Source organism: Peromyscus eremicus, chromosome 8b (genome assembly GCF_949786415.1).
Source record: "Peromyscus eremicus chromosome 8b, PerEre_H2_v1, whole genome shotgun sequence".
Classification (NCBI taxonomy): Eukaryota; Metazoa; Chordata; class Mammalia; order Rodentia; family Cricetidae; genus Peromyscus; species Peromyscus eremicus.
The window spans coordinates 31,510,994-31,571,941 of record NC_081424.1 but is presented as its reverse complement, the minus strand read 5'-3'; the positions used below and the strand labels follow the sequence as shown (position 1 = coordinate 31,571,941).

General features: G+C 41.6%; 1 protein-coding gene and 1 pseudogene across 1 annotated transcript; both read right to left on the bottom strand.

Moving 5' to 3' along the window:
- Positions 1-956: 956 nt before the first annotated feature.
- Positions 957-13,377, bottom strand: Arg1 (arginase 1). The gene is made up of 8 exons (XM_059272639.1): positions 13,247-13,377; positions 8,056-8,128; positions 5,944-6,118; positions 4,164-4,323; positions 2,669-2,763; positions 2,242-2,346; positions 1,923-2,059; positions 957-1,511 (listed from the first exon to the last, which is right to left on the bottom strand). Exons 1-8 carry the CDS (start codon positions 13,301-13,303, stop codon positions 1,342-1,344), a joined length of 972 nt encoding a protein of 323 aa, XP_059128622.1. The 5' UTR covers positions 13,304-13,377; the 3' UTR covers positions 957-1,341.
- Positions 13,378-57,944: 44,567 nt separating this feature from the next.
- On the bottom strand, positions 57,945-58,357 carry LOC131918811 (small ribosomal subunit protein eS19-like; annotated as a pseudogene).
- Between the last annotated feature and the right edge of the window lie 2,591 nt (positions 58,358-60,948).

Sequence of the window (60,948 nt, the reverse complement as noted above, 5' to 3'; positions counted from 1 at the left end):
ACTGTGACTCTGCCCAGCATGACCGCAGTGATAAAAACACTGCCTCTGCTGTGTGCTTCAGTAGTTTATAGCTGCGTGTGGCTAGCAAGCATTCAACACCGGGAGCCGAATTGTGCATTTTTCTTCAGCTTTAACGTAAGTGGCTACATGTGGTTACTCTATCGTACACAGTACTTTAAAGGTACATCATAATTATTTAAAATTAATTCAATAAAATTTACTTCAGAGGCTAGAGAGGCAGTAATTAGGCTTAAACTCTAGGAGTCCATATGAAAAATGAGATGGTCAAGCCTTACTTACGTGCAGCTGCTAAAACAATAAAATCCCCTTGTGGAGCCAACTTCGTCACAGCCTTCCCTGCGCTTGCCACGTAAGTTTAGGTGAGGGCACGTGCACACGGCAGCACTTGTTCTGACAGTTACACTCTATTTTCATTCGTCTTTCCTCTTCCCTCAGCTTATTTCAGCGCCGAGGTGAGTTTTTAGAATGCTTAAGAGTTTTAGCTAATCAACTTGCTGCCGCGGCAGTGATGGGAGGCTGGGCTTCCCAAAGCCTAGGGGACGTTAGGTGGACTCCTAAGATGTATTAGTATGCAGGAACCACTGGTTTCTCTGGTTCCTGCGTAGATGTTTGTGAATCCCTTCTTTATGGATACCTGCACAACAGTCATGCTTAAAATATCAATGTTATGTTTGCTTAGAAAAAGAAATGGTCATCTACTATCAGTGAACTTAGAGATTGTCTAAGCCTGTGATTATCCATTTTACAGGTAAGACGAACCAACTTTTAATGGCTTCAAAATTTTTACATTGTTTTAGGGATGATTGTTTCTATGCCTTGTAGGAATCTTTACAGTGATTCTAAGAAGGGTGTGTGTCTGTGTGTTAAGTACATATGTGGTATGGTACACACATGATAAGTATATGGTGCACGTATATGAAAAGATGCAGACAACAGAATTTTATAATGAGTTTATTACAAAAAAAAATCACATCTTTTGAACAATGTGGACACAGCTCCCTCCCTTTGGACACCTTTGTCTCTATCATACTAGTGAGTTGGCACTTACAGGGATGTGCATTTTAAATGATGGAGCATTTTTAATTGGAAATCAATTTATACTGCTTTTTAAAGATAACTTATGCTAAAATTAGGAATACATATGTCCTAATTTCATTGTTGTTCGAATTTCCACATCCTGAGTTTCATACCATAAAGGAAGTGGTGGAATACTCACTGGGAGAAAAAGTCCCGAAAGAATGAACTCTTAGGAGAACTGTTGCTTAGGTTTATTCTATTTGCTATCCTGGATCAGCTGATTTTCATGTGATGTGCCCACATTTACTTAGGTGGGTTAAGGTAGTCAATCCCTGGTTTATGATTACCCTCCCGAGCAGTCCCAAAGCAAGACAAGGTCAATGCTACTGCCGTGTTCACTGTACGAGTCACGTCTTCTGGTGACTTCCCCAGAGTTGGGTTGACTTCCATGATATCTAGTCCTGAGAGGAGTCCTACACCAAAAAAAAAAATGGTATGGATATCGTTGATAAAAGTAACCGACATTTTAAAGTCTGTGACAACTGATTCCAAAATTTATCTAGTGGAGCAGAGGTGATAACCAACAGAAAACATTGTGTATTACATCTCATGATGGGTGCTCTGGGAAAACCAACAGGCTTGCTTTTAAATTAGAGAGGGCTGGGTAGCGGTGGCACACGCCTTTAATCCCAGCACTCGGGAGGCAGCCAGGCGGATCTCTGAGTTCAGGGCCAGCCTGGTCTACAGTGCGAGATCTAGGACAGGCACCAAAACTACACAGAGAAACCTTGTCTCAAAGAACAAAAAAGAAAAAACAAATCAGAGAGGCCCACTTACACACTAGCCAAGTGTAGAGCTGTTTCTTTATTGCCTTTTTTACCTACCTGTCTTGTAAATTTCTTCTGTGATGTAGATACCTTCTCTATAGGATAGGCCTCCCACGACAGGTGTGCCAGTAGACGGTGTGAACGCCGGGTCCAGTCCATCAACATCAAAACTCAGGTGAATGGGCCTTTTCTTTCTTTTAAGAGATAAGAAAGGCCTTCCATTAAAGTGGTGGTTTAGCAAGCAGTAATCAAATATAGGGCTTATCCTTCTTTATAAAAATAACCTATGGAAATCCCATGGTTTTACCTAAACAACCTTTGTTAAGAATGTCGGTAGGAAACCTTGGTTACACACATGCACACAAAAGCATCATACCTTCCCAGAAGATAGCTGAATGTCTCTTCCATCACCTTGCCAATTCCCAGTTTATCCACTTCAGTCATTGAGAAATACTTAATTCCCAGAGTTTTTATAATATAGCTATAAAAGAACAGATTTAAGTTAATTTACAGTTAATAAGGCTGATTTTTCTTATGTTGCCTTTGGTGGAAAGATTACTATAATAAGTTACATAAAATAAGCCCTGTGAACGGTGTTAGAAATGCACATAGTTGTGTTTTAAGAGTAAATCATTATAAATTGCCTGAATAAAACCTATGTGTATAAGAGAATATGAATGCATGTTCTTATATAGTTGTGTATACACATACATGTATACATAGTGACAATTTAAAATAACCTTCTCTTACAGATTGACCAGTAAAGCACACCTAACATATAAAAGAACATGGAATAAACTTACTGTTCCCCGGGGTCTACATCTCGCAAGCCGATGTACACGATATCCTTGGCAGATATACAGGGAGTCACCCATGAGAATCCTGGTACGTCAGGGAACTAAAAACAACAGTGTTTCCATTTAGAACTGATCTGCATTTAATGTTGAGCACACTTGATTATGTAGATCTAACAGTATAAATTTAGGAGTGATTTTTAAAACAGTGTGAGATTAGGAAGGATATCTGCCTTGTATACTCTTGATGGCTTTGACCTCAACAGCTTTGCCCTGTAGCCTAACCCTATCCTGGGCTCTTGTTGGTAGTTTCATGCCCTGTGCCCCATTACTGCAATGATCAGATTCTTCCCCAGAACTCTTAATACTGAGAAATGTGTGCCTCCATGACTTCAGTGGCTTCCCTCTTTACTTCCCTTTCTCAAAAGGACTTAATCCAGAATTTTAAAGAAGTTTCTCAGGAATGGGAGGGATTCTTCCTCTTGTTCGGATAAGTGCTTCTCAAGATCTGAAGCCATTGGAAGCTATGGTGGCACACTCCTGTCTTAGCACTCAGAAGGCAGGCAGAAAGTTCCAGGCCAGCCTTAACCACCTAGCAAGACTCTATTGAAAAAAAAAATTATTGTAATCTGCATGGCAACGGTGCTCTTTTGTCTAGGCTCTGATATGGAGGGGTTACTTGGTAAAAGGAAGAACCTGTGACGTAGTTAGAAGAGGTAGGAGCCAGGAGACCTGCTTTTCCTTACCTCACAATAACTTGGCATGACTCTGGGCAAGTTGTTTACCCTCTGAATCTCTACAGACCTGTTTAGAAAGTTTTGGTCTACTCAAAAGGGTAATTTAAGAATCCAAAGGGGCCAAGTGTGGTGGCACACACCTTTAATCCCAGCACTGGGGAGGCAGAGGCAGGTCGATCTCTGAGATCAAGGCCAGCCTGGTCTACAAGCAAGTTCTGGGACAGCCAAGATTGTTACACAGAGAAACTCGGCCTCACCCATCCCCCCAAAGAAAAGAAAGAATCCAAAGAGAAAGCAGTCAACCCTCTCCACCATGTTTCCACCAGCCACGGATTGAAGATATAGTTAAGCCTCTACTGGTTTGAACATATACGAGCTTTCCCCCTAGACAGTACAATTGGAACTCTTTTCATAACATTTATATTGTGTTTGGCATTATAAGTGATCTGGAGCTGATCTAAAGTGTGTGGGAGGACACACATAGGTTGTATGTTTAAATACTGTGTCGTATTGTTTGTGAGATTTGATCACCCATAGTTTCATTATCTTATGAGGTCATGGGGCCAATCCCTCATGGATACCGAGGGCAGCTCCAGATGGAATCAGTCTGCAAAGTGTCCAGTAAGGGACTTACTACCTTTATCAACTCACCTTTTGCTTATTTACTACAGAGAAGACCAAGAATAAAAGGCAGGAGGACTCTCCTGTTTGCTTCTGCCTCCCCAACTACTACAGAGTTCTTTCATATCAGCTCAGGAGCCTCTTACCTTTCCCTTTAGTTCCTTCAGGAGGAAGGACACAGGTTGTCCATGCAAATTCCCAGAGCTGGTTGTCAGCGGAGTGTTGATATCGGTGTGAGCATCCACCCAAATGACACATAGGTCAGGGTGGACCCTGGCATGGCCAGAGATGCTTCCAACTGCCATACTTGGGGGAGGGGGAAAGTTTGTGTGAACATCAAGTTTACAATGTCATCACATACATCATATTGTTAGCTCTTATACTGTGCCTATTGGAATATTCTTTAAGTCTATTTAGCTTCTGCATAGACCATAAGGGTGCTGGTTAAACCACTGTAACAGAGGAGGGGTAGCTGTCACCGGCTAGTTACCTTGGTAACATCACTAAGAAAGATATGGACACTCTTTAGTTCTCAGGATTGAACTGGCTCCTTTTCTGGACTCTCTTGTTAAGTACTTGATTCTCTGTGTCCAGTTATAGCAATCTTTCAATTTTTTTCTCAAAAGTCAGCACTTTCATAATAAGGCAGAATCACTAGAGAGTTCCTCCGTCCCCTACAGCCAGTGTCTGTCTGTCCAGCCAGTCCTCAGCTCCTTTACTTTAGCTGACTACTCTCTCCATACAAGGCCCCATTCTCATCAGGTCCCGAGACATAAAAGCCCATCCCAGAATCCTCCTGGCTCCACATGAGGCTGGAATGGGAGAGCTAAGTGATACCTTGCGCAGAGGTATTAACACTAGGGCAGACATAGGATGCCTGTGTCATCACACCTGTAAACATGTAAATACCACTCAGACTCATGAACATCCATAGTCTCAAAGTGGAAAATTTCATGCCTTCATGTCCAGGGATTGCTTATTTCATGCCTTCAAGTCCATTTGGCTTGATGCCTCCTGTTACTTTTAAGTCTCATGCCTTTGGGCCATCTGCACCCTTAACATTTCCACTTCCAATGTTCCCACTTAGAAAAGAAAGAGAAGCAAGCCCCGTCTAAAGTGCAGCTTTGCCGTAGGAGCCCTGCTCGCAGGGGCCAGCGAGGAACTAGGGGCACCAAAGGAGCAGCTCTTGCTTCAAGAGCAGCGGGAATGTTCTCACTCTTCAACGCATCAGGCCTCCCCAGGACGTGATCCCTGAGTGAAAACGGCAAACTGGCTCTAGGCACAAAACTGATCTTTGTTTTAGTGAAAATGTAAAACTACGTATCTGACTATATGGTATATGTGTGTGTGTGTGTGTGTGTGTGTGTGTGTGTGTGTGTGTGTACACTCACAGTCAGAGTGGTGTCATTCCAAGATGAAAAATTACTCAGGAAGCAAAAACCATACTTTTGTGCATACTTAGTAGAAACATCAGGAAATTTAGACTGTTGATTTAGAACAGAACATGAGAAGTGACACAAAAATAATTGTTAAACTGATCATGAATTCATATGTGTCCTTTCAAAACTTTTATAGTACTTTTATAATGGAAAGCATGTATGTCTCCATTGTCCACCTAAATGAATTGTGCATGTCATCAATAATCAAGTCGAATAAACCATGACTTTCCTCAGTGGCCAATCACTATAAACTTTAAGGCTGTGCTGAAATCCACAGTTGACGTATTTCCTGTTGTAACGGATAAAGCGATTTTAAGACTTCAAATAGAGCCTGGTCTATTTCCGTAATAAAAGAACCTATACAATGTCCCTAAAGGCAAAAAATATGAACTCTCCTCCAGTGCTTTCTTGTCTGTATTTTCCCTTGTCTTGGGTCCCCTTATGAGACCTGTGCCCAACCCCCAGGAATAAAGCCAGTTCACAAGACCTGTGGTCTCCACCCAACACCACACTGACTCTTCCATTCTTCTGGGCCTCTGCCACCACACCAGCCAGCTGCTCGTTGGCTTTTCCCACAGATCTTGGGTTCTTCACAATTTGAAAGGGGCTGTCGTTAGGGACATCACCAAAGGCCAGGTCCCCATAGTCTTTGACATCATACTCTGCAATTAAAAGTCTGATGTTACTGAATAGAAACAGATGACAAGCCAGCCCTCCAGCCACCGTCTCACTGCGATGGCTGTCATGTACCAGGGCCTCCCTGTTCCCTGAATCAATCCATGGGGACCGGATGCTGGGAAAACGACAATGATCCCTTTGTGGTCTTGATCCAGCAGGGAACATCATCTTGTTCTGTGCTCCAGCCCCCACCCCCTACTCCCCACATGCATGTGTGTGTATACATGTGTGTTAAATGATGTTTAGCTTTCTGTGCTAAACACGTTTAGCTTTTAAACATGTCCCAGATAAAATATGTCAGAAGTAGTTAACATATAGTAGTGATATACAGTAGCATTTTCTAAGTTTCTGACCCTGCTTCAAGGATCCTGGTGTCCTACCCACGCTGTCACCCACTGAAACCCCCCAGCCAGCTTCTTCCCTTACCTCACCTGCCTTGTGTGCTGAAAATGTAAATGTTGTGTGTGTTTAGCACCAAACGTCCCAGATCAGAGGGTTCAGGAAGTGCAGACTTTGTTGTTGTACTTTTTCACATTAAAAAAAAAAGAAAAATGAAAAAAAAAAAAAAAAAAAAAAAGGCAGGGAATCCAACGTTCCTAAGGACCTGGCTGTGCTTTCAGTCATAAAAGCCCTGACGTGAGTTTCTAAGCCGGAGAGCATCCTGTGCACTGTGGTGTGGAGTCTGGTCAGTGTTCTGAACTAGCCATTGCTGAAGTATTATTACATCTCTGTATATATCTAAATCTAAAATTTAGCAACAGATTCGAGGAATTTCACCTGATATAATATGTGGTCAGTTTATTCTAGTTAACTAAGGACAAGGCAACCTATTTGGGCTTTCTGTTCTCCGATGAGTGACCTCTCTCCCTCCCTCCCTCTCTCCCTCCCTCCCTCCCTCCCTCTATACTCCCTCATGCCCTATCTCCATTCACATCCTCACGGTCCTTTCCAGCTTTATGAAATGATGCCTATCCACTACAACTCAATCATTCTAAGTGTATAGGCCATCAAGCATGGGATATACCTACAATCCTGTAACCACCATCATGCTAACACTTCCGTTCCTCTGCAGGCTGTGCCTGCCCCAACTCCCAACGGTCACTGATTACCTTCTTTTTCTTTCTGTCTTCCTAGAGCCTTACCCCAACGGGGTCATGTGGTCACTTGTGTCCAGCCTCTCTCAGGTAACATGCTATTGCTGGGACCCATCCATGGCCTTGTCTGTGTAGCGGTCTGAGCCTTTCTTTAGCCAAATACCGTCTCATTCCCTGGGTATACCACTTTATTTTACCCATTACCCAGTTGCAGTACTTTATTGTTTCATTTTTTTAATATTACCCTGCTGTTACTCATTCAAGCTCCGGTCTTGTATGTTGACAAAACCGTCAAACTGCTTCCTAGATGGCTTGTACCGTTTTCTTTTTTTCACTGGAAATACATACAGGTTCCAGTCGCTGCCGCTCACCAGCACTTTGCCACATGTATGCCCACACACACGCACGCTAGGCGCTGTTATTGCTTCTGTTATTATTACTCTTTTGTTTTGCTCTCACAAGGTAGGGATCCTCTTACAATAGTAAGGGGTATTTCTTGCAGCTTTTAGTTTTTCATTTTCAGTTTCCCCCCAGTCCCCTATCATCCACCCAAACGATCTTTCTTGTATCATACATTCTTTTGTACAATAGTTTGGCCAGAAAGATCAAACCAAGTAAGGAAATGAGAATATTCCACCAGCAATGTCTACTAGGCATCCTTCCCAGGCCCTGCTTCTTTCGTAGGACATGGTTCTAATGATTTAAAAAAAAATACCTCGATTCAGTAATATAAGTACCACTGCGGATACACCCTGCCTTCTTAGAAGCCTGTCCATCCTTCAGGGTGATGCGGACATTACCTGATCATCTTTCAACTTTAAAATTACCTGTCTCTTTAAGCTTCTCCACCAGACCAGCGTTCCTCAATGCCGCAGGGCCTTTTTCGACCCCTCCTCGAGGCTGAACAATGCAAAAAGTACAGTGCCTTCGTCAAGACTGAGACTCTCCAGTGCCCACAAGAAAAACTTCCCCCTTATTTCGTCAATTGAATCATTAACCAGCAGGTTTTGAGCTCCTGTGGATCTTATATTTTCTCATCTAATCTTCACAATAACGTGGGGTGAATTGCACCTACACCAAAAAGAAGAGACTAGAACCACAGAGTCGTTGTCACCCTGGCAAATAGCAGACAGATGAGTGGCAGAACTAGCTTCGTAAGCTGGTCCTGGGATTCCAAAGCATGCTTTCCTCTTGCCAGCACGTAAAACCACTAAGTCTGGACATTCAGACGCAGCTTTAGCACACGGGTGGTTCTTTCAGTACTGATACAAAAACAGGATGCTTCTAATTGAGTCTGGATCAGGGTGTGCCGTGAGTGCTGGCTACAACAGGTGATCTTTGGGCTCAGTCTTGCAACACTGGTAGATGGTCAGGAAAGGTAACAGGGTGATGGAGAAACTTTGCTACCTGGGGAAAAATCTAGGGCAAAGGCATCAGCAGGGGAAGAGTAGGGCCCCAAAAGACCTACATGCAAGTCAATATACAAGACCTGTATCTGCATGAATAACAGCAGTACTTATAATAACAATAATAAAAAACAATAAAGTACCCCAACTGATAAGTAGAGGTTAATTTAGGACTCTTGGGGCAGAAACCAGGCCAAAAATTGTCACCCAAGACCTGAAACCACAAAGGCCAGCATAGGAATTTCAAATTCTGACCTGTTTAAACCTGACATGAGAAATCCTACTTTGCTGAGTTAACATCCAGAGAGCTAACCATCTTTCTCTTTGGAAGAATTTCTCCCCAGCGTCATGGCTGATAAAAGTCTAAAGAAATATATCCTTTCTGTATCTTTCTGGTCTTTGTTTCAAATGCTTTAAGATACTTTTTTTTTTTTTAATTTAAAGACACACAAAAAGTGATCTTGGCCCGGAGATGGGTGTCAAAAGTCACATGTGTTTATCCTAAGGATTGAAAGTGTAACCCTAAACTAAGCAAATACTTCCTCTCTGGTCAAATGACAGATGATCTTCCCCAGGTGCTAGGCAAATCCTGGTGTCAAATTTCTACGGCTGGCCACCAGGGACCCTGAGTACTCTTCCTAACATGGCTCTGCTCCTTTATATCTCATTCCTTAACTGAGTTATACTATGTGTATATATTTGTAAGGTTTAACATGAGGTCTGTATCCATGTAGACACTGGTAATATCAACTCAGGTTAACATATCCAGCACCTTAAACATTTATCATTTCTCTGTAATAAAAGTATTTAAAATCTTCTCCGTTTGGGGGTTGCATAGTGCAGTATTCTTTATGTGTACATGTGCGTGCATGTGTGTGTATATGCACACATGAATGCACACATGCACCATGCATGTTTCTGTGTGTGCAGACTGGAAGACAAACTCAAGATGCCATTCCACCAGGTATAAATGGTGCATGTCTTTAATCTCACAACTTGGGAGAATGAGACAGGTGTGATCTAGGCCACCCTGTTTTAGCTCCATAGTTTTATGTGTGTGTGTGTGTGTGTGTGTGTGTGTGTGTGTGTGTGTGTGTGTGTATTTATATGCATACATGTGTGTGTATGCATGTGTACATACAGAAAGAGAGAGTTAGCTCCATGTGCTAGCTAATGCTACATAGTGAAACCCCATCTCAGAAAAAAAAATTTCCATTGGGCAGACTCTGTCCAGCTTTGTAATAAATGCCCTTGTGTGTGTGTGTGTGTGTGTGTGTGTGTGTGTGTGTGTGTGTGTGTGTGTGTAGGGGGGTTGTTGTCTCTCACTAGCCTAGAACACATGAGTAGGCTGGACTGGCTAGCTAGTGAGCGGAAGTTCCAACTCTCTCTACCTCTCCAGCCCTGGGATTATAGATATATACCATCATTTCCAGGTGTTTTGTTGTTTTGTTTTGTTTTGTTTTGAAGACAAACTCAAGTTCTCCTGCTGATACAACAAGGTTGGCTATCTTCCCAGCCCTGGCAGATTATTCCTGACTATACTCATCTTGGGTTCTATTGTCTTATAGTTTCATGTCCTTTGCTCTTCTTGTCAGATTTCAACCTAGATGTTTTTATCTGGGGGGTTCTGTGTGTTGCAGTGGAGATCTGACATATAGGTGGTACCCAAACTACAACTTAATACGACTCCCCGTCTTTCCCCTTCTCCTTTTCAGGCATCAGAGCAAACCCTGTAGAGACCTCTCAGTGGACACTGCACTTGCTATGATTGTCAGTGGGTCTGTCTGTAGGAATGGTAGGAATCAGTAGGAATGACTAGGGTTTGTTTTGTCTTGTTAATACTTGTTCTCGTGTAGCCCAAGCTAGCCTCAAACTCACTACATAGTTAAGGATAATCTTGAACTTCAGATCCTCATGCCTCTACTTCCTGGGTTTGGGGATTACAAGGGTGTATCACTATACTCAGTTTATGTGGCGTTGGGGGTCTAACCCAGGGCTTTGGTCTTGTGAGCTTGCATACCCTCTGCCAACCACATCCCTAGCCTCTCAACGACATTTCCTGGCATTCCATTTTATTTATTTGATTAAAACGACTTGTCATGATTACTGTATGCTCATTGCTTGGCTTCTTTGCCCACTTTGAAAATTGCTTAGTCAGCAACCCTGACTGTCTAAAGTGTCTCACCCAGCCCCTAACTGGCCACAAGGCAAAGATTTGCTATAGAGCTGAGCCTTTGAAATCAGCATCAGTGTAGACCGGGACACACGCTTTGGAAGCAAAGAATCCTGTCTGGAAGCACACACTGAAGGTTCCATGACTACGAGTAAACTAGCAGATCGCTCTAAGCCAGCAGTTGTCAACCGGTGGACCTCTTTGGGGTCGCATTTCAGATATTTACATTACAACTCATGACACTGGCAAAACTAAAATTACGAAGTAGCAATGAAATAATTTTGTGGTTGGGAGTCACCATAACATGAGGAGCTGCATTAAAAGGTCACATCATTAGGAAGGTTGAGAACCACTGCAAACCTTAATTAACTCAGTCATCCGATGAGAACAGTACCTACCTACCTCATTCTTTATTCACTGTCTTGGAATGAGGTGAGGCACATAATGAGGCTCTTTCTCAGGCTCAAACTTCTAACCATCTTCCTTCTAACCTCCTTTTTGCCAGTGTGTCAAACTTCTGCCGCATCTAGGCAGGCCAGCTGCACATATGTGCTGGCAGCTTCGCCCGCTGATACATGGCTTACTACAGGAAAATCTGTCTCTGTCCTTACAATCTCGAGACAATGAGCTGCAGACTCACACTCCTGATGAAGGAGAATCTCTGACAGAGGAGAGTTACTGAGGATGGGACTGTGCAGCAGATGGTGTTTTAACATGTTGTCTCCTAGAAGGGCCTTGACTGTGATGGGCAACTCTCTGCCTAAGCCCAGAGGCCAAGGTGTGTTTTCCTTCCTTCCTTCCTTCCTTCTTCCCTCCCTCCCTTCCTTCCTTCTTCCCTCCCTCCCTCCCTTCCTTCCTTTCTTCCTCCCTTCCTTCTTTCTTCTTCTGTTTGTCCACCTCCTTCCCTTTTATTTCTTTGTCATTTTCAAGTCTATTTTATAAACCATTCGAAAAGGAGATGTGGGACTGGAGAGATGACCAGTGATTAAGAATGCATGCTGCTCTTACAGAGATGAACTAAAACATGCACAATTAAAAAGAAAAGTAAAATCCTTAAGAACAAAAGAACACATGAGCATACTATGGAGCTTTTAAAGGGTTTCTTCATTATTTGTGTATGGGTGTGGGGGGTGGGGTGGGAGAGGGGAAGCAGTAGTTCTCACAGAGGCCAGAAGAGGGTATTGATAGGATACCCTGGAGCCTGAGTTACAGGCAACCGTGAGCTGCCTGATATGGTGCTGGGAACTGAACTCTGGTCTTCCCGAAGAGTAGCAAGTACTCTTAACCCCTGAGCCATTTTCCCGGATCCATGTTGTGCCCTTTAAAGGGAACATGTGTCAACAAATACTCCCATGTTCTGGTGTTCTGGGAGAGCTCTTCGGCGGGGTTTCCAGGGACAGTGAAGTGCTGTTTACTGACATCAAATACAATCTGGGCCTCCAACCTCTGGCCTCTCACAATTTGTATTGGTTAAAAAAAAAAAAAAGAAAGAAAGAAAGAAAAGAAAAGAAAAGAAAGGCCAGCGTGTACCTTGAAGCTTTACAATTTAAAAGGCTACAGGCTGTCTACATTCTAAAAGCCAAGAGGACCCCATTTAAAAACAAAGGAGTTAAAATCTACTGACTCTCTTGTTGGACATGGACCTTTTCTCCCCTCATTTTTAAACACAGACCATGTTGGAGTCTAAGGCATTCTGTTATCTCATTACAATTAGCAGAATGAGTGTATCCAAGTAGGGAGGGGAGGGGGTGTGGGGGACAGGGGAGCAATGCTCATTTAGGCATTGCTGACATGTGTGGTTCACACTTAGGTGGTCTAAGCAACTGGAGACTTACGGAGCCATTCGTCCTGATGGGGGTGGCGACTTGAAGTATTTTGTACTTGTTCTCTCCTCAAAGAGAGATGTAAAGGGTTGCCCTAGCCTATGAACTAGTAGCCATAAGATCATTCAAGCTCAAAATAACATGAATTCTTCACCAACTTGCAAGAGCTCTGCTATTTAAGTTATCCAAATTAAAACAAGTCTGAAGGCTGCCACCAACCCATTACATTTTTCTAGGCATGAACGACACAGCCAGACCACTGTGTTCTCTTACAATCTCTCACTCCATATTCAGAAAACATCAAGAGCCACAGCAATCGTGAAGGAAGCTCCAGGGCAGGTTCAGGTGGTCTCCACCCAGATGAATTTGCTCAAAACATTGGCATGACTCAGATTTAAATGAAGTAGACTTCGGCAGGGGCCAAAAGAGGAAGTGGGTTTAAGTCCCCAGGTACGCCATGCCACACAGTGATGAGAAGACAAGTAGAAGACAAGTGCACACACCAGGAGGCCAGATGGTGCTGGGAAACTGACAGCCAGATGTCAGTGCCTGGCCAGTGTTAAAATAAAACATTTCCCGACAAGTTCCAGTCACTCAAAGCCAGACTCACACTCACCTGCCCCTTGGAGAAAGGTGCTCCGATAATTTCTATGGGCCTCGGCTTGGAGCTCATGCTCTCCCAGGATTCCTTCTGCTGCACCGGTGCTGTCCAGCTGCTTGCCACCAGCTGTAACTCTAAAAGACAGAGGGCACATCTTTCTTTCCCCCTTATAATTGGCTGGGTCTGTTTATCCAGCAACTGCTCCGCCCCCTGAGTGGAAGAATGACAGAGTCAACAGAAACTGCCCATCGGTAGAATCACCCCGTTCCCTGCGAGCCTCTCAGGTCTCTAGTTAAGTGAGCATTATTCATCCTTCCAGTTCACACCCTTTTGAAAAAGCCAGCTGGATGACATTAATCTTTCCTTAGACAATTGACAATTATGTGTGGTTTCATAACTGCATATGAAGTACTAGGTTCCTAGCCTGTGTGTGCAACCTGAGGGCAGGGCACTCACCTTTTCCAGAATTTAAGGCCACTGAGGAATGGCAAGGTGAGCCTAGAACAGTAATGGGGTCTCTTATCACCCTTCCATTGAGCATCCTGAGTCAAGGCTTCAAGTGCTGGGGAAAACAGCTAGTCTGTGAGACACATTTCACGTGCACCAGGTTACACTGTCTGGGAAAGCATGTGGCTTTCTTTCTTTGGGGCTGTTTACAGGAAGACACTCGTTGTTTCACTGATGACCCAAAGCAGTTCCAGTTTTGAAATACAGTGTTGAGGGAAAAATCTCATTTTTGCAATCATGATACAACCAAGCTAGAGGAAGCAAAGCGGCGAACTTGAGTTTTTGCCATCGGCCAAGTGCTGTTCTAGATAATGGTATTTCAATTAATCTTTAAACCAACTTGAGGCTGAATATCATTCTTATTGCTGCTTTACTGAGGAAGAAACTGCACTGTGGGAGGTTGCCGTTCTCATGAGGTTGCAGAAGACTAGAAATCCAACGTTGGGCATTCTGGATCCACCGAGGTGCTGGGCTTCTAACGTAAGCACCAGCAGCGTCAGTGGGTCCCCCTGAGACGTTGTTTGTCAATGCGTAAAAATACGGATCTAGGTCAGATGAGACAGCCAGCTGGTGACCCGAGTTTGACCCTCAGCTCCCATATGGTGGAAGGAGAGAATCACCTCCTGCCATCTGACCTCTGACCTCCACATCAGTGATGTAGTACATGCATAACCCACCCCCAATGCTAAATAAATATTTTAAAACGTATGAATCCAGAAGAAATACAACCAGCTATAAAATTACATGATTATGATTTTAAAAAGAAAACCCACATAGCAGAAGTATTTTTTATCTTTATGAAGACAAAAACACCCAAGAGAATTTTAATACCTCAAGGCAGAGATTCTTCACCTTTTACCTTCAATACTTAGAATAGTCCAGTATGAGATAAATACTGACTTTATTGATTGAATAAATGTATTATACTTACTGAATGAATAAATCAAGATGTCAAAGTCTCTCAGAGCCATTTTGACGCCTCCTTCCCAAATATATTTTCTGTGTTTACTATGTTTTGCTACTATAATCTAAATATATACTTACAGATTTTTAAAATCGATTTGTTTGAGACAGAATCTCTGTGTATACTCCAAGCTTACCTTGAACTCTTGGTTCTTCTGCCTCAGACTCTTGAGTCCTGGTGTTAGCACCACACCCAGATGTGGTGTTCTTTATATAGCCGATAATGATGCTGACATTGCAAATCACTTTTTTTTTTTTTTTTTTTGTCAAGACAAGGTTTCTCTGTGTGACAGCTCTGCCTGTCCTGGAACTCACAGGACTCACTCACTCCTCCAGGGTGCTGAGATTAAAGGCCACTTTTCTTAATCTGTCAAGAATCAGGATAGCTCTGTGTACGCTGTCATTCAAATAATTTACAAATAGGCAGCTGGATCGTTTTACCCAATAAGCTTTGGGAGTTCAAGTTTGACCTGCTCTCTGGATCACATGTGTCTACCTCTATATTTCCTTCTATTTTATTTAAATTTTATCTTTCTTTAGGCCTCTTGCTTTCACGCTTTGTCAAATATAATCTATAGTATGTCCCAGGCAATTGTGTTCCAATAAGTCTGTCCTGAGAATGTTCTGGGAAAGGGCTGCTCTGTTAATACTTAGTATTATGTGCTTACTGATGTTTATTTACATAAACCTGTGATCTCAGCTATTTGGGAGGATGAAGCAGGGGGATCACAGGTTCAGAGCCTGCCTGGACTATAGAGCTAGATTAAAGCCAGCATGGCCAATTTAGAACCCTCCCCAAAGTTAAAAGAAAAGGAGAAAAAAAACTGTTCAGGGATGGATTGTGTGCCTATCAGAAAGACGTGAAGTTTGACCCTCAGTGTTCGCATTGACTTCCTTTTTTATCCACCTCCATATTTGTTTAGATTGTTTAAATCTTCCAACTACATTTCCCTTACCAGTTTTCTCAACAGCATCCAGTAGACAGCTTCCCCATGTTACCACTGAACTATGTCCATCATATGTCAAGTTCCCCGTCATAAATGATGTGCTGCTCTGTCAGAACACGGTTAAAAGAACTGATTTATGGTACACGAGGCCTTGGGGAACTGGGAGAAAGGCTCTGGGAAAAAAGGCAGAGGTCCTTTACCTCACATGCATTTTGTTCCCTGGATTGTTGTTGGACATGATTTGTTGCCTCCTGCGTTAAACATTTACTTGCCGTTTATAAGACATGTTTATTCTTGTTGAGTGTCAGAATATAGCTATAGAAACCAATCTGGTCAGTGTGCCCTGAGTCTGGATGTGGCCTCCTTCCTTGCTTTCACGCTTTGTCAAATATAATCTATAGTATGTCCCAGGCAATTGTGTTCCAATAAGTCTGTCCTGAGAATGTTCTGGGAAAGGGCTGCTCTGTTAATACTTAGTATTATGTGCTTACTGATGTTTATTTACATATTTTTCTAAACTCAAACAGCCTTCCTTAGATCATTGCTTTCTTTGATTCATTTGTATGTAAAAGGACATTGAAATTGAAGTAAGGTTGTCTACAGCATTAGACTGTAGTCCACCCCATTCTTTTAGGTCCTCAGATCCCAGGTCCAGCAGACAAGATCTGTACAGGTTGGCGGAAAAGTCGACACTGTTCCATCCAGTTTCCTCTGTACCTCTGGGTTGCTCATCCGTGACTACACCAATCCATAACGCCTTGTCAGTATGGTTTCATGGTGGATATTATAGTTGGACAAAAGGAATACATGCTCTTCCTTTTCAGAATTGGTTGATCTTATGATTATTCATATCTGGTTTTTATAGAAGGAGTTGGTGAGTATGTTTTTGCAAACTTTATACATTAATTCATGGAGATTTGCTGTCAGACCTCCTCACCAGGGCTTTTCTTGAAAGTCTTGACAGATTGAGAGGTTGAGGGTACCTTTTGAATCACCTGATCCATTATCAACACTAACTCCCTGATAAAGTAAAACTCATGATTTCTTGGCTATCCTGTTTTTCCTGGGTCTTTATCACTTAGGGTATCTCCCTAAACATCACCAGTTTCACGAATTACACCCTTTATCATCATGATCACTCCTTTTCAAACATCCCCTGGCCTCCCTGTGTTCTCCTTAAGTAGACCATTCAGAACTCAGTGCACAGGTCCAGTTGTAGATGGAGTCATGCAGCCCATCAAACATAAATTTGGCATTGCTTGCCTTTTCTAGGTTATTAAGGATTCAACGGGCTAGGAAGTAATCACTTAAATAAGAGCTGCGTCACTCCACAGGAAACCTCAATGCCAAGTGGTACAGCTCCTGAATCAGTCATGCCTCTCTAGACGAGCTTGTTGACTAATACAGAGTGTCCACACAGCAGCATACGAAAGTCTGGAAATGACTCGTTTCCTAACCATATCGTCTTGCTGTGCTTTGTCAGCTTCCCTTCCCAAGAGGAGATGACCCTGACAGGTCTTGCTCTTGGTGACCCCATGCGGACATGCAATGGCTTTCTTCCTGTCATAAACACAAACTGGATTTTTTTTTTGTTTAACTTTAAACTTTTTTATATTCATTTACTGTGTGTGTGTGTGTGTGTGTGTGTGTGTGTGTGTGTGTGTGTGTGTGTGTTGGTAAACACACACCAGGTACCCCTGTGGAGGTTCTGTCCCACCATATGGGACAGAATGGGATGCCAAGCGGTACAGCTCCTGAATCAGTCATGCCTCTCTAGACGAGCTTGTTGACTAATACAGAGTGTCCACACCTTTACTTAAGATCCTCTAGCCTCCACAACGGACTATCTTTTCAATCCCCAAAGCTGTGTTCTCAGAACATCTCAAGCGGTGGTTCTCAACATGTGGGTCACAACCCCTTTGGAGTAGAATGACCCTTTCACAGGGGTCACTGAAGACCATTGGAAAACACGAGTACTTACATTACGATTCATAGCAGTAGAAAAATCACAGTTGTGAAGTAACAACAAAAATAATTTCATGGTTGGGGGTCACCACATCACGAGGAACCGAATTAAAGGGTGGCAGCATCAGGAAGGTGGAGAACCACTGTAAAAAAGAAGACAGGGTCATCTGCCTATGTCCCCGTCAGAGCCCTCTTTCCCCAGACCAAGTCTTTTGTTAGTGTAGAGAATGTACACTGGGCTTTAAAAGCTCGCTTCCTACGAACACAGACCTCGTGTCCACCCCCCTGCTTTGTACCACAAATGGGTATTCAAAAATTGTTGATATTTGAAGGCAGAGGCATGCTTCCTGTCCACTAGTAGGGGTCTCTTGCCTATCCCCAGTGTCTGGTGTGTGTGTGTGTGTGTGTGTGTGTGTTTTTTCCTGGCAATCTTTAGTGCTTTTTGACTTATAGGTACACAGTTCTAGCCCTCTACCTTCCCCGGCACTCCCTCTGCCCGTTTCTGTCTACACCTTATCATCTCATAAGGACCTCAGTCAGAATGCATCTTCAAATAATAAAGAAAACAGCTCTGGGAGTTTTGTGATTAGAGTGACTCAAAAGGGACCATTCCTTACAGTCTGCATGCTTCTCTTTGATGCTCCACACTGTGGCCCGTGACTTCATTGTGGCTTTTATCAACCAGCTGACAGATGAGACCTTTTAAACATAAAGCCCCGTGAGCTGGAAAAAAAAAATACACCAATGGGTTGATTTCAGGGAAGTGTTCTACTTGGTGTGTGGACCCCTGAAACTCAAAAGAGCAAGGATAGGTGGCCCCTGAGACAGTGAGGTTGTGAGAATGTTCAAATCTCGTCGTGTCTCTGGTAGGAACTCTCCTAATGCTCTGAGGCCCAGCAGCAGCCAGAGCAGAGTGAGTGGCTTGAGAAGGCTCACTCTGGACATCTGACTCATGGTGGTTTCATAACTACGTGATGGCAGACTCCTCTTCCCCTTCTTTCCGGACTCACCCAGATGTGGAGTAAAGTTCACAGCAGGGTGGAGGCTGCAAGAAACAGGACATGGAAGATCAACTCCCCAGGTATCTCTGTGAGCCAAGCTATCCCAGGGAGAGCTGCTTGGGACCAGGTGACAGAGATCTGCAAACATGCTAGGTCCGGCCCAGGAGGACCCTGAAACCCAAGCTTGGTGTTAGGATGCAATACTTTCCTCACGTGGGAGGTTTCAGCTGCACATCCTCAGTAGAAATCTGCAACAGGATGATGAAGAAAGGCGACCAAAAGCACTAGACTATGAGTGTACATGAAGTTGCCTCATGGTGTTCTCAGAAATGACAGGCGTACTCGGTGCCTTGCACGTTTGAGTAGGGGCTGGAGGGACAGGGTCTCTCACTGCACCAGGTGTTCTATGTCCCAGGTAGGCTAGATGGCAGGTGAGCTCTGGGAATCCACCTTTCTCTACACCCTCACCCCCAAAACACACACACGATGCTGGTGTTACAGACACTCATGGCCATGCTCAGCATTTATGTGGGTGCCAATGATTTGAACCCAGTCCCTCTTGCTTCCACAGCAAGCATCCTACCCATTGAAGCCATTCTCCTAGGCTTCTTTTATTTCTTTAAACGTAACAGCATGTAAAACAGCACTATGCCGTAAACTGTATACTTAGGGCTTGCCTCTATGACCTTTGACATGTCTTCAACGTCCTTAACTTACTTTGTCCCAAACTGTCATATTTCTTTAGTCCCTTTTCATCCGGCCCCAGTTTGCTCATACTATTTTTTTGGCTTTGCCTTGTTTGGTGTTTTCTGTCTTATACGTATTTCAGACTTTTGAAGAATCTCCCAACAAAGGTGCCCCTGATGTTTCCTTTGATTAAATGTCACTTTTACCATGTTTTAAAGGACACGGGGAAAGCAACATGGCGACCTCATTATAGCGCCTTGAGTGCGAGGTGTTGATTAGGCCAGCTGCTGCCGACTTCAGCCTCGATCGCTTGGTTAAAGTAGGACGTGACAAGTTTCTCTGCTTCGCATTTCCTCTATTTATCTTGGTGATTAATACATGTCAGACCGATGATTTAATGTGTGTGATTATCCGGGTTCTCATCCCTCTTTGACCTCCCGGGCTCAGCATCTGTTGACAATTCTCAACTCTAATGATTATTACTGCGTTTGCCAAATGCTGGTTGTCTGCTTCGATCGTGTTTTCACATAGATTGCTTGGAATTCTCCGCTGAGAAGAGCTCTAGTTTTCCTTCCATTTGTTTACCTCTTCAATGATTGATCTCACAATGGGCTTGTGCATGCTTGCTTTAGCGCATGAGTAATAATCACTCCCATCTCTTTGGGTTTTCCTATTGTCCCAGATTTTATCAATTTTTAAAGCGTTCGTGATTTTTTAATTGTGTGTGTATGTTCGGTGTGTTGGGAGAGGGGGAAGTGCATGTGAATACAATTGCCCTCAAAGGCCGGAGATGTCACTTCCCCACTGAAGCTGGAGTTACCGGGGTGGTATTCATTGTGAGGTGGGTGCTGGGAACTGAACCTGGGTCGCAAGAGCAGTGTTGGCTCTTAATGGCTCAACAATCTCCCCAGGCCCCTCGCCAATATTTTAAGCTGACTCCCTTTTTACATGATTTGCGTATATTTGGTAATTCCTTGCTTTCCGGTACTATGAGGTAGTCCAGATTTATCTACTGTGTCCCTCCTCCAGATGTTTGCCCAAGCATCCATTTGTCCAAGGAAGACTGACTCCTCTCTTTCATTTGAAAAGGATGTGCAGAAGCCAAATCTGTGTGCCAGAATATCCAGGAAATCACTATTTCTGGTCTCTTTCAGCAGACAAGGCTAAGAAATATATACATGTACACTCCCATGCATACACACACACACACACACGCATACACACACACACACACACACACACACACACACACACACACACACACACACACACCCTGTTCCTATTTCTGTATCTGTTCATCTGCAAATATATTAAATCTGTAAATTCACACTGATCTTACAGCCAACATCAGAGAATTTTGCTTCTCCTTCCTTTAACCCCTTTCCTGGTCATCAGAAGTCTGACTTTTATTATTAATAATTTATTTGACATGTTCACTCCTTTTTCAAAATTTTTATCTAGCATTTTGTTCCCCTTTTGTTTCCCTGCATTTTTAATTAACTATTTAAAAGCTCCTTGAGGGGCTCAATGGGTAAAGCATTTGTGATGCCGCCATGGTGTTTACATTCCTAGAACTCATATGAAAGCCAAAGGCAGTACTGCACATGTCTGTGATCTCAGAGTACCCCTCCCTCTAGGAAATGGTAAACCGAGACAAAAGAACTTTCAGACCTTTTGAGCCAGCTAGTCTGGCTTATCAAGCATTGACCAAAAGAAGCACTGTCTTAAATAAGGTGGAAAGTGAGGATTGCTACCCAAGGATGTCTTTTGACTTTCTAACTCATGAAGTGGTATGTGCCCACTTTTTCACACATATGGGCACACACCTACACATAGGAAAATAATAATAATAACCACTCTTTCACACATATGAACACATACATACACATAGGAAAATAATAGTAATAATTAAATAAAACCTCCTTTCACATTAAAGCTATACACACTTTGTTGCTTGAATATGTTGCAAATATTTTTTCCTTTGTTTTTGTGTTTGCTTGACAGCAGTTAAAAATATTCTTCTCTCTGTAAGAGTGATAGATATGTTTACTACCTTTATAAACTTGCGTATGCATGGTGCTGGGGATCCAGCCCAGGTTCCTGTGCATGCTAAGCAGGTGCTCTACCACTGAGCTATATCTCGAACCTTCTTTACTCTCCTGATTGTGGTGACGACACAGATCCAAGCATACACTCAAACTCATCTAAATGTATATGTTAAATATGTGCATTGTATGTATAATACCATGTTGACAAACTTCCATTTTTTCTTAATTTTGCCTATAAAATTGAACTCACCAAAGTTTTCACCTTATTTCATTCCTTAAAATATGGTATAAACCATGGAAAGAGGTGTCTGTGCACCCTGACAAATTGCACCTGTGTCTCAATCAGAGGTAGTCGTTGACTTCAACTGCATTCCCCTGCTCCTGTGAGCCCAGTGTCTCTCTTCAATTAGGAGGAAGGGCCCTCTCATAACTGGAGAAAGTTTACTAAGAGAAAGGTCACTAATTGACACCAACTTAGAGGAAGGATTGTCTGAATGAGATATCTGAACCATGAACTCATTCAAGAAAATGCTGCTTTATGTTCTTCAAATAAAGTGGCAGCTGATGGGCACAGACTTAGAAAACAGTAGACTCCATCATACCAAATATAAGCAAAACAATGCTGCAGTAGTATACATCTTGCATCACCTTAACTGGCCTAAATAATCTTCATAAGCATCATGCTATCTAGATGTCTGCGGTGTAAATGTGGATTCTTGGGGAGACATAAAAAAAAAATATCTTCTAAGTGGGAGGGTGCCAGCAGCTCCCAGAAGGACCCCATCAGATTCAGGCTGCCCAGAGTGAGTTTTAAGTGGGTTTCTTACAGAGCAGTGTGACATCAGGACACCACCCCACCAAAGACCCACCATCCCTTGATTGTTTCTGTGTGTTTGTTTGCTACGCAGCAGTAGACAGCAGGGAGAGGTGGTTTCTAATCTCCTCCAGAATCACTCGTTTCTGGCCACGCCCCTTTAGGAGGAAGAGATGTTAGTAAGCTCTGTATCCAGAGCTTATCACTTACACATGTACAGTTTGGTTTATGTTCTGGCCTTGCCTATGGGCCACAGTCCCTTGTTGGTTATGATGATGGCTTTGGCATCCAAACAGTGACAGACGTGTCAAGCCCAAAAGGCCAGTTTCCTCCACGCCACCCTGTCACAGAGCTCTTATCATTGGAGTTTGCATGTGCAGATTTTTTTTTTTTGCCTTCTAAGAGGTATTATATGAGGACTTTATAGGGTCTCATATGAAGAATTTACAGCTATTTTTGTGTGTTGAGAGTCAAGCATGAGCTGCTGTGTCACAACAGTCTAGACTGCAGCAACAAACACTTATTTCTAAAGTGGCCCAAATGTTAGACTTGAAAAGTTTGGCACTGGTTGTGGGGTAGTGACTCGTGTTGGTGGACCACATACATCTAAATGGTTTAGCATTCATTGTGTTTGTCTTGTTGGCTATAGAAGCACAGTAAGCAACACTGAGTGTTAAATATCCACAGGCATAGTGTGGGCAGATCTAGAGCCATTTGATCTTATAGCACTACCTTTAAAAAACCCCTGTATGGTCTTTTGGCTTAATAGAAATATACTTGTATGTGTCTGGCTTAGAGAGTTGTCAATAAAACTGACCAGGGCTTCTATTTGCGTTAGGCTGTCTAGAGTTCTCACTTGGGAACAGAATAAAATAAATGTGCATTCCTCCCAGGATGGGCTCCTTGGAAATGGTTCTTAGATGATGAGAGATAACGGGGATTTGGCTGGTAGTGTGGAAAAATTCAGCTGGCTGGCAAGGCAGCCAAGTGTGCATCTTCTAGTACAGCCATATAGAAGGCATGGGCACAATGAGTTCCCTATGATCAATCTGCCATGTGGGGAGATAGAAAACCGAGTATGAAAAATAAATATTCTGTTTGCCTATGCATTACCCCGTACCTGTAACACTCCATTGTAGGTTTTGGGGCTAGCCACCACATATACCTGTATAAAGTGATGCTTGCTTCATTCTGCCTGTGTAGGCACAGTGGGGCACAATCATATAAATGTCTAAGCTTAACCATCTAAGTTAATCTATTCCAAACAGTGGTATACATGGGCTACATGTTTGTCTATAGGTACGGCTTCTGACCTAGGGTGCTCCAAGTATGTCCTGAGATGTTGAGGTTGGGGTGGTTCAGGTGTGGCCTCTGACCTGGGAGAGCAAGTAGGCAATGCACATGGGTCCTAAGATCAAGTCCCTGTTCAGGTGTCAATTATTTCAGAAGTGTGATTTTCCCAGAGAGATGTCAAAGAAGGCCCTTCTTGTAGATGAGCATGGCCCAGCAGCCCAGAGAATGACTCCATCAACTCCAGCTTGCTCCAATGGGTGGGTTTTATTCAGGGTTTATAGAAGAGTGGTGGGTGACACTAGACAGATGTTCTGCCTGAGTCTTGTCATTTCTTGCTTGTATATTTTTTTCTACCTACTAGAAGCAGGTAAGAAAGGGGCATAGAGCAAACCAAACTAACTAAAGACTAACATCTCTCCAGGAAGGTCCTTGTGTATAGTGAGCATGCCCCTGTTCCCAGAGGAAGTATTAAGTCTCAGTGTCTATTATCCGTCAGTTTGATGTACAACTTTATTCACATTCCCGTCTTGGCTATGGGCCAGGATGGCTTGTTGGTCATCCTGACAGCTTCTAACCCAAAAGGATGATAGGTTATGCCCAATGTAAATCACTTTTCCCACAACTTCTAAATTTCTAATAGCAACATTTTTTTCACTACCAATTGTTCAGTTGTTAATAAACACAGAAAAAAATGTGCTAAATGAGAAGAAATATATTTAATAAGTATTTGTTGATTATATTACTTATTGATGATCAGTGTATTTAGTCCTGCTTAGAATTTTTAAAGTAGCTTACTGACCATCAGTTTTATTTTAGTTACTCATATCTTATCATAAGTGTGCTTTTTTATATAAAAACTTACTATAATTATCAACTAGTCTTTGTTAGTTAAGAGTTTTAGTCTCTCAGTTCAGGAAAAGCTTGTTGGAAAATAGGAGTGTAAAAACATTGCCTTCAGTCAGACTCTGATATAATTCTAACATCTCAAGTGATGCTCATGATTTAATGGCTGATTGTGATACACATAAATCAACATTAAGCAACTCACACTTAATCAGCATTAAGTCATTTTACAATTAGTATCATAAACTACTGGTTCAAGCAGCCCTGTGCATTAGCAGGATGACAGATATCAATGTTCTGCTGTGGAGAATGGGAAAGACCAAGGGATTCTTAAAATAACCTATGCTGTGCAGCATCATTTTAGCAAACATCTGAAAAGATCACCCTGGAACAGCGTGGAGCATCTGGACTCAGGTTCACCATTTTCAACTTTTTTGATAGAACAAAGAGATTGATAGAACAAACCAGAAAGTCTCTGAAAAATTAAGCACAGGTGAGGGAAAGCCACCTTTTGAGGTACTGTATTTTTCTCTTTTTATTTCCTCACACAGTGAGAATCAGAGGGATGTAGCTGCTCAGAGAACTGGACATGTTTTAAAACCTTTCTGGTGTTCATTTCTTAAAACCCTGGAGGGAAGCATAGGTTTAGGGAGTTTGTAGCTGAAATAAGGATTTGAGTCAAAGACAAAGAGTTTGGGCCCAGAAATGGAAAATGAAAATAATTTTTTTCAAGAAAATGACAACAAAAAACTAGAAACTCCTCTGGGACATGAAGACCAGGAGAATAGGGCTCTGCAATGTGGGATGGAGGTGGGGATGTCGTGTTTCTTGGACAACCAGTTCTTTTCTCTTCCTGGCTTCTCCTGGAAAAATCCCAGAGATGAGGTGGGGACAGGTGTTTTGGCACAGATGACGGCAGAAACATTTCTTCCCAGCACAGGTTGGCAACAGATGGAAACTTCTGAGCCCGCAGTGATTCTAACATTGATTCAGACAGCTCGGTGATTACCATTGTGGACCAACAGCCAGATAGGTGACTACTCTCAATGACAACTGGCCTGGAGCAAGCTTTGGGTAGGGAATGGGCTGCCAACAAAAACTGTAAATGGTTCAGAATCTTTCTTGGTAAACCATTGTGACATAGAATTGTAGCGGGTTTTAATAAAATAAGTCCTATTTTTTATAAACTTGATAGAGATGGACTGTAATACTGATGATGGCATTTATTTGTGTTTTAAAAAATAAAACCACTTACTTAAATGCTTTGATTTTTACAAAAATGCAATCAGAGCTATCAAAGAATACAGTCACCATTACTATTCTTGGAAATTCCACTAAGTTTTGAAGATTCACCCGGCAACTACTGAAGCTCTTAGATGTTGTGTCTCTCAAAAATCACAGCCATGATTAAGGGACATAATTGGGGGACAGGGAAATGCTATCTGCAGGGACCACAAGGAGATACGACGGAGAATGTGCTGTTGTGGGAGGGGTTACACATGTGGGTGAAGATGTATGTGTATGGTGCATGTGGAGATCAGAAAATTACCTCTGGTATTGCTCATCAGGAGCCTTCCATCTTCTGAGGCAGAGTCTCTCCCTGGCCTGGAACTCTGCCACATCAGTCAGGCTAGTTAGTCCAGGAGCTTCCCGTGAACTGCCTGTCTTCACCTTCTCTCTCACCTCCCAGTTTTGCCATCCCTGGGGACACAAGCGCACACCACCACACCCAGCTTTGTGCATGTTTCCCGGGAATCAGAACTCAGGAATTTCTGCTTGTGAGGCAAGCCCCATTACTGACTGAACCGTCCTCCCAGACAGGAGTAAACTTTACAAACAAAAGTATGTAAATGTCTCCTAGGAGGAGCTTCTAAGACTTTTTTTGGTGGGCCTGTGGAGATAGCTCAGTGGGTAACAGCTGTTGCTAGGTAAACTTGAGGATCTGAATTCAAAACCCACCTCAAAGCTAGACAATGACCACAAGTGCCTGGTATCCCTGCTCCCGGGAACCTGCTGGCCAGCCAGCCTAACCAAAAGGGAGTTCAGGGAGAGGTCCTGTCTCAAGGGCATATGGGGGAAAGTAATAGGGACCCCAAGCATTCTCCTCTAGACTCTTGCACATGTACACACACACACACACACACACACACACACACACACACACACACACATATACATATACATATACATATATACATATACATACATACATATATATATGTATATGTATTTTATATGTATATATATATAAAGAGTCTCTGTTAGGCCTAGGGCATAGACTTAGGTTTTACTGAAGATTCTGTCTTTCCTCTTATAAATTATCTTTTGGAATTGAGAAGCAATATCTTGAATTATATTTGAATCTAAGCAAAATTAAAGGACTCTCTCAAGGGAGCTGAAGAGATGGTTCAGCAGTTAGGAACACTGGCTACTCTTCCAGAGGACTCTGATTCCATCCCCAGCACCCACATGCTTGTTCACAACCATCCATAACTCTAGTTCCAGGGAATCCAGCTGCCTTTTCTGGCCTCTGTGGACTCCAGGCACACATGTGGTGCACAAACATGCATGCAGGCCAAATACCCATACACATAAAGTAAGATAAATAAATCTTAAAAAAAACCCTTCTAATAATGACTATTATTTTGAAGTCAATAGATAGTATTTTCTGATTGAATTTTAAAATTTACTCAAGCAACTATGTTTATTTTTTGTTTTAGTATCTCTGCTTTCTTTTGGCATTTCTTACATCATATAATATTCTATATAAATATAGGAATTTGCTGGGCAGTGGTGGCACATGCCTTTAATGCTAGCACTAGGGAAATAGAGGCAGTCAGATCTCTGTGAGTTTGAGGCTAGTGAGAGCTAGTTCCAGGACAGCCACAGCTACACAAATAAACCCTCTCTTGAAAAACCAAATAAAGAAATAAGTAAATAAATGAATAATTTAGCATTGATAACATTTGTTATCTATCCTGATTTCTGTGGCAAACTCTCTAAACCACTGGTTCTCAACTTTCCTAAATGCTGCAGCCCTTTAATACAGTTCCTCATGTTGTGGTGACCCCCAACCATAAAATTATTTTCATTGCTGCTTCATAACTGGGATTTTGCTGTTGTAATGAATCTTAATGTAAATATCTGTGTTTTCTGATCATTTTAAGCAGCCCCTGTGAAAGGGTAATTAGATGCCCCCAAAGGGGTCGTGACCCACAGATTGAGAAGCACTCTTCTAGAGGTTGCATCCTACCTATTCTGTATCAAAGAATCAATTTTCCCTTTCTTTTGGCTTATTGAAAGTATTTGGTAGTTTACCCAATGATATCAAAATGACTGTGTGTGTTACTCAGAATTTTCTAGTAAAACCAGACCAATAGTGTGTGTGTGTGTCTGTGTCTTTGTCTATGAATGTGTACTCATACTCACATATATATGGAAAAATATTTATTACAAAGATTGGATCATGAGATTCGATACTGAGGAGATCAGTGCTTCTCCACCTGTAAGCTAAGAAAATCAGCCTAGTTCTCAGCCAAACTCAAAATCTGAGGATGAAGGAAGTGATAGTTTAAGACCCAGTCCAAGCCTGAAGGCCTGAGACTCAGAAACACAAAGTCCAAGGGCAGAGAAGATGGACTTGGGAAGAAACTTGACCTCTCCATCTTTTCAGCTCTGCTCTTGCCCACAAGGGACCGAATGATGGCCACCCACATTGGCGAGGTCTTCCTTCACCCACTCCAAGGCCCATCTCTTCCTTAGCACGCCACTGGCTGTGTCAGTCAAGCTGACACACGAATCACCCATCACTATAGGTAGACGAAGTTCTATGATCATCTTGAAAAACATTAACAAACGTGATCACGATCTCTGGTGCTTGCTTAGTGTTTTGTGGTATTAAAATGCCCTTCAAGTTATGGGTGTCATTTGATATCCAATCACATATCATTTTTCTAAGCTCAATGACACTGGTTAACTCTCCCACACCTGATTTTAATCAATAAAGTGCAGTTTGAATACAGTTATTTTTAGTTCAAGCGTTATTCTACTGGATATTTTCAAAACATCTTGTCCCATTCAATTGTAGGTAACCTCGTATAACCATGAAAGGGACATATTGACCCTTAGAGAAATTCACCAAAACCAAGTCAGTCAACTGTAGTTCCACACTTTCCTTGAGCAAAACTTAGTATTATGTTTAAGATTGGCTAAGTTAAAAAATGTCAAACCCACTGCTTGACTGATTTTATGGTATATTCATCTGGAATCTCCTTTCATAAAAAAAAAACATTTCATTTCTGCACCTATTGTTAGATGGATAACCAACAATGAAACATTCTATCTTTCTATTGTTTAATGCAGTCATGGTTTGTAGCAAAATCTAAAAACTTACACCCCTGGATTCTTGGTTCAATGGAGACTGATATCCCTGGATTACTTTTCAATATCATGAAATTGACTTGTTTGGAAGGATTCAAGAAGCAGCTGTGTGCGAACTATATTTCCATCCTCTGAGACTATCACTGAGGTCATACATACCCGTCATCTCTGCTCTCGGCTGGAGTCCACTGAGTGATGTCAATCAGGAGTGCAGGTTTTGGAGACTCTTTACATTTTCTTTTTTGAACAGTGAATGCTATGGAATCAATTGTTCTTTTGGCCATATTTTTCAGGAAACTCAAAGTTTGTGTTAATTTTCACCTGCAGCCAATTAGACAATAGACAACACTGTTTGTATACTTGTTGGATTGCCGTGTGTGTGTGTGTGTGTGTGTGTGTGTGTGTGTGTGTGTATGTGTGTGTGTGTGTGTAGGTGTTTGTGCGTGTAAAGGGTGTTATATGCATATATTTATATGTATGCACATGTGTGTGCATTTTACTTTGAGTTTTCAACTGGGTCTGGTTTTATTTATTATATTTACATTTGCCCAAAATTAGCCTCAAATTCTTCTTAGCCTAAAAGCATTCAAAAAATAAATCATAAGTTTTGGGTGTTTAAAGGACACTTTTTATCTTGAGATACCATAAACTAATCACCTTGCATCTGCTGTAAAGGACGAATTTTTCAGGGGAGAAAGAGATTTGGGGAGAGGCGCTAACACCATATGAGCCAAACGGATAAAGCTGTAACTACTGTGAAAGACAGAGAGATGGTTGTCCAAGTGGGTGGCTCAGTCACCTTTCTTTTCCTGGATTTAAGAGGATCCATTGCTTAACATTTCCCTGAGATCTAGCCTCGGAGCATGGAACCTCAAGCGCTTCAAACATTTTGCCAAGAAGGTAGTTGGAGGCAAAATTCTGAGTATTGTTTATTATGTAACGCCCATGAATTTGGCTGGCAAACTATGACAAATAATTAGTAGGGAAGGCTTGTGTTTGGAGAAGAGATTCTGTTTTTTATGTTTTCAAACAATTGTGTGCAAACTCAAGATGTAATAATTTCTATTGACTAGAGAAAAGTAAGTCAACACCATCATTAATTTGTAATAATAGTGGATTCATCTTGTGGTCTTAAGCTTATGGGGCTGTCTTCTGAGAGAACGCTTAGAGAAAAAGATGGCTAAATATTTGCAATTTCTTTTTTTTCTCCTTTTTTATTATTAAGAAATTTTCTATTCATTTTTACATACCAACCACGGATCCCTCTCCTCCCTCTTCCCTCCCAAATATTTGCAATTTCAATCAAAAAATGTTTAGTAGTTTATGCAATACTGAATGGATTAAAGTTCTGATTTTCTGAAAAGACACTTTGAGGTAAGAAGTAGATATTCATTTGTGGATGAAAAGCAACACTCCTAACAATGATAACATCACCCCTTTCCAAGCATTTGGCATTTCCCAGCCAGGTTTGAGGTGTAAGTTAAAAAGATCACAGGCAGATGTGGTGGTGCACACATTTCATCTCAGCACTTGGGAGGCAGAGGCAGGAGGCTCTCTCTGAGTTTGAGGCCAGCCTGATCTATATAGCGAGTTTTAGGCCAGCCAGGGCCCTGCAGTAAGACCTTGTTTCAAGAGAGCAGGAAAGGGAGAAGGGAGAGAGAGGGGAGGAGGAAGGGGAAGAAAGAAGGAAGTTCCTGAATCAAAATTACATTATCATTTTTGCTTGATAATTTTTCTTATCCCAGAAATTGGTCACTTAATTACATTCTATATTTTTCCTGTCTAATTAAACACTATAAAGTTGAAAGTTTACAAATTACCATTCATGAGATAATTTTCCAATTCCTAAATCATTAGGAAGTTAAACTGCCTCGTAGCTATACTGTGAAGACATATCACATTCATCAGACCATAACGAGTAGTTTCTTTATAAGTCTGATTAACGATTAACTTTTCTTCAACTTGCCAAGCGAAGCATAGAACCCTTAAGCCAGCATTATGTCACTTGAATCCAGTAATATATCATACATGCATGCATCAATCCACTCTACAGCTGGTGTTCCATGAGAGTACACTGCCAGCTTAAAAGAGACGTGGCCCTCACAGGAGCCAGAGAAAGAGAGAAAGGAAGATTTTGCTCACTTGCAAGAGTACCAAGTTCTGCCACATGACTTCACCCATAGCAATCCGCAGGAGTGGAATAGTAATCTCAGGACTCTGAGGACCGTCATAGGGTGGAGGACTTTATAATGTAGGGAAAGGTCATAATTTGAATGTGAGATATGCAACTTGCGACGGTTACCTATAAAATGAGGGGAATAACAATAACTTGATTCACGTGAAGGATATACTGGTTATTATGTATCATCCAGTTACCCATCTATGATGAATGCTCAATAAAATGATGACTGTTATCTTGAAGCATGTGTGTGTGTGTGTGTGTGTGTGTGTGTGTGTGTGTTTATACAACAAGGCAAGACAGGGTCGGGCTTAGAGGCCCCATGCAGGTAGATATTCCAGAAGGCAGTGACTTGCAAAAACTGCTTCTCCTGTGAATTCAAAGCCCAGAGACCCCTCAGAGCAAAGATTTCTCTGCTAGTTGTGAAATAAATGTGTCTCAAAGAAATTGTTAGCAGAGTGGCTGATTAGTAACAAAAATTGATCTATCTCCACTCAGGGCAGCAATTGGAAGTTAGAAGACGCCACCCCAAAAATGGATTTTCTATCCTCTGGTTTCATAAGAAGCATTCAGAGATCATGTTTTAATGTTTTCCACTAAAAATCCCACAATTAGAAAGGAGAAATTAACAACAATAACAAAACAAATTTGAAAGTCCTTCTATTATTCAGTAAATTAATTGGAGGAAATGGCCTGGAACCTATTTCCAAAGTACCCTAGTGACTGAGGTAAACTTGACATCTGTAGAGCACACACTTAAAGCCACTATTCTAGGGCATCATGCATGTTGGGAGCTGTAGACGTGTAAGTGCGAATAAAAGAATTTCCCTTTTGTAAGACTGGAAATGTTTATCCAAAATCATACACCATACACCATATACCTCCTGTCTTCAAACCACAGGATCCCTACTCTGCCTACCTATAAGAACTTCCAAGAAAAGTTTGCGGTGCAACTCATCTTTGAACTTCCAAATCTGATGAAATAAATTAGAACTGCTGGGGACAGAGGCTGAGTGTGGCACATTTTTTTTTTTTTTTTAAATTTAAGCCAGTGTGTTGTTCAACCCCTGCATGCATCAGAATTGCCCGGAGGGTTGACTGAAACACGCAAGTGTGTTCTAACACAGAGCTTTTGGGCAGGGTAGGTGCTCTAAAAATATTTGTTGAGTAAATATTGCCACATCTGCATTTGACAAGAACAAACTTCTAGAACAAGGTTAATTTTCTGATGGCCACTGATGCAGTTGGTGGGCCAGGAGCTCCTGAAACCTCCAGTTCACTGGCAGGTGCCCCCAAAGGACTCTCCTTACCTTCGTCAGCTTCCTAAGCAGAACCTATGACTAAGAAAGGTCATCTATGTGGGATTAGATTGCCATTTTCCTCCGGGTTTCATCTACACTAAATAAATGAAGTGGAGAGAGCACTTTTTCGCTGTCAATCCCCTCTCAAAAAAATTCAGTAATGGCCAGGCGGTGGTGGCGCACGCCTTTAATCCCAGCACTCGGGAGGCAGAGCCAGGTGGATCTCTGTGAGTTCGAGGCCAGCCTGGGCTACCAAGTGAGTTCTAGGAGAGGCGCAAAGCTACACAGAGAAACCCTGTCTCGAAAAAAACAAAACAAAACAAAACAAAACAAAAATTCAGTAATGACAATCACTCACAGAGAACATTTCATTTTGTGTTTTGGTTTGGTTTTCTGAGATAGGATCTCCTGTAGCCTAGGCTGGCCTCAAACTCACCACGTGGTTGAGGCTAGCTTTGGCTTTGAACTCCTGATTCTTCTGCATCTACTTCCAAAGTGCTGAATTGACAGGCATATATCAGCACTCCAAGACTTCCTTTTTGCCAAAAATAATAAACGGTTCAAGGGTAGTGAGTGGTACACACCTCTGACTCAAGGTCATTCTCAGCTACACAGTGAGTTTGAGACCAGCCTGGGATACATGAGACCCTGTCCCCAAAACAGATGATGATGATGATGATGATGATGGTGGTGGTGATGATGATGATGATATTGATGATGAATGAGCCTCAACAGACACCAGCCTTGTCATCTCAGAGCCTCTTTTCAAATGAAGTCCCACAGTTTGAGGAGGGCTTCTAGGCTTGTTTTAGTTTGAACAGAACTGATAGCCGTTTGAAAAGGAGAGGATAAGTCTGTCCCCTGGCTGGAGATCTCACTTTCTTATCCTTGTACCTCTGTGGCTTACCCAGGACAGGTACACAATGCTTGGTTGAAAGTTGAAAGTTACCTAATTTTGACAAATCATACAGTAAATATTAATAAGATGCAACATCATGGTGCATGGTAGTGATCAGCCTTTAATCCCAGCACTCGGGAGGCAGAGCCAGGCGGATCTCTGTGAGTTAGAGGCCGGCCTGGGCTACCAAGTGAGTTCCAAGAAAGGCGCAAAGCTACACAGAGAAACCCTGTCTCGAAAAAAAAAAAAAAAAAAGAAAAGAAAAGAAAAAAAAAGAAATGTTTTCTGGATTGTTCCCCAAGGAAACACATCTTTCCTTCTACTCTGAATCCTGTTTCAAGATTCAAAGATTCAACTTCTAGGAGACAAAAATCTTTTCTCTAAATGTATCATACCTCAAGAATGTAGAACAATTATCATTTTAAATTATACTTTATTTTTATAACATGAAACTATATATAATATAAAACTCATGTTTTTATTATATTTTACGTTTATATTATATGAAACTCATAAACTAATACCTTCACTATACTACTGTTAGATATATACATGAAATGGGATATAAGCAGTACAATTATAGGTAAGACAGAATTGGGATGTTCACAAACATTGAGAGATTTTCTTTCCTTTTCTATATCAGTTATGTCTGTAATTCATATACAGTTTGGTTTAGAGACATCATCTTCTAGATTTTATGTTCTATTTAGGATCCAGTGAAGGTTCTACTGAAGGATCTTAGTTTAAAAGTACTTATTCACAACAGTACCAAAGAAAACAGCAAAAAGCAGTAACCTCCATTGTCTCCTTCCATCCTGCTTTTGTTTTTTTCTCTCCTCCCCCTCTCTGTATCTCATTCTAGTCTTTCTTTTTTTCCTCTCTTGGTGCCAATAAAACAAAACAAAACAAAAAAACACAGTGACCTTTCAGAATTTCCAACTGCATGACAGGCACTTTGTTTCTTCTTTAATCAGGACCCTGATTAATATAATAATATTATCAGGATGAATATATACCGTGTCCCCAGTTTTTCTGCATGATAAAGACAGCAATTAATGTCCCACAGGACAACTTTAGGCCCCTGTCTCTCAGGGCATTTGTGTACTTACTATTATAGGTGCCCTCCTTTTAGCAAGAGCTTTCAAAATTCTTGTGTACCATTCATATTTTTCATCTAGCAGACATAGGGGAAGTTAAGTGCTCTCTCTGTCTCTGTCTCTGTCTCTCTTTCTGCCTCTCTTTACATGAAATGGAATGTCCGTCACCCCCTTGCCACTCTCACACAGTTGCTACAGAGAGACAACACAAGTGAAGGGGCTTTGAAAACTCCCCAGTGCTGAACAAATGCAAGACGGGATTACTGTTAGTGTTTGTATTCGGGTCTACTGCCCTGCTTATACTGCTGGTTGCTCGTGGTGTCATTTTCTCTTGGGCACTCAGTGATGCTCACTGAATGGAACACTGTGACTGTAGCCCACCAGTGTATCTCACAATCGGGCTTGTGGACTACCCATCACAAATTGCCTGATGTGCTGGTTTAAAAGGCAGATTCCTAGGACCTTCATCTCCCCGACCCAATGAATCTTCTTTACCCAAAAAGACTTGATTATGTGATGTCCAAAACTTCCCGGTGGTTTTGGCACAGATGGAAATTGAGAATCACTGGATTGGGCCAGCACTGTCATGGCCCATCCTCATTCAAAGCTCCTTTGTGCGAAAAGGTACCATTTCCAACTTGACTAAAGGATAAGCAAATGTAAGACAAGGAAGTGTGCCCTGCACATTTTCCTGATTTGAATCGCATCACAGGCTCCTTAGAGAGTGCTCTCTGGATGTCAGGCTTCCCAAACAGATGGTTCATTTCTGACGAATCAGTTCCCAAGAGCCTTCTACTTTCTCACTAAATTACGGTTGTGTGGGTTTGGCTGAAAAATACTACCTGCCAAAGCTGCTAACAGTCAAACAGAACACGAGCTGTGCAGACTGTCCCTGTGGAAGAGAGAAACTAGGCCAGCTCTTCCTGGGTGATGGAGGCTGTGAATAATGCATAGAGAGTTCACCTTCTTCTCATGCGGGTCTTATTGCATTTGTATTTCCAATTGTGTTAGAATGTAAGTACTGCAGGGAAAACAGAAGGGAACCTATCAAAAATCCTAGTCATGGCATGTTCAACAATTTCTGTTTTCTCCAATAGAGCAGGATAGGATTACGTCAAGGAACAATTAATAGAATGCCCTCTCCTAAGATCAGACCATAAGACACTTTCACACAGAGTTCCTGCCTGGCATCAAATGCATGTTATTTTATATGAACGTTGTGTAACGCCTTATCACTTCAACAATCAATGCAAAGTCTGTCGTGAAATGAAGTGTGGGAGAAAGACGAGAGGACGTGAACAGGCATTCTCGAATCTTTGACCTCATAGATGAAGTCAGAGACCCTGGTTTGTCCTAACGGTTATTAACTTCAGCTCTAGAATGTCCCTTGCCAGAAAACATTGTTGGACCGGCTTATGATTTGCTGAACCAACCAGTGAAACGGCCCAGGGAAGTGCAAGGTGGTTCTCTTGGGAAAGCAAAACAAACAGATTTGGAACATCTAGTGCTATTTGACTTTTCCACCTGTGACGCTGAGAACAGACTATGAGAACTGAGAGGCATAGGCGTCAGGCAGCTAACATTTAAATAGTGTCCACTGATGTCATATGTAATATAAGGTGTGTCATAGGTGGTGGATTCTCCATCTCATGAGACCTACAGTCTCTCATGAGGAGGACAAGTTCCCAGCCATTGTTATTTATTTACGTGGTGGATCAGGAGCAGCTACCGTTTTTTTCTTCAGTTTCTTGATGATTGTTTCTGTTCTGGCCTTGGGTATTCAGGTGTACAAAGTTCTCCTCTGTCCTTCCACACGTCTGAAGACAGTCGGTCCACCAGCACACCAGCTACGTCTCCTTTGGAAGTGAGAGGAAAACCCACCCCCTTTTTATAGCACCCCTCCAGTCTTCACAGCATCTTAGCTGAGCATAAATGATGAGTCTGGGAGTTCTAGCTTTGCTTCCGACTTTTAAGTATGAAATTAGCCAAGTAAATTTCTTGGTACCCTCAATTATCTAGCTTAGGGCCCCCAAAGTCTTGTTTTAAAGACTGAATTGTCAGTTACTGAAGATTTATGACTTTCCTAGGAACGCTAACTCAAGAACACAACTCTTCTCTGTACACATCCTCTCCTGAGAGCAGTACCGTGCAAGGCCATCTCTGCTGCTCAACAGGGGAGGCATATGGGACCTGATCGATGCACACGCACTCGGGCAGAGACCCAAAGCTCCTCTTATATCTACAGCTGCCATGCTCATGCACAGAACTGAATCATGGAATTCAAACCCTTGGTGTTTGGGGGGTTTGTTTTGTTGTTGTTATTGTTTTGTTCTTAAAGCAGAGGAATGAGGACAAAAGAAATGTCTAGGAAAGACCAAGTGTGGGTCAAAGTTAATTTATTACCAAGGAAGTAAGGACGGGTGCTCCACTCCCTTCCCCCCTCTCCAGTTTTAGTATTGTTGAGCCATTACTTTATCATACAGAGCATTTAGGTCAGAGCTCTATGCATAATCAAGCAGGAAAAAGAATTTACTAGAGAGACCACAGGAAGCTCAGAGAAATAGTAGGTGGACTGGAAAATCAAGTTCAGGGACCCAAATGTCACTCCTGAAATTTGAGTAGGAGGGTCTCTCTGCAATCACTGCCACAGAGGACCAGATGCTACTGTTTACTTTGTTGCCAGGAAGTAGACCCGATCACATCAAAAGACAAATACCCCGCTGCCACCAACAACAAAAAGCAGAATCCGGCAGAGCCTTCTGACCAGAAGTACTCACTTTTGGCTGATAGTGTTTGGATGAACCAAAGAAATAAATGCTGCTCTCACCTTGCATATCTTCGGGTTCTGCATCTCCAGATGCAGCCTGCTGTAGAGGAAAAATCTTTAGGAAAAATTGACATCTGTCCCGAACATCCATCCACAGACATTTGTCGTTGCTATTGTTGCTCAAACAACACAGTGTACCCACCACTGACATCACATTGTGTTAGGTACTTCAAGTAATCAAGAGGTGATTTAAAGCATACATGATAATGTGTCCGACTCATATGTAAATACCATGATGTTTGATGTGAAAGACTTGAGCATGAGTAGATTTCATACATGTGGAGGTCTAGGAACCCACCTCTTATGGGGACTGGGGGTCTGCTGTGTGCCACCGTTGCAAGGGGCAGCATGAGAATCCAGTTTTCTGGGTTCTGTCTTTCTGAATCCTGTGCTCCCTAAACACGGCGAGAGGACCGAGAAGTGGCTGTGTGAGGCAGCTTAGTGCAGAGCTGCTTGCTGTCATTGAAGAGCAGATGAGATGGTAAACCGTCAAGGAGAGGTGGCCAGGATGTGAGCAAGGGAAAACAGCAGTAGATAAACAGCAAATAAATAGATAAGATGCCGTTGTTTGTGGCGGAAAGAAGGGAAAATACGTACAGAAAGGAACATTAGCAGGGTCGAGAAGAAAGGAAGTGTTAGAAGTGGGTCTCTTTGTTAGGGTGCCGTGAGATAGAGGAGTGAGAAGTAGAAGACAGTCTTTCCATCTGAGTTCTGTTGCTACGTCATTGCCCACTGACCAGTACAATTTAATTAAAATCTCGGTTGCTAAAATGAAAGCCAAGCAAAACAAATGAACCTGGTTATAATAATAAATTGTTAGGGGAACGAACTTCAAGTAACTTTAAAATCAAGTATCTTTAGTATGTATTGTCAATGACACGAATTCTAAGGAAAAAAATTTATCATGTGCATGCCTGCGTGTGTGCATGTGTGTATGTGGGAAGTGTGTGTGTGTGTGTGTGTGTGTGTGTGTGTGTGTGTGTGTGTGTACAAGCACTTCTGTGTGAATCCTGGAGCAATGTGGCTACACAGTAAGAGGACAACCTGGAATGTCATTCCTGCCTTCCACTTTGTTTGGGAGACTGGGTCTCTTGTTGTCCACTGCTGGGGCGACTGTCCCACAAGCCTCTGGAAAATGTTCTGTCCCTGACTCTCATGCCTGTGTAGAAGCACGGGCATGACAGACAGGTGTATTATTATATCTGTCTTTTATGTAGCTTTCAGGGATGCACAGTGAGCTCTTTCACTAATGTGCCATTTCCCTAGGCCTTGATAGTTTTTTTTTTTTAGTGAGTTTTCTTTATATTTTAGGCAAATATTCAAGGAGTAAATGATAAATGTATAAAACTAAGAAATTAAAAACATCAGATGTGGTGCTACACACCTTTAGTCCTAGCACTCAAGAGGCAGAGGCAAGAGGATCTTTGTGAATTCAAGGCCAACCTGGTCTGTATAGTAAGCTCCAAATCATCCAAGTCTGCATAATGACACTCTGTCTTAAAAACAACACCGAAAAAAAAAAACAAACCACTGTAATGGTAAATGTGAATTGGAAGTTATATAGATCTGGAACTCCTACTTTTATGGCACACATGTATTATTCTAATTCTGTGCATCAAAACATCTAAGATATAATGTCACCACGTGAACAATTACTTCCCTTAGCTTTTGGATTTTAGACTTTTGTAGTATACCTTGTGAAAGACATCTAGAGCTTGTGCACCAAAAGGAAACTTCCAAACACTAATGGAAGCATATAGAAAGGCTTTAAGAAGGAGCCAGTTCAACGAGTCTCCCATTGGAGACAATTTGAACAAATGCTCGTATCCTGTGGCTGTAGTTTCTTGAAACCCATTGAATTTATTTTGTATGGGTTTGTGCAAGTTTGTGTGTATGCATGTGTATATATGAATGCATGCAAGTGGAGGTCAGAGGTCACTGCTCGGGAGCCATCTGACTTGTCTGTCACTGGTTTGGGGCTAATGTATCCTGGATTAGGCTAGGCTGGCTGGCTGACCATCAAGCCTCAGAGACTCTCTAATTTTTGTCTCCCCGGAACTACAACTAGCCTTTTCATTTTCCCCACAGGGGTATGGGGAGTGGAATACAGTGACTTGTGCATGTGTGCCAAGGACTGTACCAACTGGCCTATTTCCCTAGCTTCTGAAATTCACAGAATGTGTGCTAAGAACTCATGAGTCCACAATGACAGCAATGAGAAGGGATGTTGTAGGAGTGGGGGAAGACCTCCTTGTTCGTTATTTGAAGTAATTGCTGAACTAACGCCCAGCCTTGGAGTAAGGAGCAAAGATAAACTTTCAATCCGCTTTTGAGAAAGGCTGTACCTCAGGGCAACCCAAGGGGCCCAGCTGATAAGGCTTGGCCCCCGGTCAGCACCATCTTACCAACACTTTGTGCTTGCCTAAATTATAGACCACCAATGAACTCATGGTGACACGTGGATAAGTGATGACTGGGGAACTGGGTATCCATTTGGGGCCACAGTAATGCCAGAGACTGGTCTCTGGTGGCAATGAAGGGAAGGACATGTTGTCCCACCCCAGTGGCTTCTCTCAGCATCTCCAGGTTGGGGCCAGCTGAGTCAAAGAGTCTCAATGAACAGATGCAACGTATAGTCTCAAAACAGATCATCTTCTGAACAAGTCAAGTATATGGGATTCAGAAGACACTGAGAGAATGTCTTAAATGGACTGATTATTATACAACACTAACCCCTTTAAAATTTGAGGAAAATATTGCTTTACCTATATACATAGGAAAAACACTTTCATTTTAAAAAGAAATAACCAAAACATTAAAAGTAAAATGTATTAGTGGCTAGAGGTTCCTTCAAAACAATGTATTACACGTGTCAATTTTAGAAATCTAGTAGGCAATTAGAAAAAATATTTTCCCGGTGAGTTTTTTTGTTTTGTTTTGTTTTGTTTTTAAATAACAGAACATTGTAGTCTTTGCATCATGTTGGAAAGCTTCCGTGCTGATGAGAAACTGAGATAGGAACTGGTCAGGCAGGGCAGGGATCCCAGAGCAACAGTTCCGACTGAGAACATCCTTGCTGGAGGCCAGGAATGTCAGTGCATTGTTTGGGTTCCAGTTTCTCTGTCATGTCCTAAACAAAATAAGCACCTCTGCCTGGAGGCTGCGTGTGACGACGTGACTGAAACTGAGCAAGGCACCTGGACACCTCATGGTTGGGCCAACTGGATAGACCAGCTCATCTCCTTTCCGGGCCTCTGCCCAATTTCTACCATAAGTCCTTTAAGAAGCCCCCAGGCTACCTGTTCAGTGGTATCCTATCCCCCCCTGCTTTGTGGGGGGTAAGAGGTGGGGGGAGTTCCCTCTCTGTTCTGTTCACTCTCTGCTTGCTCCGCGAATTTCACTTTTCAAATTCAAGAGCTAGGAACCCACAAGCTTGGGGTGGCTTTCAACACGTTCAAGTTTTCTGGGACCCTAGTGCCCCAAGCAAAGCATACCAAGAGCTAAGAAAGTCTCTGTCATTCTTGAAGATACCGCAGTATTTCCACGTCTGTATCTACGGGGACTTTTCATTGCTCACCCTAACTCTAGCTCCGGGTTGGCTGTTCTGTTCCACCTAGCAGTGAGGAAACACTATACCACGAATGGCAAAGTGATGTATTTGTTTAACTAAGTGCTGTCAGGGTGTTACTGTGCCTTCCCAGTGAATCACTCCAAGCACTCGAAGATTAATAAAGGAAAAACTCTTTCACAATAGCGTACCACAGGCTCAGGCTAATGCACGGAAGGGAACCCACCCGGGACAGAAATCCCTGTCAACATAGGTAGTTTCACAGCCTCAAGTTACACTTGGAGCAATCAGAGATGTTTTACAGAGACAGTAATTCCACAGCTTGGTTGTTTGGACAAATGGGGAGATTTACGATGTAAAAATACTGCCATAGTTATCTCTGAGACAGACCACAGCTGCTTTTCCCAGGGCAGCCATTAGCCAGGGTCACCCTACCCTCCTGGTAGAACTATGCTCTCCCTGATAAGAGGCTGCAGGTTTAATCAGTGGCTGTCAGCCAGGGCTGACTTCTCTAAATTGCCTGGACAGAGACAATGCTCCTTTAGCTAAAGTTTACTTTTGTGTAACTTAATATTTTCCAAGGGATGTTACTGGTGAACCCTTCATAACACCACTTCATTACTTCCATTTCCCCCTCAGTGCCACACACTGAAGACCTGGAACAGCAGAGATGCCCCCTCTCACAGTTCTGCAGGCTTGAGTTCAAGAGCCAAGTGCTGCAGAGATGTTTCCTTCGGAAGGTGCTAGAGATCATTCAGTGCCTCTCTCCAGCTTCTGGGAGCGTGTGCTGGGGACTTTGGGGCACCTGAGTTTATAGACGCATCAATCACACCAATCCTGCCTTCATCTCCATAGCTGCCTCTGTATTAGCCAGGGTTCTCTAGAGAAATAACTGAAAGAGAGAGGGAGAGAGAAAGAGTGTATGTGTGTGATTTATTAGAGAGGCTTACTGGCTATGGTTCAGCCAGGCTAACAATAGCTGTGTCCCAATGGAAAGTTCAAGAATTCAGTAGTTATTTAGTCCACGTGGCTGGATGGCTCAGCTGTTCTTCAGTATACGTCAGAATTCCAAAGAGGTAGGCCCTAATACCAGTGAAGAAATGAACTTGCCAGTGAGAGCAAAGGCCAGCAGGCAAAGAGCAAAAGTGTTCTTCTTCCACGACCTTTATACAGGCTGTCAGCAGAAGGTGTGGCCCAGATTTAGGGTGGATCTTCTGCCCTCCAATGATCCAGTCAAGGACAATCCCTCACAGGGTTGCCCAGTCACTTAGGCTTTAGTTAATTCCAGAGGTAGTCAAGTTGACAACCAAGAAAAGCAATCACATTTCCCAGTACTTTTTGTGGGGGCAGGTGTAACAGGAACCTTAGTAGGCCCCCAGACCTTAGCACAACTAACTTCATGATGGAAATACCATTCAGGCTGTAAAACTCAGCATGTAAACAGCACCACCTGCCAAAACATAAACAAAGGCCTCAACCATCAAAGTCCATAGTATGGGAAAGTCTCTAACCATACTGACCTTGTTCTTTTTGGCTTCTGTAGTTCTGTTTCTGGCTAACTGCTCTTGCTAACTGAAGTATGTCAACCTAGAACATGTGTTTTGTGCTTAGAAGTTCATCTTGTGAAAGGCTCAGGGCTACACTGGGATCCTGAACACCCAGTGTAGTCGCTGGCCAGCTAATAAAAACTTTCTGTTGCCTTAAACCCATGTCCGAGCAGTCTTCTCTGGTGAATACCCCACAACACAGGGTCTCTTAGAAACGCAGGCTGACCTTGAAGGATGATCTTGAACTCTTGGTCTTTCTACCTCCACTCACGAGTGCTGGGATTACAGGCATGCTCGGCCACACTCTGGTCAGAGTTCCCTTTTTTATAGACTCTATTGGATTGAAGCCCATCTAAATGACCTCATTTTAACTTAACTACACCCATCAAGACCGTCTCCACAGAAGGCCACATTCTGCTGGCTGTGGTGGCCATTGGCTACAATTCTAGGAAGCTAAGACAGGATGATAAAGAGTTTGAGGTAGCTTGGGTTAGATAGTATGACCTTGTCTCAGAACAAAATGAAATGGAGGATCACACTCCATCAGGGTCAGGACGTCAACGTATGCAACCCATGGTGGTGTGGGAGAGAAAATTAAAGGTGTTCCATATGGAGAAGTCTCAGGGTTCATGAACTTCCCAGTCCTCAGTCACTACCCAGAGGAGGGTGCTGCACACAGGAGTCCACCCTGTCTTTGATTATGGCCATGTCACTTCTTCTATTGCTTATCACATTTCCTGAAACTGGCACACTGGTTAGGCACTATGCCCTAGGAAGCGGGAAGCACAAACAATTCAATGTAGCTGGGGCTAGCCCCACCCAGTGCCTGGACACAGGACAGACAAGTGCCAATCTTTTGTGCCTCTCGCCAGAGCAACACGTCTTCATTTTGCTCTGAAATCCCAAGAATCCACCAGAACTAATTATATTGTACCATTAAAAAAAATCTCCTCCCTTTTTCTCTTGAGAGAGAGTTTGATTTTCTTAGGAAATGTCTTGCTGCATTCCTCGGGACTTGGCTCCACAACTCTGCCTTTTGATTAGTTGTGGTTTTTCTGTAATGGTCTCTGCCTATTGCAAAAACAAGTTCCCTTGAAGGGTGAGGCCGGGCATATGAGAGGGGTTAGAGAGCAGAACGGGAAGGAAAAACTGATGTAATTATATTATAATATCAAAAATTAAATAACTTTTAAAAAGAGAAATGTCTTGATTCTGAAAAGTGGCTTTTGCTCTCAACTCATGGAAGGCGACTTGGTAAACATTGGTCTTATCTCGCTTTTGTATTTTCATTATGACTATGTTGAAAAAAAAAGGATAAAACAGCATTATCTAATGATTATGTTTCTCTCGTAACTGGACATGGAAACATAGTAATGTAACTTTTCTAACTTTGTTATTAAAACCTATCGCACAAGAGGGCGCTAGATTAACATATAATAAGACATCCCCACAGAAAGACCAACGCACAAATTAAGATTAGCCCCAAAATACATTTTAGTCATTGTTTGCTTCACAGCTGAGAACTGGGAATATTTACTTGCTGGAGAATCTTTCGCAAATTCCTCATATAACTCACATCTGAAAACCCCGGTATCTTTGAATAAACCCCCAACACGTACACGACTTGGAAATGCATTGGCAGAGATGCTTTCTTCGAAGGTTGTGGAGACTCTTCAGTGCTTCTCTTCAGCTTCTGGGGGGTGTGCTAGTGACTTTGGGGCACCTTAGTTTAGAGCGGCATCAATCACCCCAATCTGGTTCTTATCTTCACAGACGACCCCCATATCAATCAGTCACAATGCTCTAGGGAAACAACTGGTAGAGTGTATGTATGTGATTTTTATTGACGTTCATGGAAATACATTGAATTTATTTCGTATGGGATTTTCCATGTTTGCACAGATGCCTGTGCATGCCAGAGGTCATTACACACACACACACACACACACACACACACACACACACACACACACACACGGCAATCCAGAAGTGCCTGGCAAATACACGCCTATCACTTCATCTGAACAGGGCCTCAAGTTATTAAGCTTTTTATTACCCATGTAATGTGTGCTATTAAGCAATTAGAGGCAGTTGTCAAAAGAAATTAAGTAAACTTTACCGGTGGTGCAGCACGTCCTTAAAAAGGTTATTCATTTTTATGGTGGCTCAGTTTAAATCTGGACGGGAATTGTGGGTAATACATGCTGCCTCTTGGAAGGATCATCCTAACACCTCACCTCATCCTACCAAGATATATATATATATACTTTGAGGCAAAAGAAATCAGCAAAATTTTAGGTATAAGAACAAATGTATGGAAACATCCATGGCATCATTTCAAATTTGCCTAGTTTAAGCACTCAGAATATAAAGATTTGCATTTGTGTAAAGAAAAAGATTCATAAACTGTAGATAAAGCCTAAGAGGAAAATGTGGCTACAGCATTAAATCCCATTACTGTAGTCGAGTTTTTCATTGGGTAATGAATGAACAACTTCTCAAAGATAACACAGAATTATTTTTTTTTAATTAGATGTGAGTGTGGGGTGTGAATGTGTGTATGGTATGTGTGTTGCGTGTTGTTGAATGTGTATGATGTGATGTGGTGTGTGTGCTGTGTGTATATATGGTATGTGTCTGTATATATGTGTGTGTGTATAGGATGTGTGTGTGTGTGTGTGTGTGTGTGTGTGCGCGCGCGCACGCGCGCGCGTATGTATATGGTGTGTTGTGTGTGTGTGTGTGTGTGTGTGTGTGTGTGTGTGTGTGTGTATGCCTTTAGAGGTCAGAAGAGGGCAGTGGATCCCTTGGAATGGAAGGAACAGACAGTTGTGAGCTTCCATGAAGGTGCTGGGAAATGAACTCGGGTCCTCTGGAAGAGCAGCCAGTGCTTATTAACTGCTGAGCCATGTCCTCAGGCCCCTGAAGTAATTTTTAATAAGCCATCCAGAGAATCTCTACTTTTTTTTCCTGTTTGATTTATTTTGATGTGCTCATTAGAGGTTCCATATACACAGCTCACAAAACTGGTCAGGAAGGTGGACCATGCAGCAATCTAATAGAGTGACCCCATATTTAAGGTCTATTTGAAATTGGCTATTATGACTGTTTTTAAAACTATGGATTTGACTATTATGAAACCATTTTCTGTCCATTTTGAAACTATGTGCCTTGAATACTTCTGCAAATGACCACATTCAATAATATGCTATTATTTCTCTGAACTGGATTCTATATTGCACTTTTTTTTTTTTGTCATTTAAAAGCAGAATTTTAAACAGTAAGGGACGATTTTGTGGTCATTATCTTCATCTGGCTCCTTCCCTCAGAGAGCTTTGGCTCCTGAAACAGAGCTAATAAACCAGTGTCTGGTACTTAGGACTTGAAAATCTGCAGGGAATTCTTCTTCTTCTTCTTCTTCTTCTTCTTCTTCTTCTTCTTCTTCTTCTTCTTCTTCTTCTTCTTCTTCTTCTATGAGGTACCAGAAGCAGGAGCATCATCGAATGAATGATTACCTTTGTTTCCTCATGGGGCTGATGAGCGAGTCTCCAGTTCCTACTTACCCTCTCTCGGGACGCCATGATACTCTCTGGGATCCAGGCCAGGCCTTGTGCATGCCGGGCAAACAGGCAACTGCTAAGCTGCATCTCTAGCCCAGCCCATGAAGCTTCACAAAGCTCAGGGAAGGCGTTTCTGATGAGTGAGGTTGCTGACACAACCAACAGGAACAGTACAGTGGACAGGGGCTCCTTTCGGTGCCTTAAATAATTTCCCGTATCTTTGCGGTCCAGATCTGGCTTCTGTGGTGTAATTTCCATCACAATATAACAGATTGGAAGTAATATTGGGTTTGCGGAGCACAGCAGGCTTGAGTATTATTGCGGTAGCAAAAAAACATATCTCTACTTCATAAACTCTTTCCTGACCCTTTCATTTTTTCCTTTTAAACAAAATAAATATTACAGAACCTTATCGCACCCCGATCACTGTATGAGGTTCTTATGCATGCTGCTTACTTAGCATGTACTTGGACCCTGCAAGCAATCCAAAATCAAAACAGAATGAACAGTTCTGATACCATCAGAGACAGTAATTATTAGCCCAATCATTTCAATCACTTACAACGGTGACTAGATGTTCCACTGAGCACAAAATTCTTGATTTAAAGCTATGCCCATCCATATCCAGATTACAGTAGGATGGCATTGATTATTTATATACTTCTGCCTTGGTCAGGTTTCCAGACAAAGTAAAAGCACAAATTAATGGTTTGAGGACAGTGAACTAAAGGAACATTTCACAGAGGTGTGGACTGGGAGTCAAGAATCAATACAAAATAGAACAGCAGTCAGTCAAAAGCTGGTAACCGTGCGTGGGAGGAGAGAGCCGTCACCTGCTCAGGACAAGCAGTGTGGTAATGCTTAGCAGTTTCATCAGGCAGCTGTGAGGAGAGAGCTGTGGGATGGGAGGTAACATCTGTGGTAGAAGGATGAAGGTCATCTGCTGTGGTCTGCAAGACAATGATGGGTTTTAATGGTTAATAGTTACAGTCAACTTACTGTATTTAGAATCAACTATGACATACACCTCAGGTGGTCATTGTGAGAGGTTTTACTGAAGAGGGAAGGCTCACCCTGAGTGTGAGCAGCACCATACTATAAGATGGTACCCTACACTAAGTAAAAAGGGAAGAGGATAAAGAGAGCTAAGCACTTATCCTTCTCTTCTGTCTGACTGTGTATATGTAATGTGACCATCATCTCCCATCCCTGATGCCTCACCATGATGGACTACATCCCCTCAAACTGTGGGCCACAATAAATGTTTCCTTGCTGTGTTTTTGTCAGGTATTTCTGTCCCTGCGTTGACAAAAGTATGTAAGGCATGGGGGGAAATGACTATTCTAGCTCCACCCTCTTTAGGGGAGTGACCTATGTTCCACTCTTCTGCCCTGTGAAGACACAATATTAATATCCATTGCTTTCCCTCCTCCCAGCATAGGAGGAGGTGATCGGAAGAGTCACACAGATGAACTGTAACTTCCGAGCCTTCTAAACCACAGGCGATAAGTTTCTGTTCCTCATAAATTACACAGCCTGTGGCATTTTGTTACACTATCACAAAAAGGACTGAGATGTGATTTTTTTTTTCATTCTATAGATATTTATGTTTGTTTGCATAGTAACCCTGAGAAAATCTACTAGGAACTCATGAGATCTTAGTAGACAAGAGTTCATCGAGTTTGCTAATAATCCTATACAAAACTCGTTATATATATATATATATATATATATATATATATATATATATATATATGCTAGCAACAGAGAGCAGAAAGATGTACATGTTCACATTTGGGCTATTAAAACATAGCTCCTCTTAGTTAATGCTGAAGTTCATGATAATTTTAGTAAGAACATCAGTCGTGTTTGGTAGAAACTGAAAGTCTACCTTAAAACATACATTAAAGAAACAGCCAAACACTACAGAGTAAGGAGGAGGTGAGAGAGAGGAAGCCGTGATCAGAATATAGTGTATGAAAAAATTATATTCAACAAAAAATATCTAACAACAACAAAAGAAATGTGGTTCAAATGCATTTTTGCAAGAGAGTCATAAGAAAAACCTACAGAGTACTGGAAGACATACACAACTGGATATCAAGACTTACTATAAAACTATAATTAAGCCAAAGTGACAAGAAATAAGACAAATAGAAGAAGAGGTAGTCTAGATGCAGATCCCCATATATCTTATTGCTGATTATATGACTGAGGTGGCGATAATCAGTAGGATTGAAGGGGAATGATGACAACTAATCATAGGGAAAATAAGAAATTACATCCTTACCTTCTATCATATAAAACTACCATCTCAAAGGGGAGGTAGGTGCTCATTGTCTGTGGTAAAGCCATGTTCATGCTTCAGAATGCTACTTGTTTTGTTTTTTCTCCAACGAGAGTACCCTCTACTTTTACAGAGCTCACCTGACTAGCTATTGTACACTTAGGTGAACAATTATTTGATCCTTCTCACTGTTAAGCTGTGTTTTAATTTTCTCTTGCTGGGATGAGACACCATGATCAATGCAACTTATGAAAGAAAACATTTAACTGGGGGCCTTGCTTACAGTTTCAGAGGGTGAATTTCCTGAATGAGTCCCCTGTTATGACTGAGGGCAATGCAGCAGATAGGTGGGCATGAAACCGGAGCAGTAACCGAGAATGTACATCTGCAAAGAGGAGGCAGATAAAAGCTACCTGGGAGTTGGGGTGGGATTTTGAAACCTCAAAGCCAAGCCCCAGTGACACACCTTCTCCCATAAGGCTACATCTCCTTATCCTTCCCAAACAGTTCTACCGACTAGGGACTTAGTATTCCAATACGCGCCTATTGGGGCCATTCTCCTTCAAGCTACCCCAGACTGTAAGTTCTGTGAAAGCAGAGTGGTCAGCAGGATTTTGGCACTATTCTTGCTCAGTACTGTGTCCCTCCAGACCTTGTAGAGTCCCTAGCTCCTTCCATATATTTTGGCTGAATTAGTGAACAAATAATCAACGAGAGACTTAATATTGTTATTATATCGTTGGATTAAGGCTGCACAACCAGTAAGTGAACGGACTGAAATTCAATCTATCTGAAGGAGGGGGAAGAGACACGACTGGACTGCCATTGTAAAGCAGGGTCTCCTAAGTAGGGTCAGCTAAGGCACTAGACTCAGTAGTTTTTCCACTGGAGGTGATTTCTGACATGGAAGGGATATTTGACAGCGTCCAAGGGGACTTTTGGAGAGTCATGGCTACAGAAAGGAACATGACCCCGGTATCTAGTGGAGGAAACCCAGGGATGCTGGGAGAGAGCTCGGTTGGTAACCTGCTTGCCTTGAAAGCATGAGGACTCAAGTTAGATCTTCAGAACCCCTGCAGAAAAGTCTCAGTGCTTGGTAGGTGAGAAGATTCACCCTGGTGCTCGGGGCAGCCAAGCTAGCCAAGTGGGCAAATTCTAGGTTCAGTAAGAGATCCTGTCTCAAAACCCAAGGTGGATGGTGTTTGTTAGGAATGATACCCAAGGTTGATCCCTGCCCTCCATATTCATGTACAAACATATATACATATGTACATATACATACATATATATATACAAAAACAGGAACACACACACCCTAAAAGTTATTTGGCCAAAGTATCATTGGGCCATGGTTTAGGCTGTGTAACTGTGTGTTGGGGTGAGCCTCAATTTTAATCACCCCTGGAGCATAAGGTTGATGCTGCACAGCCTGCCCTCTGCCCCTCCCAGCATCATCATAGGTCAGAAGAGTTGGCCTTCCCTCTAGCCAAGCACTGAACTTCCCAATGGTCATCCCAGTCACTCTCCAGTGGGCAGGACTCTGGCAGCTCACCATTCACTTTGAAATCCTAAAGACCTCTGCTTTTTAATTTTTAAAATCTTTAACTGATTTTTTTTTCTTCTTTCCCTATCTACAGAACTCTGAGTGAGACTTGTTTCTTTCCATTAGCTATCAGGTTAGATTTGGGGTTGTTTTATTTGGATTTTAGCATTAAGAAGTGTTCCATAGTCATGGAAAGTTGAGAATAGAGTATTTTAATGAGCTTTCTACGGTGGGGAGTCTCTAAGGGAGTATTAAAGGTGCCTTTTAGAGTTACATTCTTGATTCTTTCCACTGCCTTCATGTACAGTGAGCATCTTGATTTAATCCCAAACTGAGAGTCGTTTCTGCATCCACCACAGCGGCACTGACTGCTAATGGGCTCATTAAGCAAAGTCCATTGCATCACTGGCACCTGGAGCCATTAGCAAGCACTGTGGGATGTGCGGAGCACGGACCCAGGGAACCTGAACCGAGACATAGCAATGACCTCTGGTCATTGCAAATGATCCAAGACATCCAATAAAGGATTCAACATGTCTTTGTTTAATATTTACCTATAAACCCTTTTCTAGAAATGGTCTGGATCTTGAAATGGAATAAAAAAATGGGCTTTTAAATCAACAAAGATGAGTATCAGTAAAGTGCAGAACTTCCTGTTTCGCCTCTTCACTTAGGAACCTGACAAGTGACTGGGTCTTTTTCAACTCCAGGTTCCTCACTATCAAGATGGGTTGGGTGGTGATGCATTCCTCGGTAGACTATTACAAGGATTAATGAGTCAACAGGCAGGTAATCATGCCCAACACATGCCAACTTATCAAGAATAACTGTTATTCTCCACTTCTACCCAGCTCTCACCATTGATGTTCCTAGAAAAATCAGAAAGATGATAATCAATACTAAATAGAAAATATAATTAAATAATACAGATTTTCTTTGTGCTCTTAAGACTTTTGTAGGGGCTGGGGAGATGGCTCAAAGTTAAGAAAACACACTGATTTTGCAGAGGACTGCAGTTTATTTCCCAGCATCCACATTGGGTGATTCACAAGTACTCCAGGTCCAGGGTATCTGATACCTGTATTTGTATCCTCATGTGTACAAACCCAACACAGACACACATCCACACACATAATGAAAATTAGAAATAAATCTCACAAACACTCTCCTGGAGTACATCTCATTAAATAAGGACGTTTCCTTATCAAATTCATTTTTGAAATGTGACAGAAAGACAATCTGCTGGTTAGAATTAATGTGCTTTGTGGTGTTTTGAAAAAAAATGGTCCCCAAAGGGAGTGTTACTACTAGGAGGTGTGGCTTTGTTGGAGTAGGTGTGGCCTTGTTGGAGGAAGTTCATCACTGTGGAGGCGGCTTTGAGGTTTCCTGTGTTCAAGCTACTCGCAGTGTCACAGTTCACTTCCTGTTGCCTGCGTATCAAGATGTAGCCAGCACCATGTCTGCCTGCATGCCACCATGCTCTCCACCATGATGATAATGGACTGAACCTCTGAAACTGTAAGCCATCCCCAATTAAATGTTTTTTCTTGATAAGAGCTGCTGTGGTCATGGTGTCTCTTCACAGCAATAAAAACCCTAAGACAGTGCTCTTCCCACCTAATTTGGCCAGCTTGTCATTTGATACATTACAAACTCTTCACTGTTGTGACAGGCTGAGATTCTCTGAGTCAGATCTGAAACAAACCACAAATGTAAAGAGATGTTGATAATTGCCTGTGTGAGCATTACAGGGAATGACTGTGATGCTACATGACCACACGATCTCTAATTTTAAGTTTACAGATTCACACTCCATCCATAGGAACACAGGCTTGTGTGTTGTCAGTCTCCTGGGACTAGAAAGCATTTATGCATATCTTCGTGGTGTTGACACATAATTTTTCTCTAAATTGATAATGGGTTATTTACTATTCATTAAGGGACCAAGAAAAGTTTTAAATGTGAAATAATCTCCCTCCAAGACTCAGGAACATCGTGTAAGAGGGGACAGAAAGCATGTAAGAGCCAGAACATGGGGAGGGGTGCTGTGAAATATCAGGACATGAAGTGGCAATTGTGCATGTGGATTCACAGAAGCCACGGTTACCTGCAGGAGACCTGCCGAAGACTGAGGCCAGCAGCATTCCACCATGGGACAGGAAGGGGTTTATGGGGCCATACCTCTCCCAGAAGAGCTATTGCCGGTTAATGGATGCTAGGAGGCATTTTCTTCTGTAGGATAGCCACTGGCGAGCTACCTCTGTTCCACTAAATAAAATTCCACTCACAATCATGCAAGTAACTGCGATTAAACTCAGTGGGACACCAAAAGAAATTAATGAAAGTAGGAGGGAACTTGTTGAAAAAGGGTTTAGCAGGAGGCAAGGGTGGGGGATAAAAGAAGGTAATGAATAGTAAATGCAATCAAAACACATTATATAGATGTTTGAAATTGTTAAAGAAAAATATGAATAATTATGTATGCCTCTTGTGGCTATGTTACCTATTAAATAAGAACTTCATGAAATTCATGACTTTTAAAGCAAAAAGCTAATATGCCGTTTATTATTTCTCTTATTATAATAAAAGTAAAGACACAATTGGATAGAAAGAGACTGAATATTCTATTTATAACATATGCCTAATGGTCTGAATAGGACTAAGGACAGTGTGTTGTCATGGTGACAATATCCAGGGTTATTATGCACAAAGCCAATGACAGCGTATTAGAGATTATTTGGAGAAATATCCTGTTCCTCTCCTTTTGTACACAGGTCCTAATAACCATCATCTTGGGATGATGGCAATGTGTTGAACTGGCCTAGGACTTAAATATGGGTCTGTATGTTGCGGCTCTACAGTAGAACTGAGGAGGACTTAGTTACCTCCTCAATAAGCACTTGATGAATGCCCATTCAAGCTAACACTGTATACATTTGGGACTAAACAGCTAGGCTAGGCTGCTAAATATAAAGTCCTTGTAGTTGTAGGCTGAGAGTTGACACTGGAATGGTATCTGGCTTCTTTGACCCTTACTCTCCTCATCTGTCACATAATTATACCTACAACAGAACAAGTGCTAAGAAGGAACACATGGTAAGAATTCATAAGCCCACATGGCTTCATGAATATGATTCTGAATATTCAAATGTACAAAGCCAGCTAAATGAAAGGCAGGCATGAGCAATCAGAATCTAGGGACAATAGGAGTCTGATAGGGTCGTGGCCAGATGTTACAACCATTTATTTTGACTTAGCTACTCCCTAGCATTTATCATCTATTTTATTTTGGAAGCACTTTCTTTTACTTTTTGTCCTTTGTTATTTATTCTATGTGAGTATCTGAGTTACTGGAAAATTATATGCAGCTTTTTCCACTTTGAATTTAACCTAATTTGATAGTTTATGAGTGTGTTCTGAAGTCACAGCCTGTTACTAATATTGGAATTGGTTTAAACTTACATGCAACACTCCCCCTATAGCCTTTAAAACGCAAGGACTGCCAGGTGATGACCGCAAATGCCTTTAATCCCACCACTCAGGAGGCAGAGACAGGTAGATCTCTGTGAGTTCGAGGCCAGCCTGGTCTACAGAGTGAGTTCTAGGTCAGCCAGGGCTACACAGAGAAACCCTGACTCATAAAACAAACAAAAAAGGTCAAGGACAGTCCACTGGACATCATACTTGTGATGCATCCATTGAGTGCAAGGTAGTTTTTTTTTCCTCTTTTTTCTCTTTTGGCTCTTACTCTTTGAGGGGGGGGGCTGCCACTCAGCTCCCAAATAAATACACAAATACACAAATGCTTATTCTTTCTTATGAATGCCCTGCCTTAGCTTGGCTTGTTTCCTGTCAGCTTTTCTTAACTTAAATTAACCTGTCTACATTTTGCCTCTGGGCTTTTATCTTTCTCTATTTCTGTATACCTTTCTTTACTTCTTACTCCGTTCTTTCTGTGTAGCTGGGTGACTGGACCCTGGAGTCTTCCTCTCATCCTCTTTCTTGCTCCTTGATCTTCTTTTTCTCCTTCTATTTATTCTCTCTGCCTGCCAGCCCTGTCTATCCTTTCTCATGCCTTGCTATTGGCCATTCAGCTCTTTATTAGACCAATCAGGTGTTCTTGACAGGCACAGTAACACAGCTTCACAGAGTTAAAAGAGCGCAGCACATCTTTGCATCATTAAACAAATGTTCCACAGCATAAACAAATGTAACACATCTTAAAATAATATTCCACAGCAGTGCAAGAATCAAGAATAGCACAAGGATGTTTATTTAGCTCCCACAGCAGGAGGATGGTTAGTTAATACCACATATCAAGGATACCAAACAGGACCCAAGTTACTCCTGTACCACTTATGATGTCAGTCTTATTCCAGGGTTGGTTACAATCATTTTCAGACTATGAGGACCTTCAGTAGCATGAACTTCCCTCCCACAGTCTGTGAACTTTCTACATTTCAAGAGCACTGGTAGCCCTTTTTCCTTGACCATAATACCCAAAGTCTGACCTCTGTTCAGCCTTTATTTCTGAGGAAGAGTGTAGCTGTTGGGTCAGATGTTCCCTATGAGATGCATGCGAGTGAACAGACATCGATACTGCAGCAGTGTGAGATCTGGAAATTTGCCTTCAATTTCTTCCCTTGTATTTTGTTTAATTTTATGAATAAGCTCATACTGTGGATATCGCTCTGTATAAATAAAATGCTGATTGGCCAGTAACCAGGCAGGAAGTATAGGCGGGACAAGCAGAAAAGAGAATTCTGGGAACAGGAAGGCTGAGTCAGGAGACGCTGCCAGCCACTGCCATGAGTACCAACATGTAAGATACTGGTAAACCATGAGCCATGTGACAAGGTATAGATTTATAGAAATGGGTTAATTTAAGATAGAAGAACTAGATAACAAGAAGTCTGTCTACGGCCATACAGTTTGTAAGCAATATAAGTCTCTGTGTGTTTACTTGGTTGGGTCTGAGCAGCTGTGGACTGGCGGATGAGAGAGATTTGTCCTGACCGTGGGCCAGGCAGGACTGGAGAAAACTTTAGCTACAGGCTCAGATCCTCAACTTTTTTCAACACTGAAGGAAATATTTTACCAACCACAGTTGTGATTCTATGAAAAAACAACAATTACAAAGCATTTTTACATGCATCCACATCATTTCTTCACTGCAGACACATACAAACAAATGGTGATTGAATGACACCATGGCCATGGGGACTCTATTATATCTACATTCTCTAGTGATCTTATACAATCTTAAAACTTTAAATATTAGAGCTGGAGAAATGGCTCAGCAGCACTTCCTACTCTTCCAGAGGACCCAAGTTCAGATCTCAGCACCCATAGGAGACCTCACAACTACCTAAAACTCAAGCTCCATGGAATCTGACATCTTCTTCTGACTTCTGGGGATATCCATATGTACATCACACATACATGCACATACATGCACGTAAATAAAAATAAAGGGACTGGAGAGATGGCTCAGTGGTTAAAAGCACTTGCTGCTCTAACAGAGGGCTGAAGTTTGGTTCCAAGCACCCACGTGGCAGCTCACAACCATATGTATCTCCAATTTCAGGGTCCCCAATGCTTACTTCTAGACTCCATGGAAACTACTTACATGTGGTACACATATATGCATACTGGCAAAACATCCATACATATAAAATTAAAAACAGTAAAAATAAATAAATATGAAAAGAAACTTTTATGATGGCCACTGAATGTTTAGCTCTAGCTTCTATCTTTCCTGATAGCGTACTTTTTAAATTTCAAATTGAAACATATTAATTATATGTATATATAGTTTACAGCATATTAATTGATACATATATATAGTATGCAACAATCAAATCAAGATTCTAAACACTTCCAGCTCTTCATACATTTCATTGTAATGAGAAACTTTTAATCATCTTATTAGTTAGAAATATTGAATAATTTTTCAAGCATCCATATGCTCAGGTCCTAAGAGCTTATGCCTAATCTGTGTTTGGGTACCCACTATCCAACCAATCTCCATTCCTTTCCCTTCACCCTTCCCATCTACTATTGGCCACTATTCCATTCCTTACCTTATGGGATCAAGGTTTTTGTCTTGTTGTTGTTGTTTTTTTTTAGTTCCCACTTATAAATACAGATACACAGTGTTTGTCTTTCTTTGCCTAGCTTATTTTACTTAACATAATTTCCTTTATTCCATTCATGTTGCTTCAAGTGATGACAGTGACAAAATTTCCTTCATTTTTATGACTGAATACTGCATGGAAAATACACACCATGTCTTTTTTCACCCATTCAGCCTCCTGTGAGCACCTCATATGATTCTGGCCACTGTGACTAGTGCTGCAATAAATCTGAGAGTGTAGACATCTCTTTGACATGTGGATTTTATTCTGTTTTTAAATCTACCTAAATAACCAGAGACGTGGTGTCTACTCTTATTCTTCTACTTACTAATATTCAGTTTCCTAAACACTATCTATTGGAGTCCTTTCTCCAATACATGTTTTTGATGCCTTTATCAAAAATCAATTGATTCTAAATCTGTGGGTTTATTTCTGGGTCTCTATTCTGTTCTATTTCTCTATTTGTTGGCTTTTAGTATCATGCTGTGATGTTTGTTATAGCTTTGCAGTATGTTTTAAATAAAATATTATGCCTCCTGCTTCATTCTTTTCTCATTAATTTAAAAATTAAATATTTTTATTTCATTTGAATTTTTACTACTTCTTTTGCTTTTGAGATTAAAAGGTAGTTACATTATTTCTCCCTTCCTTTTTTTCCCTTCAAGCCCACCCATACACCCTCCTAGATCTCTTTCAAGTCCATCTTCTCTTCCTTCATTAATTGTTGTAACATGCTGGTATGTATGTGTACATACATACATTTTCCTAAATATAGCCTCTTCAGTCTGTAAAATGTTACTTGTATATGTTTCAGGGCTGATTGTTTGGAATTGGATGAACAATTGGTGTGCTCTCCCCTGGGGGAAACTATTTCTCCCACTCTCAGAATTCTTTAGCTGCCTGTAGTTCTTTGCATAGAGTTGAAGCCTTGTGGCCTCTTCTCAGTTCTCTTTTGCATGTTGTCTTTGTTCAGCTTGTATTTAGACAGTCATGTTGATGAGACTTTATGGGTATAGCTTCTGACATTACTAGGAGACACAATCTCATTGCAAACTCCCTGATCTTACAATCTTTCTGCTCCCTCTTCCATCGTGTTTCCTGAACCTTAGGTGCAGGAATTGTATTGTAGATGTATCCTTTGGGATTGGGCTCCACAATTCTGCAATTTTGATCAGTTGTGGTTTTCTGTAATGATCTCTATCTGTGGTAAAGAGAAGTTTCTTTGATGAGGGGTGAGAATTATATGTATATATGAAGATCTGGAGCTAGGAACCTCTGATGAGAAAGCGTATATGATGTTTGTCTTTATGGGTCTGGATAATCTCACTCAATATGATCTTTTCTGGTTTCATCTATTCACCAGACTAGACCCTGGAAAAAGAGATGCTAGATCTGGCACAGTGGGTATGTTGGATGTGGTATAAGAGAGACTTTCATTTGAATTTTATAACTTTTTCTGCATTCAATCTATAGATTGCTTGTGTATTATTGGATATATCACTTCTGACAGTCTATGGACATTGGCTGTCTTCCCATTATGTGCTTGTCCACTAAAATTATTTTCATCACAGCTTTATGGTTTTCTTTGTAGAGGTCTTGAACTTACTTGGTTCAATTTAGTCATAGGTATATTTTGTAGATAAGTATTCCTGTCCTGGCAGCCACTTCCAAAATAACCACAAGAGAGTCTTATTAATTATAAATGCTCGGCTGATAGCTCAGGCTTGTTACTAACTAGCTCTTACAACTTAAATTAACCCATTTTTATTAATTTATGTACTGCCACATGGCTCATGTCTTACCTGTCCTCCAGCATGTCTTGCTCCCTCTGTGTCTCCTGATGATTCCACTGACTCTTCCCTTCTTCAGGTGAAGCCCTAACTAATTATTCTTTATCAATAAAAAAATCAGGGGTCAGATATTGGGGTAAGAACCTGAAAGATCATAGAAGCAGGAGAGCAGCCACTAGTGACTTCCTACCTCTTCTGTTCCTTCCTCCAAAATGAGCCGAGATCCTCTCTCAGCCTCACCTTACTACTTCCTGTCTCCTATCTGTTTACAGTCCTCCAAACCTCTATGGTTAATTTTGGTCAGCTAGTGGGTAGCTCCACCCTCTGACTCCAAGCAAGCTTTATTTGTCAGAACACAATAAAAATATCACACAACAGTTCTTAGCTGTCATGAATAAAGTTTGTAGCTGTGTTTTTTTTAATTTCTTTTTCAACAAATATAACTGGTACAGAAATGAAATGCTTATTTGTTTTGTATATGAGACAATTTATTGACCCAGCATGCTTTGTTCTAATGCTGCTTGTTGGTAGTTACCACCTAATGGTTCTGTCTAGATTTTTCTATCCCTGAGGTATCAACTTGCAGCCCCAATCTGGACCATTTTCTCCAATTTTTGCCCCTGGAAAGCTTGGGGGACAGGGTGGGCAACACTCTTGGAACCTCTACTAAAGCTTCTGAGTCTGAGGCCATTTCTCTGACATCCTCCATAGGTCTTGGTCATAGAGCCAACCTTAGCACAATCCAGGAAGTACAGGTGCTGAGCTGTGGGAACAGCTCCTGTGGGGACCCGGTTCTCATCCTAAAGAGCAAGGTCTTTATGCTTGACCAGCCTAACTGTGTTCACCCATTCAGGAACTTTCAGCTCTCTGGACTTTTTGAGGAAGGCTGCCAGAGCTTGAATGAATGCCTGATGCTTTATCCCTTGCACAGTAACTGTAGGCATCCTGGGGTCTCTGTGCTGCCAGCAAGGAGAAAGGACCAGCAATACTTTCTTATGTATGGGCTTATGTTCTAACAGTTTAATGAATTCATTATCAAATCTAACAGTTGTCCATTGGAGTCTAAGCTTCTCTAAGTACAAATCATTCATTTGTAAACAGGAACAATTTGACTGCCTTCCTTCAGATCTGGGTGGTATTTATAGTTTGTTCATTTGTTTTTATTTTGGACAGGTCCTCACTAAGTAGAGATGGATGACCTGACACTTAGTATGTAAAACAGACTTGATCTTAAACCTTGGATGGTCTTGCCTCTCGAATCCTGAATTAGAAGCTTATACCTTACAGTCAACTGATATTTGTTTGTTTGGTTTATCTATCTATCTATCTATCTATCTATCTATCTATCTATCTATCTATTTATTTATTGCTCTTTCTGAATTACTATGGCTAGGAGTCCAGGATTCTCTTCAATAACTGTGAAAGAAGACATCAGCTCCAAATTTTAAAGAAAATGCTTTCAGAGTTCCTTATTCATTACAATGGTGGTTGTGCTTTGGAATGTGCCTCCTTTATCATGTTGAAGTTTATTACTTCTGTAGTTATTTTATTGAGAGTTTTCATCATGGAAATGTGTTGACTTCTATTGAATACCTTCTGCATCTGTTGAGATTATCACAACTTTTGTCCTTCACTCTGCTCATGTAATACATCACATTTATTGATTTGCATAGTTTGAACCATCCTTGCACCCATAGGATAAATCTCAGTCGATTGTGGTGTATTGCGTTTTTGATTTGATACTGGATTGGATTGGATTGTTTCTTATTGAGAAGTTTGTTTGTTTGTTTTAATCTATCTTAATAGGGAACACGAGGAAGCAATCTCCCCCACCTCCTCCTTTTATTGTTCTGTCATTACCAGATTTGATTATTTGGATAATGCAGGCCTCATAGGATAAATGTGGAAGAAGTCTTTTCTTTAATTTTTAAATGGTAGTTTGGGAATAGGGGGATTGGTATTCTTTAAAAGTTGGTTAAAATCCAGCAGTGACACCACCTTGCCCTAGGTTTTTCTTTTTGGGAGAAACTTAATTCTGATACAACCTATTATTGGCCAGTAAAGGTTTTATATTTTCTTAATAGTTCAAGTTTGATAGGTTATATGTGCTCAGAAATCTATCCATTCATTCTAGGGTTTCCAATTCATTGGAAAATAGTTGCTCCTAATCATCCCAAATGATCCTTAATGTTTCTGTGGGATCCACTGTGATGACTCAGTTTTCACCACTGATATTCTTCGCTTGGGTCTTCTACTTTTCTTGGTCTAGGAAAAAAATCTGTTTACTTTATTTTCCAAAGGGCAAGTTATTATTTCATTGATCTTTTGTAAATCTTTTAAGTTTCAATTTCACTTATTTCTGCTTTGATATTTATACTTTCTTCTCCCAACTGAAAGTGTGATATGTAGATGATTTTGTATCTCTTTGCATTACACTATTAGGTTATTTGAAATCTGAAATCTTCCTAATTTTAAAGTGTATCTATTATTGCTATAAACTACCTTCAAACACTGATTTGCTATATGCCATAAGTTTTGTATGATTCAATTTTTTATTTGTTTCGGGATACTTTAAATTTTTTCTTTTCTTTTTTTTCATTGACCCACTTGGCTTTTTAGGTGTGTGTTTTTTAATTTACATGTAATTGTGCAATTTTGTTTGTAAAAATTTTTAATTACATTTATTTGTTATTTATTTACTGTGGTTGTGAGTGTATGGAGGTCAGAGGTCAACTTATAGTAGTCATTTCTCCCCTTCCACTATCTGTGATTTAGGGATTGAGTTCAGGTTTACCTAAGGAACCATCTTGCTGGCCCTAATTATACAATTTCCAAAGTTCCTTTTCATATTGATCTTGAATGTTTCTCTATTGTCATTTGAAAAGATCTATTATATGATTTCAAATTTTGAGGACTTCTGTTGAGACTTTTGATGGCCTAACATTTGGTCCATCTTAAAGAATTGCACTGGGGTACTCTCCCCTTTTATGTCTGCTTCAGGATCAATGAAAAGCCTGGAGGAGATCTTTGCAGACAAGAAACTCTGACCAGAAAGAGCTCTGACCCTTACTGTCTAAGGGGAGCTCGATGCTCCACAGAAACTTGTCAACCTTTCCTCACTACAAGCTCATGGCACCATGGCTCTTTGTGTCTCTTAGAACAGAACACACAGAATTCCTTGCAGATGCTGAGGTGTGCTCCCATGAAAGGAAGAAAGTGACCACTTGGAGCCATTTCTGATGATAAGGAAGAGATTGTGCTGGTCCAACTGAAGAAACATACTGCAGGGCCAGACACATCGAGCAGGATGTGTGGTTTCTGTGCCTGTGTCTACAAGCCTCATCGTAGAAAACCCCAGAAGGCTGACCTCAAGTCCAGTGTAAGGAATGCAACAGCATCTGAGTAAGACCTGAGCAGGAATGATGTAGCCATGCATCACAGAAAGGTGTGTGACGGGTCATTGCTGGGAAGTCGGGAAGGGTATGGAGCTAAGCTACGCTGCTCCCAGAAGAGTCAGGAGTTCAAAGTCTGTCAC

What these genes read in the sequence shown, in the direction of transcription:
- Arg1 (XM_059272639.1), bottom strand. Translation starts at nt 13,303, where the DNA reads ATGAGCTCCAAGCCGAGGCCCATAGAAATTATCGGAGCACCTTTCTCC. An exon ending in GATGTAGACCCCGGGGAACA is followed by an intron (nt 2,347 to 2,668) that starts GTAAGTTTATTC and finishes GTTCTTTTATAG; the next exon opens with CTATATTATAAAAACTCTGG. An exon ending in AGAAGAAATTTACAAGACAG is followed by an intron (nt 1,512 to 1,922) that starts GTAGGTAAAAAA and finishes TTTTTGGTGTAG; the next exon opens with GACTCCTCTCAGGACTAGAT.